The 62,107-nt window shown below is 43.7% G+C and overlaps 1 protein-coding gene across 1 annotated transcript; it reads left to right on the top strand.

Moving 5' to 3' along the window:
- The first annotated feature begins 1,444 nt into the window (after positions 1–1,444).
- Positions 1,445–49,684, top strand: LOC130122579 (dual specificity testis-specific protein kinase 1-like). Its single transcript, XM_056291510.1, has 10 exons — positions 1,445–1,568; positions 2,211–2,326; positions 24,319–24,512; positions 25,945–26,066; positions 30,202–30,250; positions 31,078–31,227; positions 43,749–43,922; positions 44,217–44,300; positions 44,546–44,632; positions 47,854–49,684. The coding sequence occupies exons 2-10, from the start codon at positions 2,296–2,298 to the stop codon at positions 47,956–47,958; spliced, it is 996 nt and encodes a 331-aa protein (XP_056147485.1). The 5' UTR covers positions 1,445–1,568; positions 2,211–2,295; the 3' UTR covers positions 47,959–49,684.
- The last annotated feature ends 12,423 nt before the right edge of the window (positions 49,685–62,107 follow it).

Raw genomic sequence — 62,107 nt, 5'->3', positions numbered from 1 at the left:
GAAGAGGAGAAGCTGGCATCGATTGGAGCCTGTGTCTAGGCAAGAGGTGCCACACATTCCAGGTTTTGGGTCATTAACGTGATATTCTGTTGTTCTTGCCTTCAGATCCAACGCATAGTGCAACGTTGGAAATGAGCATCTGTCTGTCCTCAGGATGGGTGCACTTTTCCTTCTTGCAACATACACCAGAAGGTTTAGTTTGTGCGATTACGTTGTAATGATCCCAGAATACAATGATCATTATGTTACGATAATGATTTTGTGGAGAATGCATGACAGGTCTTCCGAAACATCCCCCAAACCCTCACTTTTACACCCAATCCATGAAACCGAGGGTACTAAACAGCTTTGTGTTGACACGCGAGGTTGCTAAATGACAAATAGCTGACAACACAAAGTGTTACTGCTTCTCAACTTTCATCACAATTCAGTGTACACATGTATGTCTTGTATTTTTGAGTATGATTAATAAGTTAGTACAATTTAATAGTATAATAGTACATCATATTACTATTGTAACGTGCTTTGTATATTTGTATATTAGTATAATTTGTATATTTGTATTTGTATATTAGTATATACTAATATACATATTTGTATATTAGTATAATCTAATAGAGCTATAATTTAATTATGATTTATTTGTATCGCCCATATCCGTGTCTCCATATCCCTCCTGTCCCACTCTATGTTACATACGTGTGTTTATAGTATGTAGTTGTACCTGTATGAATGTATGCATGTGTATTTATTTCTATAAATGTGTGAAGATAAACATGAATTTTAATGTGCAGGCTGTGCAACAAGTTTCCTCAAGGGGGACAATCTATCTATCTATCTATCTATCTATCTATCTATCTATCTATCTATCTATCTATCTATCTATCTATCTATCTATCTATCTATCTATCTATCTATCTATCTATCTATCTATCTATCTATCTATCTGTCTGTCTGTCTGTCTGTCTGTCTGTGTCTGTTTTATCTACCTTTCCATATGACTGTGTCTATAATATACTTGTCTAATTTATGGGCATATTTTGTGTATCTGCTTCTAACTGGCACATTCATAGGAGGTCCTCTTCAGAAAAACAGTCATGCTGCTCCATCATGGCAACTGCAGGGACTTCAGAGGCTGGTTTAAGTATAACGGGTCGCTAAAATCTGACACCCACCCGCCCCGCGCCTCTGAAGCAGTGGGTGGCTCTTCTCGTCGCGTGGGTGGAGTTACATCTACCATAGCGATGAAAACGGTTCCTACGACAACCCATAAACCATGCGTTCCCACCCCCCGGGTCCCCCCCCCTTACCGCTGCACGGTGGTTGGTACGTTGGTTGGGTGGCGCGCACGCGCACACAAACACCGTTCAGCTCAATGACCGACTTGCACGCTGCAGGAGCCGCACTGTGCACAGAGCTCGTCTCTATTTGCTCTGAAACGATTGGACGCTTAAAAAAACCAGCGATGCACGCAAAGCAGAGCACAGCCTGATCGCTTATATTTTAGCTTGTACACATCCGATCTATACTTTCTGCAAAACAAGCGAGCAGGACTGACATCAAACCTAGTAAGTATTCCCTCGTCGTGTATTGTACTATGTCTGTGTAAAGTTTATAATCTTCTGTTCCGTTATAACCAACACCTGTCAGTCTGTTTATCTCCGTTGCCACTTTCTGTCAGTGACGGTCTGTGGTTTCAGTCCATTGAAACAACCCTTAAGTGCAGCGCTGTTTGATATAAAACAGTTCGTGTCGCCATGAAATGCAACAGATAACTTTCGTCATCGTCGACTTTCCTGCAACATTACTCCCGATTCTCCAGAATGTCCATGAAAGAAACTAACATGTTACACTCGTGGGCCAACCTTGATATCAGTTTATATATCTATAGATATATAAACTGATATCAAGGTTGGCCCACTGGAGATATATATATATATATATATATATATATATATATATATCTCCAGTGATTCAAGTAGATTCTTTAATGGACAGTACAAGCTTGTGACTCACTGGATTATTTTGCTCCTTATTTGTTGAGCACTTTCCCTACCGTTGAGTGTTTCTTTTAACGAAGTTACACCCACACCCAGCTCTTGTTTTAAATGTTGCATGTACGACTGCAAATGTGTGTTGTGTAAAGTCTTATGTTTCCTGAGATGTTTTGTTTTGGTGTTTTTTTGTCGCATGTATGTGGTTTTCCCCAGTTTGCGGACACAGTTAAAGCGTTGCTGCCCAGCATCTCTGGGTATTGTCAGCTGGCGGATAAAGTTTACCCACCCCTCCCTCAAGATGCATATGAATAGCTTATTAAATCAATGGAGTAAGTACTGTAAAACTCAATTTCCACACTTCTTCCAATTGTTTGCGCTGCAGAAGTAGCTTTTTATGTATTATGACTGACTAACTGAACTACCCGCATGTTAGATGACCAACTTTTACAGATGGTAGTACACACTGGTCAACCAGCTTTACCATGTCACTGTAAACAGTAAAAGGGAAAGTACTCTACAGTTGCCTGAAGGATTCTTACAAGAAACATGATGTAGTATACACAGCACACTTTCTGACATCGACTTGAGACACTCCTGCTCAGTTTCGGCATCACACACGCTTGATGTCACGCTTTCTCATATATTGACGTAATTATGCCTTATGTAAGCCTACTTGTGTGTGCCATCGAGTTTTTGATGACCTAAGCTTAAAGCAAGAGCACCTTTCCAGACCATACGCATGTCTAGCTTTGCATTGTCCCTATATAGAAAGACCTTAGCTCAGCATGCCGCCTTTTTTAACCTTGTTCAGAAACGTTGTCTCAGGAAAGTGTACCGTTACCTGTCCTGCATGTTCAACAGATCCTGGATCAGCTTCTGATGCCTATTGTTAGGATGTGACTGAGAAAAGGAAATTGAAAGAGATCTCGTGGTTCACGTCAGAGAGCAACATTCCTGAAGGCTGTGGTCGTTCTTGGCTGTTGGATTTAGCGATACACCTAATACAGTATTACACTGTACATTAATTATGCTGGTATCATATATCTTGGTTGATATCAAGGGCGGTACACAGAGTTTCCATTTGCCATTTGCACATGTAGTGGGGGGATTTCCTTAATGGAGGAAAATGGATAATACGTCAATCATTTTCATCACATGACCTCAGACACACATGGTGTTAGTCTGTATTGTTTAGTAAAACTATGGGTAAGGATCATTACCTAATGTCATCCTATGCTTTAGGACATCATACTTCAAACTAGCATACAAAGAGATGAGTACTGTTACATCCCTGGTATGAGTGGCTGCTTAGTCAGAAGGGGGAGAATGTGACTGTTCAGGTTGCACAACACCTTTGTAAACCAGCCGCCTGTGTTTGTTTCCTCCATCCCTTGACTGAGGACAAGAGGTGGGATCTATGTGGATACTTGCCCGTCTGAGCCTGTGCTGTATCGCAAATAGATGGATGAAGGGGATATAGAGATAGAAAGAGGAAGTGATCCTAGAGATGGGATTTAATGTAAAATTGGGATTTGATGGGGATTCCCTCTGGGCAGAGATCACGCTGTTGATCAAAATGTATTAGCGGTTAAGTCCTCACCTCACAGATGGTGCACACTGTTGTGGAAGAATTTTCCAACAGCAAAATAAATTCTCAAAGTAGGCACTTGTAGAGTGAAAAGTTCAGTTCGGTTTAATCTTGCAATTGCGGGCAAGGGAGTCCAGTGGTGTACAGTAGTTCTGATGGACTGGCTCCCCGAATGTAAAAGAGCAATTCTTTTCGTACAGTGAATAGCAATATACATAGGATGTACCAATAGCAAGGTGAAAACAATATAAATGAATTAACATTGAATACCATTGGGTTTGACCTGAGACATAGACTGGTGTTCTTTGGATAAACAACAGCATGTAGAAAGGGTGATCGTCTCATGGGGTGAGAGAGGAAGAATCCCCTAGGAAGTAATTATGAAGTGATGGATAAGTCAATAAGGCTCAAATTAAGTAAGCACCTATGTAGAAAGGTACCCAGAACTTGGTGCCTTCCTGTCTGAAGGAAAGCACTTGATTATTAAAAAGGTGAAAAAATATACTTCCCCGCTGTCCATCACTGTACCCTAAACAACTTATACTCCACTTACACTGCAAACATACACTTATAAATCTTGTGCTTGAAGTGAATTAACTCAAGGTCTGGGCATTGATGTGCTTTCTAAATGAGCAATATCCGTTTTTATTGTATGTGCTGGAAGTTGAGTCCCCAGGCCTTTCTGTAAGGGTTTTGGGTGTTACCCACCACAGACTCAACACAACCCCGCCCTCATTGGATTGATGGTTTATGGTATGCTGCTGTACAATTACATCCATCCTCCAAGCTAAGCTCAACCGAGACACGTACTGTATTCCTCCAAGCACATTAATTCCACCCTCTGTTTAATCACTTTAAAGAAAAATAATCCCACAGCTTTATTATTAGTAAATTTTTTACTTTGCAACCATGTCTGCTGTTTTAAATACTGCATTCAGGAATACTAATGTTGCTCATGTTTGAGTTCTTACAGAGGTCGTCTGTTTCTCAGAGAAACACAGGGGTTGGCTTGGTTCATCCAGAGGATGATACTGATGGGGGAGAGCCATAGAGACAGACAGTTATACACTGTGCACATCTTCCACATTTTGTCTGACCTCCAACTCTGTTTGCAGCCCACTCCCAAGCTCTACAAAAGGCATTTTGTGAGCAGAAAGCAGTTGGCACACAGTTGATCCATGATGATAAAGTGAGGCCTCCCACATTTTGGCATGCGGTCAGGACAGGACAGTCCATTCTGCTGTGGGCTAGAAATGGTGGTTTGTTTGGATGTATTGCACATCCATGAAGGAAAATATTTGGCAGATCTGGTCAGCATCTCAAATTACTGGATGCCCCAAATTCATCAAGTCTTTGTGGGAGAAGAAATCCAGTGACCACATGTTGTTTATGAAGCTGAAAGTCACTCATTGTTTGGAGTTGATGTGCTTGATGTTGTAATACAGCAGTCATTTTGCATTGCAAAACATGTGTACCTGATATCTTTTGCCACATTGGGCCAATGAATGGTGCATGGCATTCTTATGTAGGACCCAGTGGATAGAGAGTTAGAGTTTGGATATGAGAGTGCACATATGGGCGAGATAAATTTAATCTAATGCTCTTTAAAGGCATACTATGTAACATTTCCGCATTAAATTGTCTAAAAATGACTATACTTGTTATATATTTTGTTGAGTTGTGTGCTTGCATTATCCCAAATGTTTCCATCAATGTTCAAATCCAGAGAAATCTGTACAGAGCGTTCATTTGGTTGCCTGTCAATTGCGTCATATCCCCTTTACCCCCGCCAGTTGCTAGAACTTCCGGGGAAACACCAGATTTATTTTATTTATTTACCCCCCCCTTTCCCCGTGCACCGTCCCTGGAGGTACTGCAATACCAGGTCGATGCGTGGAGTGGCGCAGATGAACTAGCTAGCCAGCCTCTCTGTTGTTTACTATTGTTTGTATCGGTCTCTCGTAATGGAGCACGATCAGTCATTGCCGTTTGCCCCGCGTTCTGTCGCCGAAGCTGATCACATAAAGCGTAAACGTACAGGTGAACCAAACACCCAAGAAGATATAACGTCACAACACACTCATCACATTCAACGTTCAACACTCCTCAAGTTATATTTAGTATTGTAAACTACTAATAAGACACGTTAGCCCCTAGCTAACGGGTCTGACCCTTTAGCCGAGCGGTTAGCGATGTCGCCTTGTGGTGCAATACACCTCGTGTCGAATCCCGCACAGGGCAAGAAAATAACCGGTTACATTGGTGGCAGCGGTGGGATCCGGAAGTGTGCAGATCCTCAGAAGTCTCTTCGGAGCGCGGGGATAACAAAACGCGAGGGCGCGCTTCCGGGAGAGGGTGACGACTGTAAACTACTAATAAGACACGTTAGCGCCTAGTTAACGGGTCTGACCCTTTAGCCGAGCGGTTAGTGATTTCGCCTTGTGGTGTATTACACTTCGTATCGAATCCCGCACCGGGCAAGAAAATAACCGGTTACAGAATGATTGTTTTGACCACGGGTAGCAGCGCTGGGCTACCCCACGATTGAATTCGCCACATAACGCTAGCTACTAATGGTAAGTTTGCAAATAAACGTTACGTTAGCTAACGTTACTCATGGCTATTTCACGTTAAAATGAAATGACATAACATTAATAAAGATGACTAAATATAACGTGAATACAACTTTAATACATTACTTCGCCCATGCCATGAGTCATGCCAGATAGATTTTAAATGAGGACAGATCCCATGCTACTTCACGACATCGTTAACTCCGTCTTTTGTAGTTTTGATTGAGAGACCCCTAGCGGCAGAAATTATGTACTGTGCGTTTAACTTTTATGTAGGATTCAAAATTGTGGATGGGATGCTTCTAATATGGTTTCTGTCTGATGTTTTTTTCTCTCTCTCTTTCCATTAATTCCTTCCCTGGACTTCTCCAGACAATCTGTCATTATCCAGAGCCATAGAGATTATAGCTTCCCTTCCAATAGTGCAGTGGTGAAATCGGTGAACACGCACAAACGTAAAATAGACATGATGCTAATTTTACCACAGATTTAATATTTTCTTAGCCTGAACGTTGCATATGTGTAGGAATTATTGAGAAATTTGCATTAAAGATGGTCTTGTGAGGGTATTTATTGTATTGAAGGGAATATTAATCATTTTGACTAACTGTTGATTTGGGGCACCCTTTCTTAACTGCAGCATTTCAAGTGAGTCTGTCTTAAGCAGGCATAGCAAAAAGTTAAGAGCTCCAAGTGCCTTCATGCAAACTGAACGCAAATAGACTTAAATCTCCACATCCCCATAGCACCTTTTGAGTATTGCAACATCCTTACTTCATTAATGGTAAGAAAAGTGTTGGAGCCATTGCACTTTACTTGCATTCTTATCAGTTTAGAAACTCTCCTTAGACGGTGTTCTTGACGGGTTCATTGCAGAAGTAATAATAGGTGCACAATTGTGTGTATGGTTTGCCTGACTGAAGGAAGCACATTTTTGTGAGTGTTCTTGGTAGCATGTTTGAGACACTTCTGATTTTTTTCTTTTTAGTTGTAACTGAACTAGTTACAAAAACCCACCACAGGAAGAAGACCGCATACAGAGCACACATTTGGTGAGCTCACGTTTCAAACAGTTCTCTGTTAGGAAAATTAGTTGACTTATAGTGGAACAGGAGAGTTTGCTTACAGTAAGAATAACTATTAGGAGGGTGATTTCCATTTGAGAGGAAGTGCCGTGTAGAGGGAAACTCCTGTCCTTCATCTTACACGTTAAATGGTGTTCTTGAAGTGTTGTTATCCATCCATGGACAATAAATTCATCTTCTCATCTATTCCTCCATCACAGAAGGGTCAGATTGTGCCTGCTGCAGGACGCTCCTACAGCTGGTAGCGATCATTGTCTTATCTAAGGCCATTTTATGCTGTTTGTCATGGAGGAATGAACCCAGGTTATTTGGGTTGAAATGCTGGGCCTCTACTTTGTACAAATTAGAAAAGGATTCACTCAGTGCAGTATTAGAGTAAGTGATGTGGTGAGATTTATAATTCTCCTTTCATTGCATTAGCATGTAGGTGTAGCATGTTGTTTCCCGTAGGAAGATATACAATGCACCACAATGAAATGTTCTAATGCCTCAAAATAGTTAAGTTTATTTCAACTTATAATAACTTAGGATACAGACAGACAGGCAGATTTTAATGTGTAGCTGCTTGACACCTGTTTAAACCACATTTATTATTGTAGATTAAATCATTGTGGGAGCTGATGAGAAAAGAAAGGTACTTTTCTCTTCAAGCCTACCTTAATCTTTGTAGTGGTCTCTGTTGGCACTTTGCAGTGAATATAAATTGGTGGCAGCTGTTACTATACTATTGCACCCTTTCTTACCATTATTTCTTTCCACTATCATTTGGTGTCTACTGTTTCAAGGGCATGTCCAGGGAGTGGCCAGGGGTGGCCCATGTCACCCCTGCAATCTAATTGGCTAACATCCATCCATCCCTCCATCCATCCATTATCCGAATTTCAACTGGAGCACCCACTCCAGTTGAAATTCGGATAATGGGTGGATGGAATTGGCCATACTAAATTGCCCCTAGATATGAATGCGTGTGTTTGTGTGCGTGTTAGTGTGTGTGTGTGCGTGTTAGTGTGTGTGTGTGTGTGTGTGGCCCCGGTGTACTGGCCTGGCGGTCTGTCCAGCTGTCCAGGGTGTCTCCCCGTCTGTCCCCAATGACTGCTGGGATAGACTCCAGCATCCCCGCGATCCTGAGCGCAGGATAAGCGGTTCGGATAGTGGATAAATGGATGGACGTTGCAAAGGCGTGTCAAGGGAGTGGCCAGGGATGCCCCCCCGGCAATCTAATTGGCCACCCCATTATCCTAAACTATGACTGGCTATCTGCCAAGTCAGAGGCCTAGCGTTCATTTATAGGTGTAATTCAGTCTTAAGACTGAGAGGCAGTAATGCGCGAGAGTAGTGTCTAGCCTGCCAAAAGCTCAGAGAAGAATAAGAATAAGATCTCGTTTTCATTTGGAACGGAGCACGCCAACCACACGTCAAGAAGTCTCCGGGGACTTTGGGCTACATGTGTTACGCTGTTCTCGTTTCGCTACTCGCCGCTCCTGGAAGATGTGAGTAGACTCTTTGATACACATACTGTGCCAGTGATTAAAAACAGTTTTAGCTGTAGTAAGCTAAAAAGTTTGCCCCGTCTTTTTGCACATCCTTGATAGGGAGGCCCGCGACCCTGACAGCAGGATAAGCGGGTTGGATAATGGATAGATGGACGATAGGGAGGAACACTGATTTGAACGGGGAGTTAAAGAGGCCATCTATGTGAAAAGGGAACGACCATCCCTGAACCGGGGGGGGGGGGGCTAAGAGTACATCTGTCACCATGTTACAATGCTGTGATTGCAAACGTTCCCAAATCCTCTGTGAAGAGTACACATGGCCACTGAAACTAAGTAGTGGTCACGCCCATATTTGCATATGATCGGTTGGTTTCCGTCGTTACGCCGCTGTATTGTTTATAAGGGGGGGGGGGGATACCGGCAGTCAGTTTAGACTGAAGAGGTCACTTAGATGGGTGATGAAACATTTCTGTCAATAAACGTTGTATCCAGATGAACTGATTCAACCTTCGTTGACCCCGTCTTTTTTGATTTTCTTGATAATGCGGTGGAGGTCTGTCATCATCTCAGCTAGCAAACCTGTCGTCTTTATTTGCTTATCGTCAACGATGCTAACGCTAGCAATGCAAATCTGTCTTGTGTAACTTTGTAGGCCTGAGTCAGTTTTGCATTTCGCATTCATTCATGCATATGCTATCAAATGAATTGTGCAAGATATAAAGTGACAGGCATCATGCGACTATAACAGCATGAAAAGAAAGCAGAACATGCAGATTTATTCAAAAGAAAAAACCCCAAAACAGCAAAGCAGGACAGAGCAGCCAGCTGTGCTTTACAGTCACAGGATGAGAGCCAGCTTGACACTGGTAGGGAGCAGGAGCCTCCAGCTTCAGCTGTACACACGGGTATGTAAAATCTTGATAATTCCAGATGTATCTTTTGTAGGCACTTATTTGATTGCCTTGATAATATCAATGACTTTGTGGTTAATTGCCAGACATTTATTTATTTATGTTTTAAGTTAAACTTTTTACACAGGAATGTAAAACACTTGTAATGTTAGTAATTAAAGTAGATATGGGTAGTGGAGACAAAAAAAGGTAAATTAATGCTATTTGGTTTGTGTGTGCATGTATGCATGCATGTGTGCACTGCCACCCTGGTACAAGTCAGTGCCCCACTTGGGCCACCCCAGTCAAAAAAACACTGGACAAGCCACTGTACTGTGTACTGTTGAGCCCTTTTCTACTTGCAGTTGCTACTTTCTTCTCTCATGGTGTAATTTGCCTGTTTTACAATTTTGTGGCAACATTAGTCTACTTTGTACTTTGCTTTTCCTATTTATCATCTCGTGATATAAGGTGCACTTACACTAAACACACTCTGCATGACATGCACTCTCCCTTCCAACCACAATATTTGTTGCAATAGCAGAGTGGTGCTGTTCGTCTGGTCACCACGGGAAGAATGTCTCTGTATGCATGTATATCTGTTCTTCGATTTTCTCGACAACTGCTCATCCAAACAACTTCACACTAGAAACTGCACATCCTCGGGTCCTCAGCAACGCACCCGCCAAGTTTGAAGTCGATCAAATGAACTGTTGTCAAGAATACCGAAGGACAGGCATACAGACAGAGATTGTTTCCATTTCAGTTAGATTTTAGTTAGATATGATTACTATGTAACAAAAGTACTAGTACTACTACTTCATAGTAAGTAGTACTACAATTTCATATTTCCAAACACTGCGTCTCAGTTGCTTTCAAACCCCAAATAACACTGCACCAGAAATTGGTCCATCCCGAGGATCGGGTCCCCCACCACAAACAGGGTGAATAGTACACATGGCCGTTGTAACTCTAACTAATGGTCACGGCAATTTGCATATAGAGTACTACTATGATATGATTACTATGTAGCACTCTATGAGGCCAGTTGGTAACACTCGTATATAGTATGTACTAATTGCTGACTCTCTTGTAAGTTGCTTTGGATAAAAGTATCTGCCAAATGAAAAAATGTAAATGTTTGAAAGATTATTTTATCATTTCTCAAAATTAAATAGTTTTTATTAGAGATGTGTTGAGTTTTGTGTGACAATAGCAGCACGCCCTGCAATGTGACTTTGTCCAACACGGGGGATTATGGTTAAGGCTGAGGGGGTTAGCCATGACTTTGTGTGGTGTGGCTCTGGTTGTCCCTGTCTTATTGATTTGATGTTGGCCCAGAGAACACATGATCTGTGCCGGCGGCCCCTGCCCTGCTGCCTAAAACTGCAGATGCATGCAAACTCATGCAAACTCTGAGGCTCCTATGTCTCGAAGACTTGCGTCTCAGCGCTTAGGAAGATCCATGAGGCAATTACTATTTAATGTGGCTAGGGATGAGTACTGAGTGCCCAAAGAGGTACCAGGTAATATTTCTGCTTTAACATATCATTAAATTCATTTAGGTCGCATAGTGTGATGGCTGTTAGAGAATGACACGATCACGTTTCAGATCAGTTCATGGTAAGTCTTGTTTTCTCTGTGCATATTGTCTGCTATTGGACACCAAACCTTTAAGGAAATAATGATTGCTTTACTGCACACATGTAAGTATAGCAATTTTATTTCACCTCATCTGTGAACATACCTCCTCTTCTTCCACAATAGTCTTTTGAGCAGCAACATGTAAATAAATGTGTTACTCTAAAGGAAAAAAACCCCACCTTGGTTGTCTTTGCGACAGTTGAGGTAAAAGACGTTGCAGAAAATGTAAAAGTCATCTGGTGCCACTTTAAGGTTCCGGTACCAGAGAGGAAGTCACCAACCGAACCGATAAGGTCTGTGCTAATGGTGTGTCGCCAAAGGTCACACAAATATATAAGTAATTTTGGACAGCGGTCAAAACAATGAGTGATGAGAGGTTGCTTTTCTACCAGAAAGAGATATGTTGATCTTTCTACAGGAAAAAAAAATGGTTAAACGTCTGTGGTTTCTGTACTTGTTCCAGTACATTATGATGCATTATGGTACAGTATGATGCTGCCATGCCTATAAAGTTGATGTCTGGTTGATGCCAACAATAAAAACATTCTGCTCATCAAATATGATGGTGTTGTTGATATTTGGCAGTTACTGGAGATAATAAACATTTTTTTTAACACATTGACCAAAAAAATAAAAAAATCGGCCCTGTGATGGCCTGGGGGCCTGTCCAGGGTGTCTCCCCGCCTGCCGCCCAGTGACTGCTGGGATAGGCTCCAGCATCACCACGACCCCTGAGAGCAGGATACGCATTTTGGATAATGGATGGATGGATGGACAAAAAAGAAAAAAAAGTTAAGCAGTATCATCACGCACTGGTATTGATAAGAGCTACTGGTATCATACTTTATCGAAGTCCTGAAGATACCCAGCCCTCATTGTGGCCTGGTTGAGGACAGTTTGTACTTGTCCAAGTGCAAGCAGACACAGCCAAAAGGTTTTCACCAGATGTCTGTTTAAGGGAAATGAATAATCTGGAGAAGCAGAGTTTCCCATGTTGAATGCACAAGATCACCTAAATACTAAGGATGCAATTTATAACAAAGTCTGAATAGAATCAGAACTGTCAAGATATCTATTACTGGACACACAGGCGGGTGACAAATGAAAGGAAAACCCAACATAAAGTGTCTTAGTAAGGTGCTGGGCCACCACGAGCCTCCAGAACAGCTTCAGTGGTCCTTGTCATAGATTCTACTGGAGGGATGAAGACCGTTCTTCCAAAAGATATTCCCTCATTTGGTGTTTTGATGATGGTGGTGGAGAGCGCTGTCTTAACACGTCGGTTCAAAAGCTCCCATAGGTGTTCAGTTGGGTTGAGATCTGGTGACTGTGAAGGCCATAGCATATGATTTACATTATGTTCATCCTCATCAAACCATTCAGTGACCTCTCGTGCCCTGTGGATGGGGGCATTGTCATCCTGAAAGAGACCACTCCCATCAGGATAGAAATGTCTCATCATAGGATAAAGGTGATCACTCAGAACAACTTTGTATTGATTTGCAGTGACCCTTCCCTCTTAAGGGGACAAGTGGACCCAAACCATGCCAGGAGAATGCCCCCCACAGCATAACAGAGCCCCCGGACCCCCTCACTGCAGGGGCCACACATTCAGCTTTTTCCTTTCATTTGTCCCCCGTGTGTGTGTGTGTGTGTGTGTGTGTGTGTGTGTGTGTGTGTTCAGGTGCCAGTTGTCATGTTTCGTAAGCCAGTGTGTGTCTCTCATAGCATTCGTCTTCTGGCAAGTTCCTGCATTCTTGCCAAGTTCATTAACACGACTGTTTTGTGTGAAAAATAGCAGATTTGAGGAAATCTGCAGGGTTACTTTTATCGTCTTTGGTGCAACTTTACGGTATCCGCTGTGTGACTTTTATCATCTCAGTATGAAAGTGTGAGACCAACGTGAGTCATCCGCTTTTGACGTCAACTCCTGGTGTAATTCCCCTGGAAATGACATGGCCCATGCTGAAAGAGAACCCTTTTAGAAATTGTTGTTTTCAAGTGCCTGAAACCCCACACTGACAAGAGACTCAAGGATTCACAAAACACACATGCAAGTATCTGTACTTGTTTACTTACACACACACACACACACACACACACACACACACACACACACACACCATGTCACCCTATACTTGTGGGGACCCCTCATTGACTACATTCATTTCCCAGTCTTAACCCTAACCTTAACCATCATAACTACATGTCTAACCTTAACCCTTACCCTAACCTTAACCTAATCCTAATTCTAACCTTAACCTTAAAACCAAGTCCTAACCCTAAATTAGACCCTTTTCCTCATGGGGACCTATAAAATGTCCCCACAAGGTAGGTGGTATACACACACACACACACACACACACAAATTCTCTTAACTTGAACGAGGCTCGCGTCCTACAGCCCAGTGTAGCTGGGATGTTTCTCTAAGGAGGAAGAAAGGCTGGTGTTGAAAGACAGCGCTCTGGGGGAAAGTCTCACATCGCTGATCAGCTTCAGGGACGTCAGCCGGGCGATGGCTAGATGTGGTATTTCTAGTGAAGGTCTCCGGTCAGACGCAGGTCAAGATCACAGCCAGTTGAGAGGACAGCCCTTTAACCACAGGAAGTTCAGTGTTGTTTTTTTGTTTTTTCATTCCCTTTCCAAAAAAGCACAGTGTTTTCGAGCGGCCTGGGAAATCTTTGGCTCAGGTGTTCGAGGTTTCCGTGTGCCAAATTGAGTTCTGTTGTTGACTCCTATTCATTCAGTGTTGCTTGAAATATGTTTAATTGCTCAAACATTTAAAGAGCGTACGGGAAGTGAACACGAACACTTGGCTCAGATGCAGGACACGTAGGCTACGCCTTTCACGTTGTACATATGTGTGTGCTATATGAGCAGTTAAACATATTTCTGCGTTTCCACCTTCTACTTTATTTGTTATACTTTTGACATATTGAGGGCCCCTTTTTCCAATCTTTGTTAGTGGACAGGAAATAAATGTTGACAGTATGTTTGAATAGATTTAAACTAACGTAGAGAACAACAGTGGACAGGCTTGTCACGCGTTGGAAATAACTGGATAATTCATGTTTTTGAAATATTGACCAGTTAGATTGCAGCTTTATTTATTCTTTTTTTTCCCGCAAAATTGAATTCATGAGTGGAGGGCTACTTACTACCATACGCCTTTTTGTCTTTTTATATATATATATATATATATATATATATATATAAATAAGACACCTCTCTGTTATTCATCAGTTATTATTCTCCAAATATGGATAATTTAATACAAACAAAACTATTTTGCAAGTAGAGATCTCAGCTTGGCTTGTTTCATTGTAACTTTAATAGAGAAGTTTTAATACTGTGCTTTGTGCTGCAGTCAGAATGTGGATGCAGGTCCAAGTTGTCTTCAGATGTGGACGTCTCCTTTATGAGTGTGTGAGCTGTCTTTAAGGTGAATGAGGCCTGCGAGGTTTTTCACCGGTCACTGTGACATCAGCTCTGACAGGGGAAATACCAGATGCAGCGTGGAGGATGTGCAGCGGTCTGTCTCTTGTACAGAGAGGAGGAAAGATAGAGTGCAGAATCAAAGCGAGAGAGAGAGAGCGAGAGAGTAAAATAGTGTGAGAATGAGACAGAGATTCAGAGACAAACAATAGTGAATGACGGGAAAAGAGGAGAGAAAAGAGAAAGAGGGAGAAAAAAAGTGAGAGAGAGAGAGAGAGAGAGAGAGAGAGAGAGAGAGAGGGAATGACCAACACACACACAGAATTCTGTTCCCTGTGTAGTGTAGTTGAATATTACTCATATTTATTTTGATGTTGCTTCACTGCAAACATTATTCTATTGATACTGTTGTTATTTTATCAGATTGCTGTCAGAGAGGAACAGAAAAATGAAAATTGAGCGAGAGAGGGACAGAGGAGGTAGAAGAGAAAGAATAAGTGCGAAAGAGAAAAAAAGAAAGGAGGAAGTGAAAATGTTAAAGGGAGAGTGCGAGATAGGGTTTGAAAAATAGACAGAGTTAAAGAGAGGGGTAAATACATGACAGTGAATGAGAGTGGAGATAGAAGAGAGAGAGCGAGATGATAAGGCTGCACTGTAAGCATTTCTCTCGTAACACACTATGTGGTTAACACACAGTGGTTGTTGAGTAGAGCATCGTGTGTGAACAAAGCAGTGTGTGTGTGAGCTTTTCCCTGCTGATGAATAGCCGGGGTCTATTCCTACTTGATTGACAAAGCCCAGCCAATTGTGCCAGCGTGTGCTTTACACCAGCATCATTGCCCGACTAGAAGCCTGTTGCCCTGAAAAAACAAAAAAAAAACAAAAAAAAAAACAACAAAAACATACACAAACTATGACTTTCAGTGTAGCCCGAGCAGTCCTCTGTTGCAGAAATCGGGTCGGGTCTGCTTCTCTTTCAGGTCATGTAGCGAAGAACACGGAGACGTGACTTGTTCTCACCATGGAAAGTGATTTTTGCTCCACACCATGTTGATATTTAGCAGAGGTGGGAAGTAACGATGTACAAATACTTCGTTACTATACTTAAGTAGATTTTTCAGGTATCTGTACTTTACTTGAATATTTATTTTTCTGACAACTTTTTACTTTTATTCCCTACATTTTAACACAAATTTCTGTACTTTCTACTCCTTACATTTTCAAAACAGGCTCGTTACGTTAGTTTTAATGCACTCGGGGGTAATTATCGATTATTAACATTATAACCCTGTAGACTCATAAGTCAGTCTCTAAACGCTTAGTGGAGATGAGCTCAGATAGTCTCGCGATACCAGACGGGTGTAATTTTATTTGAAGTTGGAATGGTTAAGAGAATAGTCAAGCTGAACGATTTGGGGGGAAAAGGACTATACCAGTGTTGTCGCTTGATTTTTTTTTTTAATTCATATTTTCAGGGGACAGACCTATCATAAAATGATCTACTTCTCTGGATGATATTAACGGTGCCTTGATGGAGGTCATGGACATTTGAATTCATAAAATGATCTTTTCACCAAGGACTATATTCGGGCTAGACTTTTCAAATTAATCTGTGCCTTCAAGTAAATTAAAACACAGTGATAATGTAACTTTGACTAAAAATAAAGGTGACAGGGTGAAATGGCTGAGCCTGTACTTGTTATACTTTGAGTACATTTCAAAGCCTTTACTTTTTACTTTCAACTTGAGTAAAGAAGTTGAGTCAGTACTTCTACTTTACCAGTCTATTTTTACACAAGTATCTGTACTTCTACTTGAGTAAAGAATGTGTGTGCTTTTGCCACCTCTGATATTTAGTCAGCCAGACTGCTTCCTAGGGTTTTAAAAATAGAAATAAATAAGACTGTTATATATGAGCAGCTGCTTTGTTTGAAGCACACATATCGGTAGCAAATCCAGCCTGTCATTTGACTGTACATATGTAATTTTAGTGTACGTGGATAATTACTTTATATGCAAAAGTTTTTACAAAGTACAGAGAAGAAGCCTGGAGATAGTGTTTAGTTCCAACACAACAGGAAACAAATGTCACCAGCATATTAGCTTAGCTAGCAGGCTAACACTTAGAAATTAACACTTTGTAACGCTACAAATAACAACTTTAATAAAATAAGTAACGGATGATCTGCTGTGGCGACCTCTAACAGGAGCAGCCGAAAGTGGCAGCAGTAGTAGTAGTAGTAGTAGTAGCTGTGAGACATGTCCACTGTTGACATTGACAGTTGATGACCACCATTGAAATTAGATGACATCAACTGAAGTGGAATAATAATAATGTGAATAATAATAGGGAGAGCAAGTGATAGTCTCCTGGTGGTAGCGTCTCTACCTCAGTGTGAAATGGCTTGACTTCTCCATAGGGAGCGTTACTAAAAAAGAAAAAAATCTCAGGCTACATGTCATGGCCGCTCCTTGTTTTCTATGTCTCATGTCTTGCCCTGCTCTGACACCATTCCAGTCCTGACTCCTGTCCAGTTTTCTTCCCTTGCCCATTTGCCCCAAAGCTTATTCAATCAAGTTTCTGTGTATTTAAATTCGGCTGTTTAGTTTGTTCATTGTCAGAGCGTACCATGTCCGTACCATGTCCGTACCATGTAACCGTCATGTAACCTTGTGTTTCTGATATTAAACCTTGTGTTTCTCCTGTTACCGCATCTGGACTTGGGTCCTCAATTCCTGCCCCTGCTGTGACACTACATTGCAATATCAAGGTAGTGATGCCACTTCGATATGAGTCAGCCCTTAATGGTTCTGATTATTTTTGTGCAGATAAAGACAGAATAAATTTTTTCAACAATTTTTATATATATATATATATATATATATATATATATATATATATATATATATATATATATATATAATATTGTAGTCCATTGTTGTACACTGTATATCCAAAAAAGCCTGTGATTACAATAACTATGCTGGTGTGGATTTGTCGTCATTTTTCAAAAATTGAGATTCTATGGGGGCATCTGGGTAGCATGGTGGTCTACGCCGTTGCCTACCAACACAGGGATCGCCAGCTCGAATCCCCATTTTACTTCTGGCTTGGTCGGGCAACCTTACAGACACAATTGGCCGTGTCTGCAGGTGGGAAGCCGGATGTGGGTGTATGTCCTGGTTGCTGCACTAGTGCCTCATCTGGTCGGTTGGGGCACCTGTTTGGGGAGGAGGGGGAACTGGAGGGAATAGCGTGATCCTCCCATGCGCTATGTCCCCCTGGTGAAACTCCTCACTGTCAGGTGAAAAGAAGCAGCTGGTGACTCCACATGTATCGGAGGAGAAATGTTGTAATCTGCAGCCATCCCCGGATCGGCAGAGGGGGTGGAGCAGAGACCGGGACAGCTCTGAAGAGTAGGGTAATTGGCCGGATACAATTTGGGAGATAAAAAGGGGAGAAATTTTTTTAAAAAAAACCAACAAAACAAAAAAAACATTGTTCTGTGCTAGAAACCCAACCACTTGAAGGGTTAGCTGTTCGTCTTCCCTCCCTAGTGTAAATAACATGGCTCTCAGCCAGTCAGATTGCTTGATCACAAACTTTGGGTTCGCAAAGCGAACCCTAGTTATATGAACAACGACAAAATGGCTGAGAGGGTTATTGCATTGTGACATCATCCACAATAGCTCGCTGGAAAAAAGAAAAACGATGGAGGTGCATTCCCCGTGCCAATCCCGCACAATATGACCCCCTGTGGTCATATGTCCTCCCACCGACCCCGTATTGGCACGCCCACCGGAAGCGCTATTCCTCTTTGTAAGTCGAACCATCTCCAACTAAATGAGCACCACACCTGTGGCCTGGGTAGGAGGAGAACGGCTCTATTCTCAGCCATTTTGTCGTTGTTCATATAACTAGGGTTCGCTTCGCGAACCCAAAGTTACATTTCACGTACTCCAAAATGGCTGAGAGGGTTATTGCATTGAACAACGACAGGATTCGTGCCTCCGTTCCCTAGCCGTCCAATGAACCCTTCAAACCCCTGGTGGGAAGGGGTACGCGTTCTGATGAGAGCATCCTAAGAGGCCTGCTCCAGAACAGCGTCGGCAACCGACCGCACCTTAACGTGCCGGTAATAATGCCGTAAGAAAGTGGTCTCACCACTCCAAACCGCCGCCTGGCGGATGACCTCCCAGTCGATACCTGACAACACAGCTATCGACGTAGCAGTCCCTCGGGTAGAATGCGCCTTCAGCTTAGGAGCTGTTTTACCCGCTTTGGTATACGCCTCCGTAATACCATCCACCAGCCAGTGTGCTAGCCTCTGGGTGGAAAGGGCATAACCTGGTTTGCTCACTCTGTAGGTCAAATGCGTAAAGCCCGTACAGGACACGAGAGGTGCAAGCGTTTCTCATCCCTAGTCACCGGTGACGGATGAAACGCGTGTATCACCACCGGGGCCCTACGCGTCAGGACAGACACAGTTTTGGGCACGAAGCTGGGGTCTGTAAAGAGCGTGACCATCAGATCACCAGAAAACACCATCCCCTTGATGGTGAGTGCAGTGAGCTCACAACCCCTCGCTGCGGTGGTAAGTGCCAAGAGCACAGCCAGCTTAGCCGAGACATAATGTATGTCTGCCGTAGACATGGGTTCAAAGGGATCTTTCTCTAGTGCGCGCAGAACAAGGGAAGCATCCCAAGTTTCAGCTCTCGTAAGCTCCTTAGCTGAGAGCTTCTTAGCACCCAACAGGTACTGCGTCATGAGCGGGTGCGTGAAAACCGTGCTACCCTCGATCTTCCCCCCGGAAGAACGTGAGAGCCGATACACAGACTTTGACCGAGGAGAAAGACCATAGTCTATCACTCCTACAGACCTCCACAAAAGTCAGTATAGGGCCAATCCCTACTGACAAAGGGTCCATGTCGCGTTCAGCGCAAAATTGGTCAAATCGATTCCAGTACCCCTGTTACCTGGAATACGTGGAGTCTTTACGCGCCGCTAAGATGACACGAATCACTTGCGCGCTAAGTCCCATAGCTAAGAGCCTGGCTTTGTAAGCATCCACGCCGCTAATCGGGAGCCTCCTATCCAGGGGCCCTCCCGTAGCAGCCCTCCTGCTTGCGTGAGCGCTTCCGCCCACTCCGGGACGTCGAACCGCTCGCCTACTATCCAGGGCACTATTCGCGGAAACCACGGGGTGCTCGGTTCGTACGGGGCCACGAGAACTAACCGACCCCCTGTGCGCTCGAACTTGACCACCAGGTCTAGGAGGCACCTGCGCGGGGGGAATGCGTAAAGCATCTCCTCTGGCCATGGATCTAGTCCAAGCGCGTTGACCCCCAACGGCGCTAGGTCGGACGGGAGCATCGAGTACCAACGAGGGCACTTGTAATTGAGTTTCAATGCGAACAGATCCACTTGAGCTACCCCGAACCTCTCCCAGATCATAGCCACTATGGCTGGGTTGAGGCTCCAATTGTCCGCATGCTGGCCGCCTCTCGAGAGGATGTCCGCTGCTTCGTTGTCCTTCCCAGGAACATGAAGCGCCCTGATTGATAGCGCGTTGCTGTCGACCCAAATCCAAATTTGCATGGCCAACTCTCTGCAACGCTTGGACTTCATACCACCTTGGCGGTTGATGTAGGCCTTGGCCGTCATGCTGTCTGTCATTATCAGTATGTGACGGCCTACGAGATCCTGAGCGAAATGCTGGATAGCCAGCCAAATTGTCTCCGTCTCGCGTGCGTTGATGTGGACCTTCTCCCCAGACGGCCACACTCCTCGCGCTGTTTTGTAGCCAAGGATGGCCCCCCAACCCGAGAGGGACGCATCCGTATAAATCGTTACCTCGGGTCCCCTGGGGCCCATAGGGACCCCAGACATGTCCACGCAGGCTCTGTTCCAGTGGTCTAGGTCCTGCGCTACCACGCGCGGGACCAGGATAAGATGGTTGTTGTACCGGCGTTCGTTGCCGTATTTCAAGAAGTGAACTGCGAACCACAATTGCAGTCTCCTCATGAACAACAGACCTAAAGGAACAACTTGGTGAGCCGATGCCAGAAGACCCAGCAGCCTCCTGATCATCCGATAAGTGACATATGTCCCCGGGACGAAATGTGCTAACGTGGTCCTGGTGGAATGCCATCTCTCTTGCGTAAGGGTTGCGCGCATGGATACCGTATCCAAACTCAGACCCAGATACGTTGCCTGGCACGAAGGCCATGGCGCGCTCTTCTTTATGTTGATAGTGAAACCCATGTACTCCATGAATTCCATCAACTCCTGAGTATGGAGTATTGCTTGTTCCGGCGACCGGGCCAACACCAACAGGTCGTCTAGGAACCATGCCAAGCGCATACCTTTGCGCATCAACACTCCGAGCGCTGCTTTCACACACCTTGTGAATGTCAGAGGAGAGAGGCGATATCCGAACGGGAGGCATGTGTAACACTGACCCCGGTAACAGAACCGAAGATACTTTCTGTGTCTTTCCGCAATCGGACAATGATAGAAAGCATCTTTTAGGTCGACCGAAGTTAGCCAATCGGACTGTGTCACCATTGACAGCAGAACCGGTGTGCGTAGCATTTTGAAACTGACCTTCTCTACATACTTGTTGAAGGGTTTCAAATCTAGGATTGGGCGCATGCCCCCATCCTTCTTGGGGACCAGAAAGTAACGGCTGTAAAACCCGTCTTCTCTTTCTAGGGGAGGAACCACCGTGATTGCCCCTTTCAAGAGTAACTCTGTGAGTTCGTTGTCTAGGATTTGTGCTTCGGCCACCGACCCCGGTTCCGTATGCACTATTCCCAAGTACGGGGGTACAATAACGTTCTCGAAAAGGATTTGGTGTCCGTGGGCTATCTGATCCAAAACAGAAGCCGACGGGACCAATTCCTTCCACCTGTGTAACATGCGTGACAGAGGTCTCGTTGCCTCCTGTACCTTGCTGTTCAGGTAGCGCGCGTAAGTTGCGCGTAAAGGGTCTGGGGAAGCCCCGCCCGCCATGCCCTGCATCCATGGGGGGGCTTCGTCCTTGTAAAGGAGACCCAGATGGGGGAATTGGCGTTTTGAACCTTTCCAAATTACCATTTGACCCATCAGAGAGACTAAACATTGTCGCATCATAGTCCCCTCCCAGGGGCTCATTTGCACTCGGCCCCGTCGATACCTGCTGTAGCGATGGCGGCTTTGCTTTGCTCGACGTTTGATAGGCTGCAGAGCTTGCGCATGTACGCCGTTATCATCCCAGCCGTTGAGACGAGTCCAGCTGCGCGTGTACTGGCGTGCCATGCATCACACGCGTAACGATCCACCTGTTGGCCCCACTGCGAAGGGTGTTTGGGAGTATCGCGAGACCCCACCTTGGTGTTAGGGTTGAACGATAAAACGTCCCTCTCTGGTTGCGGAATTTTCCAGTCTTTGTAGTTCAGGTTCCTAACCTCGACTACTAAGACGTCAACCCCCTTCTGACTGAACTTTGAGGACGATTTAAGTAGCAGATCCGCCTCCGCCCGCTTAAACGCTCGTTCGATGTGAGGATAAGGTGGTAGAGTGGAGTCCCTGACCCTCTCTGCCATTCGTGGAAAATCGGCCACCACCGGATCTTGAGGATTGCCGGGCTCGGTAACGATGTCGGCAGACTTGACCGCTCGCGCGAACAGATCGCGGAAACTGGCGAGGAATGTTTCGGACCCACGTTGCATGGCGTCGCCATCTTTGTTTGGTTGAGACGAACTTGGCTGGTCGTCTTCCACGCCCTGATCGTCTACTTCCTCAGGCAGTGAATCCTCGGGTTCCGCACCCGCCGAATAACATGCCACGGATTCACCAGGGAGAGATAGGATCTCATTGATCCAGTCCTCTCTAACTATCCCGGATGGTGGGATAGCCTCTGGCTCCGGAGGGATGCTAATGCTAGCCGCCGTCCCGTGACTGTAGCTAGGAAGCATCGGAGGGATGTTGCTAGCCTCCGCCCCATGGCTATAGCTAGGTAGCACCATGCTAGCCGCCTCGTTAGCAGGTGCGAAGGGATCTGCAAGTCCCCATCTTTGACGGTACAGGGCAGCCCACCTTTGGCACCCCGATCCTCTGATGGTTTTACAGAAATTGCAGTCGATCTCATTACGGTCTACATCCCTCAAGTAGCCCGTGTAGTGAACATGCGGGATATGGGAGACACAGTCCGGATGGGGGTCCCATTGGAGCGTCGCCGGTTTAACACACCCGCACCAAGCGTAGAATCCGGCCACATCGACCGGATTAACAAACATCTTGGCGATAAAAGGTAAGCTAACTATAAGTTAGTATCTAATATACCAGTATATCACTAGATTACTTGCGTATTTGCAGTTTTACTCTTGGTCCCAGCGAGAGAGAAACAGCCATCGACCGATCTCATTTAGTTGGAGATGGAAAGAGGAATAGCGCTTCCGGTGGTTGTGCCAATACGGGGTCGGTGGGAGGACATATGACCACAGGGGGTCATATTGTCCGGGATTGGCACAGGGAATGCACCTCCATCGTTTTTCTTTTTTCCAGCGAGCTATTGTGGATGATGTCACAATGCAATAACCCTCCCAGCCATTTTGGAGTACGTGAAATGTAACTTGCAGTTGGCAAAGTGTTTGTCCAGAAAAAAAGCATCACACTGTTTGGGAAGGCGGTACTGTTTAAAACTCCCACTTTTGGCTGACAGGTTAAAGTTCAAATCCCTGCGATATCAACACACCACTGAGGTGTCCCAGAGTACCGAACCCCTATTGTACCTACCTACTCATATCCAGTCCATCTGGATACTACATCTCACTCAACGCCTGCCATGTAAATGGCTTTCTTACTGGTCTGTAACTCAGATATCTACTTTTTAATCAGATGTGTATTTTGACCAACTTTCCTTCGTGTGGTTCTTAAAATAGCATTTACAAATAAAAGGATAAAGAAGACACAGTGGTGTCGAGAACTGGATGTAGAGTCAGGTGGATTCCATTGAAATCATAATTGGATTAGTAGGTGATGTATATAGAGTAAAGGGAAAAAAAGCAGTCATACTTCTGCAAATTGAGCATTTTCAAAGCAGCATTTTTATTTTTAGACTTTTGTCTTTGATCCATTGTACGGGGAGCACAAAGCTTTTATTAGCCCTTTTCAGAAAGGCCATTATGCCGGCCTTATTCATTCATTTTGTATCTTGTCCACTCTGAGCCTCTGTTTAGAGACCATTCTTGTTATCTGTCTACCCTGTATCTATATTGAGCTCACATTATTCATTTCTTTGTTTCACTCCATTAAGCGTCGAGCACTTTTCCTGGTTCATGCAGCTAATGCGTAATGGAGGGAAATCAGGCCTTTGTTAGCGTCTCTTTTATCCATTCAACACTTTTCCTGAATATACATTTAAATGCATCAACTGCCCTTTTGGCCATTGCCAACTTGTGTGTGTGTGTGTGTGTGTTGGGGATAGGGGTTCATTTTCTCAGTACAATATATTGTCATTATTTATTAAGTCTTTTAAAACCAATCTTTACTTGAAGTGTGTGTGTTTCTTGTGCATCTGTGTGTGTTGCTGTTTTTTTTTGTTTGTTCGTGCGGATTTGCGACCTTCAGCGGACATCTCCAGGATGTGTGATGTGGATGTGTCCTCGGAGCCAACCAGCCCCACCCTGTGTGGCGAGTCCTCGGACCAGTACTACCATGTGGACCGCTGGCAGAAGCTCCGCACGGCTGTTCGTAAGCTGGAGTTCTGGGAAAACTTCACCGCCGAGCTCATTGGCAGCGGCTTCTTTTCCAAAGTCTACAAGGTACGCATACTCTCCCCTCAGCCAAAGCTTCCTTTGTGCCTTCCCACGTGTGAGCTGCGCCATCAAAGCTGGCTTTGTTACATCCCCCCTAATTTGGACATTCTTGCCATTCCATAACTGGCCCACCGGCGTGCACGGAGGCCTGAACATTAGAGGACCATGGGGGTTTACGCACCGAAACCCAACTGAGATCTTACATAAGTCATGAAATTAGTGCAGGAGCGAAATGGTAGGGAGGGAAGGAATTCATACACCTCTACGCTCTGTCCCTGAGAAATGAGCTAACAACTAGAAGAGACCAATTAAACAGAGTGGAGACTTAGCACGTTCATATTTTAGTGATAAGTGAAAAGACTGAACGTACCTTTGCAGTGCTGACAAGAAACATTTATACTCTTGATGTCAATTTTATTTTCCTGTAAGTGGTTATTCTCAGCGCTGCCAGAGTTGCTGGAATCGTTTCACTTCACAGTTGTTTGCCATTTCCATGCACCTTGCAAAGTGGGTGAAGATGTGCATATTGTACAGTCAGAGCTTTTTGTGAGATGAGAGATAGAAAAACGAGGCCTCACAAACAGATCTGTGATGGATGGTCCATTTTGAACCAAGCTATGAATTGAAAGAAATTGACTTGGGGTCAACTACTGCCCTTGTTTCACATTCTCACATCCACTTGTCAAATTAATTTAACTTGGTCACCCTTCTACATATCCAGTAGGTCTACTATCCAGTTAACCACAAATTAATCTCTACCACTCCTCCTCCTCCTACTACAGTTCTACTATTACTACCAGGGGTCATATTGGGAGCCTCCTTGTTAAACAAATTGACAAAAACCAACCCTCTGTAAAACTGCAGTTCCTCCTTTCCATTTGCTCTGGGTTAAACTGTCAGTTTTACACAACTAAATAACTCCAGGTTGACATACAGCATGTGTTTTTTTTTTTTGTTTGACTCCAAGTTCATGAAGTGTATGATATATAATTTTCAGTGGACATTGTAGTGAATGAATATTGGAATAAAATGAATTGTAAACACAGTCAAAAGTATAATCAGTATAGAATTGCCATAAGGAATTGTGCTGCGTTATAATAAAAAAACAAAAACAAAAGGGAAGTATAATTGCAAAACTAAACCATAAGACCAGACATATTTTTATGAGGTCTAAAATTGTTTTTGTATACACTTCGTTTAAGAAAATATTTCATGGTTAAGAATATGTAGGCATACATTTTAAAAGATGACTGAGGGTTTTTTTTTGGGAGCGGATGGTTGTCCCCACCAGACCCCACCATCCATCCCTCTTGAAATTGTTTTACAAATAGACCGCTGATGACTACTATTACTACAAACAGTAATGATAATAATAATAATACTGAAGATATTTATAAAAATACCATTATCTTAACTTTGACTTCTGTCTGGATTTCAGGTGATGCACACCACCACCCGTAAGGTGATGGTGGTGAAGATCTATAAGAATGACGTGGACCAGGACAGCATCGTACGAGAGATCAGCCTGCTGCAGAAACTCTCCCATCCAAACATTGTCAGGTAATCCATAAACAAAAAGGTTAAAAATATGGCAGGCTGGTCTTGGCACTGTGATATTAGCATAGCAGGATAAACACAACTACAGCTAATAACATTAACAATGGGTCTATGTGATTAAGGGGTGTCATCACATCTATCAGCATTGACAGACAGACAGAGCCAGCACTAACAACTGTCAATAGTACTGTCAATGCTGGTCCTGTGGCACACCTACATCCAACAAACCCATTATGTTATTAGCTGCAGCTGTGTTTATCCTGCTATGGTTTTTACACGGGTTTTAAACTGTAGATGTCAGCAAACTCAGTAAAATGGTTGAGGGTTTAATTACTCTTTAATGAAAGCCAACAGTTACAGAAATCCAGCATGTGGGTTCACACACGCAATCTGCTTCTTCGATTTGAACCAACAGGTAGAAACGTTATTTTGGTTGAATTCTGCGTTTGGTCCAAATTGTCTTTTTGAAAATGAACCAAAATCAAACAAACTACAAGGCTCTGTGTTTCTATTTATTTGTTGTATGATGGCTTAGGTAAACACCTATTATGTCTCCATAATTGAGCCAGAATTGATCATTTAGCATAAGAAGGTTGCAGCTCCTCCTTCGGTTAGCAGCCTTTATGTATCAGTGAAGGATTATTAAGTCCAGTCCCCATGCACTTCTTTCATTGTAAAACCACCAGAGGGACATGAAGACAATGAGCACAAGCTCATTCATGATTTGATCCGGACTATGTGAACCAGACGCCCAATGTAAAAAATACATGCCTATTCATCTTGGCTATCCATCTATAGTGGGATTTTTGAACCAGGCAGCATACGCACCACAAACGAACAGCATCTCAAGACACTGAGGGGGAGACCCATGTTTTCAGGTGGTCTCGGCACAGTTGTTGGAGTTCAGATGACATCTTTCCTACCAGCCCAGAAGAAACAGACTAAACAGACACATGCAGTTCGTACTAAACATGTTGGGTGTGGACACAGCCCCATCTCCTGCCTCCGCCATTCTGCTTTCACTTTGGATCCTGTTGTTCTGAACCATAGTACATCAACTAGCAGAAGCTGTTTGTTGTCATCCCACTGATCATCCAAAGGACAAAGGAGTTATTGTAAGCAGTTGCTGATACTAATAAAGATTGCCTTTGCAGATGGACAACCTGAACTCCACTTGCAGATTAACTCTGTCTAGGGCACACTGGCATACAAAATCCCCGTGTTGTATGCCAAGCCTCCCAACAGCTCGGGTTAAAAAAAAAAGGGAAAAAAAAGATGAGTTCCTTACACACGCTGCTGGCCAGTTTCCCAAATAGCTTTCCTTTAAGCCACAGACACACAGACAGACACAGACACACGCACACACAACACATACCTATTCTGCTGCTACAGTTGCAGTTCGCTTCCTAAAATTAGACAGGATTGCTTTCATACCAGTCATGGACCATACTGCGGTTCACATGAAATCGACTCCAGACTCCTGTTTTAAAGTGGACTCAAGTTCGGTTCAGTTCGGTGATGCAAGTTCAGAAAAAAGCTTTCACACCAATCAAATGAACCAAACTTCGTGTCAAGCAAACCTCGGCCCACACCAAAGCCTCTCATGTGAAACACCCTGAAAGTATTCAGAATGAATAATAATGAACCAACGTGTTTGACATTTTGCCCTCAGTAAAATCACCATGTGCATTCTCTCTCTCTCTTCACTTACTGATGCTCGCCCAACCCCCCCAACTCACTCTCATGTTATCGCTCTCCCTTGGATTTCAGTTTCTGTTTTACAGCTCACTTGCAATTTTTTTTCTTTTTCCCTCTAGTATTGATGTGTATTTTTCCAGCAACACATTTGGAAATAGATTCGCAGCTATACATGTACAAGAATAGAGATAAAAAAAATAAAACAAGAATAATAATAGAACAGGGCTGCAACTCCCTATTTCATTCATTTTCTATCACAAAGTGTACACTGATTTAGTTTGAGCATTTCCTATGTGGTCAAAAAAGGCTCATTCATCTTACTTTGCAATTAACTCAACCTTTCTAGAGGAATTACACCATACAGGTTTTTATACCATTGCGTAACAGTTCAGGGTTTATCTATTACCCAGTTAACCAGAATAGATTTCCTTGCAGCTGATAAAAGACCTCTTATCAGTTTGTTTAAGTTGAATGAGAAATTATCATCAGCTGACACAAGAATCAGAGCAATTATTTTTTTCTTTCATTTTCTTTATGAAAACCAATATGTTAGCAATAGACTCAAAATGATGAAGACCAGACTGAACGGGCTGTGTTGTATACTTGATGATTTCACGCCCAACGTCAGGCTGTGTGAAATCAAATCAAATTAGACCTCAACGCCCGTCATCACCGCCTCTGCTGTGTACAGAGGTTATACAAGACGTAAGGCTGGACGGGGCGTATTAATGTTTGTTTAAGCAATCTCATTTTAGCTGTTTGTATTTATCTCATTTTGTTTTGCAAGGTCACGTTGGCGACGTTATCGCAGCCTTAGCGTATCTGCTGAGCTCACTGCATAGAGAGGTAGTGATATAAGCGGAGGGAGCCACGCAGGTACCTGGCACGCAAGGCCTGCCGGCCCTGACCAAACAGGTGGTGTAGTTCATTGTGCCTGTGAAGGGCGTTTCGTGAGGTCATTGTTCTCCTGAGTGTCGTTCAGGATTTTGTTTAGACAGTAGCTTGGGTAATAACCTGTTTAAACCGTAGACCGGTCTGATGAAAACGAGGTCAAGGAGGCTTGGGCCTGGTGAAACAAGTCCTGACGTTTTTGTTCTAATGTAAGATATCAACCACTTTTTTGATTTTTATATCTATTTATTAGTTCGTTTGACAGGGACAACGCATGTTAAAAACGTTTTCATAGGGCATCCGGGTGGCACAGCAGTCTATTCCGTTGCCTACCAACATGGGGATCGGCAGTTCGAATCCCTGTGTTACCTCCGAGTTAGTCGGAGTGTCCCTACAGACACAATTGGCCGTGTCTGCGGGTGGGAAGCCAGATGTGGGTATGTGTCCTGGTTGCTGCACTAGTGCCTCCTCTGGTCGGTCGTAGCGCCTGTTCGGAGGGGAGGGGGGACTGGGGACTGGGGGGAATAGCATGATCCTCCCATGCACTACGTCCCCCTGGCGAAATTCCTCACTGTCAGGTGAAAAAAAGCGGCTGGCGACTCCACATGTATTGGAGGAGGCATGTGGTAGTCTGCAGTCCTTCCCGGATCAGCAGAGGGGGTGGAGCAGCGACTGCAACGGCTCGGAAGAGTGGGGTAAATGGCCAAGTGCAATTCGGGAGAAAAATGGGGGAAAAATCCCAAAAAAAAAAAAATTCGTAAATGTGCCAGGGTTAACCAAAAAGGCTAGTTTTCATCTGTAGTCCGTGGTTAGTTAAAAACAGACATTGACAATAAAATCATCAGTGGCCTGGTATTCATAAACACACAATACCTGCACTAACACAGACCCTACAAGCATGCAATAAATAAAAGATGAAGAGGAGACACAATCCATCTATGCAGAAAATAACAAACAGGAAACAGGTAAAGTCAGTAAGATGGGCAGTATTTAGGGGTTGCGTGAGCTGTGATTTCAGCTGGGTGGAGAATGATGTGCAGCTGCTGCAGTTCTGCTGTTTTCTGCTGTACTGGTCCATTCATGAGAAGCTCTGGATGAAACGGCTGTTTAAATGAAAGTGTTCCGTCCAAATGGCACAAGACAGTGGCACTTCAAAAACAGCTCTTTTTAACTTCAACGTTTAAAATTATGAGGAATGTAATTGGAGTCCATCCATCCATCCATCCATCCATTATCTGAACTGCTTATCCTGCTCTCAGGGTCGTGGGGATGCTGGAGCCTATTCCAGCAGTCATTAGGCGGCAGGCGGGAGTGTGTTTTAATTTTGTGATTAATGGCATTAAATCAGAGCAAATGATAATTTTGCTTATATGAATTAGTGAGTGGATAGTTATGTAGTTTATTTGAATCATTACACGTTTCATTACTCATTACGTCTTCTAAATACACCAGTTTTTTTTTTGCCTTTATCCAACTTAACATGGGTTACAAAGAAGAGAAATATGAAAATGTAAAACTGATCACAGAAATTGTTTTCTTGTCTGTCTAGGTATCTGGGGATCTGTGTGAAGGAGGACAAACTTTACCCAATCTTAGAGGTGAGTGGTACTATTTACTATGTCAGAGTCGAAACTGTTTCCCACGTTCGTGGGAAAGTTTACTTGAAAATCACCGCAGATTTACAAGGACGTCAGCTGATAATGATCAGTGACGTTTGTTGAGCCAATTCATGTCCCTCAGCGAAGAAAGGCCGGTGTTTATACTATGCAGCAGTCAGTTAGGATTTACAACAGTTTTCCCTCATTGTTTGTTTTTAGGATATTAATGCACCAGATTTGTGCGGTTTAGGAGTCGCATTCATTTTAAAGGGAACATTCACCTATTTTCAACCTTATTTCTGTGTATCTGTGACAAAAATGGCACATGAAAAACACCTGCAGTTGTTCCCAATCAGTTCTGCATCTCTGGAGCAGCAGTGAAAGTTTTTTTCCACCCTCCAAGCGACATGTCATGACATCATTTGGCACCCCGAAAAACTAAATACAGCCTAGCAGGGTTTCTAATACTCTGATCTACTCTAAACACACCATTAAGAAGACAAATCCTCATTCCCTCGCCTAAGCTAAGTTTCCAATGGTGGAAATAATGTTCCCTTCAACACCTGTACAGAAGATATTATGGATGGCGATACAGTAGCGTGCAGCAATGTATTCTGGTACATGTAGGCGCAGTGGGAAAGACTCTGTGAGCAGGACAGCACTGATTTCTCCATTAGTATAGTACGCAGTGAGGATTTTATTGCTTAAATTGAGCACATTACTCATCAGTACTGATTTGCACATGCGCAAAGCCATCGGTGACGTTTACTTTTAAACATGGGTGGTTGATGGTGCTTATGACCCTGGGGTGTGTTGGTCAATTTCAGTATGTCAGCGGGGGTTGTCTGGAGGAGCTGCTGGCCAGAAAGGACGTCCCCCTCTGCTGGAGAGAGAAAGTCGACCTGGGCTGTGACATCAGTAGAGGAATGATCTATCTGCACTACAAGAACATCTACCACCGAGACCTCAACTCTAAAGTAAGGCTGTCAAACGTATTTAAACTCAAAGTCCCATAATGCACCGCGGGGAGGCACTGGTATCAGTACACCTCTATTGATGTGTTCATATGGTGTCGGACATACCGGATGAGCGAGTTTCCAGTTGGAAAGTGTCATGTGAACTGAATGGCACGCCAAGTCGGACATACCATGTCTGAAATCCAGAACAATCTTTTGATGTCCGGGTTGCCGAGTTGTGACATGAACGTTACGTAACCTCTGAAAAACCCACAGCACTGTGGGCCCTGCGGACCAGATTGAGAACCGTTGGCCTGCATTACACATTCAGGTGTCTGAAGGATAACACATTTGTTTGCCAGGAAGTTTAGACTGCCGCATTACAGTCAGTGAAAAGCTAACAGTAGGATGAAACCATACCTGATAACATTCTGTATTCTCGTAGTTGTGTAAACTCAGCCCATCTGGTGCCACACACAACTTTAAATTAATACCAACACTTCTATTTAATTATGAATACATTTCAAATTTTGTTCGCTATCAACTGCAGCCCTGTTCCTGTAGCTATTGACAATAATGTCACTCCGACATGGACTCCCAATACTGGGGGTGTCCAAGGCTTTTGAGTGTGACAGGCCAAAAAAACACAGAAATATAACCACTGAAAAACTCCTGTGAATTCATTTATGTTCAAAAGTTTTAAGCAAAACAGTGCGGGTCTGTGACTGCCCAAGCTCTGTGTTTGTGTGCAAGAGTGTGTGTGTGTGTGTGTGTGGGGGGGGGGTATACACGAACACACACGTGTGTGCTTGATGACTGGGAGCAGGCTATAGAGCCCTGTTGACTGTGATGTCTTTCCATCTGGCTTTTATTCCAGAAGGAGCCACAGGGCTTTTCTCTCCACGGCTCCTTTTCCATTCAGCAGCCTGTCATTATGCCGCTCTCCTGGGACAACCTCAGTCTCAAGCCTGACCACTAAATTCAGCCTCTGCTGCTCGTCTCACAGCCAAGGAAAGCAGGAATTTTAAATCACTAAAATGGAAAGTGTTTGCAGAGAGAGCGCGAGAGAGAGAATTGAAACTGCTTAGCTTTACTAAGAACTTACTGCTGCCGACTGAAGCATTTCTAATGACTGTTTTGATTCTGTGTACTTAGAAATCTTGTTTACCTTTCTAAAACAATGACATCATAGATATTGGGCTCCAACATTTGACCGCTGAAACAATTGAACTTATGAAGAAAGATTGTGATATTTTTATGAGACAGTATTCACGCCACAGACTTGCAGGCTCCCAGTGGAAGACTGTAAATGAGCTGCCTTCTTACAACCATATAGAGCACATGAGGACTGGGGCTTTGGGTTTATCCTCCAGCAATTAAATCTCCCCATCGCTCTTTTGCAGCAAACAGTCACTGTGGGCAAAGCGATTGTTTGTTTGTCCGGGGATAGATGGCCGCCTGGCTGTGCCAAGCCTAATGACATCAGCAGGGGACCGGGGAGGGGTAACTGTGTTAAGCTGCAGTGAAAGCAAATTATTTTGTTGCAAAATGGTATTATGGTGACGGAAGCCAAATCAACCACCCCCCTGAGTGATGTGCGAAAAGTGAGAGAGCGAGAAATAGAAAGAGGCTTCTTTCTCACTGGAGGTAGAGAGCGAGTCAATGTACATAGTGAGCATGTTAATGGGTTCTGTGCGGAGTATTCAACATGACAATAGTCTGACCTTGTTGCCCTGTCCGTCTGCATTACTGACTATCACCTCTGTGGAACCTGGCAACCAGGAGAGACTGATCATGCCTCCACAGCACACACACACACACACACACGTTTGTTTCTCCTATACTTGTGAGGACCCTCATTGATTCGAGATTCAATAATTCATTGACATTTCAACATAGCTGATCAGAATTTGTTGCAGTGGAGCTCATTAAAACACAATGAAAACAACAATCACAGATGAACAAATACATATATAATGAATATAGCCGCAAGCGGCGATTAATGGGGTCCAAGCAGTATTGCAGCCACCATGTGTCCGATCTGTTTCATATTTGGTACATGGCTTCTATGTGCCACAAAGAATAAGCCTATCAAGTTTCATGAAGATTGGCCATTCACACTAGCAGATATTAGCTGCTGAATTTTGATTGGCTGTTTGGCAGCCATTTTGGTAATCCAGCCAATCAGCACTTTAGGCAATGTAGCCAAATGGGTCCAAGTATAAGTATACCAAATTTCAGATTTTTTGATCAAGCGATTTTTGAGATGTCGGATTACTTGGGTCGCCTGTGTCCTAGACGATTACCGTAATTTTTTAAAATGTCGTAACACTTCCATTGCTTCAGAACCGTGTGCCAGAGTTTCCAAAACTGGACCAGACGGTGTCTGATTTCTTGCGTCCTAGCCGACTGCCATAAAAAGAAAAAGTATGTCGTTATTCCCAGGTGTCCTGGCGTGTGGTATGTAGAGCTGCAGCGCTTCCACACCAAATAAGTCAAAATAGCCGGCAAACTATATGACTGACATAGGTGGTCCCAATAGTAAAGTTGTTGAGCACATTGAGATGCATGGGTCGATTAAGTTTTGTGTTGATCTGACTTATGCTGTGGGAGTTATGGCCTTTTAAGCATGACCCTTTGTTATAGCGCCACCATCTGGCTGACATGGGTGATTTGTAGTGCCAGAGTAGTGGGGGGCCGTATGAATCCACCTACCAAATTTGGTTGGTCTAGGACAGCGGTCGGGAACCTATGGCTCGCGAGCCATATATGGCTCTTCCGGTGACGGCATATGGCTCCCAGACAATTTTGAGTTGAAAAAATTTTTTTTTTTTAAAATCAGTTTGGAACTGATTTTAAAATACTTGTGATATTTCTTAATAATACTGTGTCATTTTAAAGTAAACAGAAATTAGTTTTGAAGATATATTTCACGGGTCACCCGTGGGTCGGGTCGGGAACCAATGGCTCGCGAGCATGTCCGGGTCATTGTAAAGGTGAAGAAATCAGTTTTATCAGATAGCCAACTAGTTTATCCGCTTCAACCCTTGTAACGGAAAAGATGGCAAAAAGAAAAAAAGACGATGATTACCGTGCATTCCAGGCTGCGTGGACAGAGGAATTTGTATTTGTGGAGAGAGCAGGATCTGCGGTATGTCTAATATGCTATGATAAAATTGCATCGATGAAACGGTCAAATATAAAGCGGCACCTCGATACGCACCATGCTTCATTTGCACGGAAATCTCCAGCGGGGGACGGCAGGAAAAGGGCATGCGAGGAGCTACAGCGGAGAGTGCAGACGAGTCAGCAGCAACTACGTGTGTGGACCAAGCAAGGTGACGGGAATTCCGCTAGCTTTGCGGGGGCTTTGGCAATAGTAAGGAATGGAAAGTCATTCACAGATGGCGAGTATGCCAAAACATTCATGCTTGATGTGGCCAATGAACTGTTTGATGACTTCCCAAATAAAGACAAGATAATCAAACGAATAAAAGACATGCCCCTGTCAGCAAGAACTGTGCACGATCGTAGCATCATGATGGCAAATCAAGTCGAGGAAACACAAATTAAGGACATAAACGCCGGGACATACTTTTCTCTCGCGTTAGATGAGTCAACAGACGTTAGCCATCTATCTCAGTGCAGTATCATTGCCAGGTATGCTGCAGGTGACACACTGCGTGAGGAAAGCTTGGCTGTTTTGCCAATGAAAGGGACAACAAGAGGAGAGGATTTATTCACGTCTTTCATGGAGTTTGCTAAAGGAAAAAAAACTACCGATGGATAAACTTATTTCTGTCTGTACTGATGGTGCACCCTGTATGTTGGGGAAGAACAAAGGATTTTTAGCGCTTCTCCGTGAACATGAAAAGAGAGCCATCCTAAGTTTTCATTGCATCCTGCACCAGGAGGCGCTTTGCGCTCAGACGTGTGGCCAGGAGCTTGGCGAGGTGATGTCTCTGGTCATTCGAGTGGTCAACTTTATTGTTGCCCGAGCTTTAAATGATCGCCAGTTTAAAGCTCTGTTAGAAGAAGTTGGGAATCATTATCCCGGTCTGCTTTTACACAGCAACGTGCGTTGGTTGTCAAGGGGGAAGGTGCTCAGCCGTTTTGCAGCTTGCCTGAGTGAAATCCGGACTTTTCTTGAAATGAAAGGCGTCAAGCACCCTGAGCTAGACAACACTGACTGGCTCCTGCACTTTCACTATCTCGTGGATATAACTGGCCATCTGAACCAGCTCAATTTGAAAATGCAAGGTATTGGAAATACAATCTCATCCCTTCAACAAGCAGTGTTTGCATTTGAAAGCAAGCTGGAAGTCTTTCTCAGGGACATTGAAACAGGTCGTCTTCTGCACTTTGAAAGACTGCAACAATTTAGAGATGCATGCTTAGCAAGTGACTCCACTCAACATCTGGATCTCCAGCAGCTAGATGGCTTTACGTCCAATCTCCTGCAGTCATTCAAAGCACATTTTGGAGAATTTCGTGCGCGCACTGGTCTTTTCAAGTTCATCACTCATCCACATGAGTGTGCAGTGGACAAAATCGACCTGACATGCATCCCCGGGGTCTCTATCGGAGACTTTGAGCTGGAAGTTGCTGACCTGAAGGCATCAGACATGTGGATGAGTAAGTTCAAGTCACTTAATGGAGAGTTGGAAAGTCTTGCGCGACAGCGAGCAGAGCTGGCGAGGGAACACAAGTGGACAGAAATGAAAAATCTTCAACCTGAAGACCAGCTGATTCTTAAAACTTGGAACGAGCTTCCTGTGACATACCACACAATGCAGCGTGTGAGTATTGCCGTATTGACCATGTTTGGCTCTACATATGCATGTGAGCAGTCATTCTCGCATATGAGGAACATTAAGACCAACCTACGCTCACGTTTAACTGATGGAAGCCTCAACGCCTGAATGAAGCTCAACCTCACCACGTATGAACCAGACTACAAGGCCATCAGCAAAACCATGCGGCACCAGAAGTTGCATTAAAAGTAAGACATATTTAATTTATTATACGTTAAAAATGCTATATGGCTCTCAATGAAATATATTTAGAAATATTTTGCTTTTATGGCTCTCCCAGTCAAAAAGGTTCCTGACCCCTGGTCTAGGACTTATGGTTGCTGAGCCTCAAACACTTTTAGCTGAGAAACCGCGCCCAAACTAATACAAGTCAAAATGGCGGGCAAACTATATGGCTGACATATGTGGTCCCAATAACAAAGTTGTAGAGCACATTCAGATGCATAGGTCTGTGCAGTTTTGTGTTGATCTGACTTATGGTGTGGGAATTACGCATGACCCTTTGTTATAGCGCCACCATCTGGCTGACATAGGTGATTTGTGGTGCCTGAGTAGTGGGGGGCCATAGGAATACACGTACCAAAGTTGGTTGGTCTAGGACTTACGGTTGCTGAGCCTCACACACTTTTAGCGGAGAAAAATAATAATAATCCTAACAAATACAATAGGGTTCCACCAGCTTCGCTGCTTGGACCCCTAATAATGACGAAAATACAATGGAATATGTTTCAAAATCCATCCATCCATCCATCCATTATCCAACCCGCTTATCCTGCTCTCAGGGTTGCGGGGATGCTGGAGCCTATCCCAGCAGTCATTGGGCAGCAGGCGGGGATACACCCTGGACAGGCCGCCAGAAAGAAATTTAAAAAAATGCTCAAATTCAATAAATGGCTTCAAAAATACAGATTGCACATGTCCCTGTTTTAAAATGCACAGTAATCATAAAATACTGTATGAGTGCCAGTGCATCAGAATGTAAGATCCTAACATGTGTTCCTACCCCAGGGGGTCAGCAACCTTCACTATCAACACAGCCATATTTTGGCCAAAAAAGAAAAAATCTGCCTGGAGCCACAAAACATATTTGAGCCATATAATGAAGGTAACACGGCCTATTATGTCTAAATTAGCCCGTCATCATTACCAATAGGTCTAAATGAGCATTCATTTTGTTTTACCGCATGTGGCTACCAGGCAGTGGGCTACTCATGATTATTTGGTATTTTAACATTGCATTTCCATTACAATAATACCATGATTTGTTACATATATGAAATCATAGAACTACAATTAAGAAAATTGTTTACTTGATTTATTATTTTTCTTGAGGGATGCCATTACCAACAAAACACAAAACTGAATAAAAGTCCAGTTCAGTGTGAGGTAATCCTCTTCTTCTTTACTCAGCCATGTACAACAATCACAATCAACTTAATTGGCCAAGTGTGCCTATGCACACATGGAATTTGACTCCGCTACACAGCAGCTGCTAGTACTTGCAGACATCGCTTGAAAAAAGAGAAAAAAAACGAAGAAATAAATGGAACAAAAACAGGACATTGGAGGCTAGCGTGTATGCACAACAGGTATGTTGCTATTATATTCAACAACCTATGCCCATATTGCTTATATATACTATATTGCCCATACAGTATACCACACCACAACCCATCATGCCCATATACAATGCTATATACTCCCACTATAGTACACTATCTTATCTTATGTACCAAAAGTATACACTATATATTGACCTACCATCCACCTCACAACTACATACTATATTATATACCCATGTTAAAACCACAACAATAACATCAATAATTTTAACTGATATACAGCAGTTGAATTTGTTTTTTTCGGGGGGATTTTCCCCCATTTTTCCCCCCAATTGTACTTGACCAATTACCCCACTCTTCCGAGCCGTCCCGGTCACTGCTCCACCCCCGCTGCCGATCTGGGGAGGGCTGCAGACTACCACATGCCTCCTCCGATACTTGTGGAGTCGCCAGCCACTTCTTTTCACTTGACAGTGAGGAGTTTAGCCAGGGGGACGTAGCGTGTGGGAGGATCACGCTATTCTCCCCAGTACCCCCCCCCCCCGAACAGGCGCCCCGACTGACCAGACAGTGCAGCGACCAGGACACATACCAACATCTGGCTTCCCACCCGCAGACACGGCCACTTGTGTCTGTAGGGATGTCTGACCAAGCCGGACGTAACACGAGGATTCGAACCGGCGATCCCCATATTGGTAGGCAATGGAATAGACCACTGCGCTACCCAGACACCCAAATTTGTAATAATAATAGTACATTTGTATTGTACAAACATTGTATTGCACATCTGGTTGAAAGAGGTAGTGCACATCGTAGATATGTAGGTGAGATATCTTGACCACATGGGGCTGTTTACTAAGTGTCATGTTTACATAATAAGTCAAACCGTCAGGCCTGAGCATAAAACACAACAGCTAAGAGGCATTCAGTTCACTGACAAAATTACAGCTAGCTAAAACAGATACTTTGCTGCAACATGATAGCCTATTAAAGAATAGCGTTCTCACCGGTTTAATGCTATTTCTGTTTCTGAATGTCACTGCAGAGCTTCTCCATATCAGGGCTGTAAGATGTAACTTTTATTTGGATTATGTAGTTCATGGTTGAGGTAGTGAGACTCAAGGCCGCTACTGAGGTTCGGCCAAGTTTAGAGGGAAAGGCACTGGGCCGTAGATGTAGATGAACATTTTAGTTGAAGAAAGGTTAACATGTTTTTTTTATTGGGTGTAGGCTACACATTTTTACGATTGGAGAACGTAAGAATAAATTTAGGCCTACAACTATGATAAAGGAAAATTAAAATGTTAAAAAATAACCATTATAGGCATCCAGGTAGATTAACCGTCTATTCCGCTACCTACCAGCACGGGGATCGCCAGTTCGAATCTCCGTGTTACCTCTGGCTTGGTCGGGCATCCCTACAGACACAATTGGCCGTGTCTGCGGGTGAGAAGCCAGATGTGGGTATGTGTCCTGGTCACTGCACTAGCACCTCCTTTGGTTGGTCAGGGTGCCTGTTCAGGGGGGGGGGGGTTGAGGGGAATAGCGTGATCCTCCCACGCGCTACGTCCCCCTAGCGAAACTCCTCACTGTCAGGTGAAAAGAAGCGGCTGGTGACTCCACATGTTGCAGAGGAGGCATGTGGTAGTTTGCAGCCCTCCCGGGATCGACAGAGGGGGTGGAGCAGCGACTGGGATGGCTCGGAAGAGTGGGGTAATGGCCGGGTACAATCAGGGAGGGAAAAAAAAGGGGGGGGAGATAAAATAAAATAATCATTATTCTTTTCTATATAATTTTTGTCAAAACTGCAGGGAGCCACTGGAGAGGGGTTAAAGACCCACAGGTTGCTGAACCCCACCCTAGCCCTTAACCCTACCTTTAACCATCAGATTTACCCTAACCTTAACCTAATCCCAATTATAACCCCAAGCCCTAACCCTAAAATAGCCCCTTGAATAAGTGAGGACAGGCCAAAATATCTTCACTTTTATGGTTAAAACCTCAAATTGGCCCTCAAATGTTGCTGAACAAGAACACACACATGCACGTACAAACACTCACAAGAACACACACACACACACACACCAAAATGAGTACATCCATCCACTGTCATGATTACGCAACAGCATCATTAACAACACAAACCATTGTAATGTCCCGATGAGCATCACTCCTACTCTCTCTCCAACTCTTCCTCTGCCTTTTCTCCTCTGTTTAAATGTAATGTTCCTCTCTGCACGCCTCCTATCACACCTCCAGCACTTGGCCCTCTCAGTACTGTTATGCTGAACCACACAAGCGCCTAATGTGCCGCCGTCAGTCTTTGTCCATCGTACACTCTGGCTCCTGAGCGGTCTGTTGTGTGCTGTAATGTCCATCAACAGGGGTCAAGTCGACCCTGAATTATTTAGCGTATTGAAAAGGTGGTGATGGCAACCTCTACTGAGCTTTCTGTACGGGTTGCTAAAGACAACCTGGTTGTGTGGCTGGATATCCAGCAACTTTGTCGCAGGGTACACCAGTCTGCCTACAAAATAGGGACAGGTTTGATTACGCAGACCTCTTTATTCTTGCAGTTCACTTATTTAGACAATGACAATTTGTAGTATGGTCTGAATACATAAGAGCATGCTGCCCATACTGTTGTTTCTGACAAGGTTTCATTACTACAGCTTTTATGATCACCGTGGTTGAATTTTCAATGTTTTGATGTGCAAAACTCAAAATGCAATGAGTCAAACCGAGCTTCAAAGTTCTCACATTTCAGGCTCAAACTATGATGCTTACATAAAGATTTTAAATCACAGTCAGTTGGCAGAATACACCCACCTCATATTAGTAGTCTGTTCAAATGCTTTTCAAGCCTACACACCACCGAATAGGGTGTCCATAAAGTGATACTGGGATTGCATTCCATATGGGATTTTGGGTCTAAAATTAAAATTTATTTTGTTTTGCACATTGAAACTCTTGACAAAATGTATTCAAAGGTATAAAATCCAATGAACGTCCAACTGTTTGACTGCTCTCTGCTGGCCTCTTATATAATAAACTTGATGTGGTTGGTTGGATAGATAGATAGAGGATGGATGGATGGATGGATGGATTTTATTGATCCCAAATTGGGAAGTTCTTATGTTACAGCAGCAAGTTATCCAGGCATTGCACGGGAACAGTAAATACACAGTAAATATTCATATCAATACTAGAAGAAAGAAGTCTATATCAATAGAAAAATAAAAACAAAGTAAAATGAAATGGCTCAATACAGAATATAAACAAACATAAATATAAATAATATACTAGAATACACTATAAATATAATAGAATATAAACATAGGATAACATACTATACATAAGACAATTCTGCAAAGTAGTTAATGTTTTAAAATGCAATGAGGTAGAGTGGGAGTATGTGCAAGTTCACAATGAGCAAAGTTACTGAAGGAGCAAAAAAAAAAAGGGGGGGAGTTTGGGTGAGACAGAAACTATAAAGCTCAGAGTTCAGTGAGTTCTCTGTTAAGACAGAAGTGAGGTGTTGTAGAGGGTTATTGCTTTGGGCAGGAAAGATTTCCTGTATCAATCCTTGTGACAGCGAAGCTGAACCATACTGTTAAAGAACGTGCTGTCTGTCCAGTGGGTGGAGAAGGTGGTCAGGATTATCCATAATGGATAACAGTTTTTTCAGCATTCTCCTCCCCAACTCAACTTCAGACTTCAAATTCCCTGGTTTGCAGCCAATTATGGAACCAGCCCTCTTAATCATCTTATTAAGTCTGTTGGTGTCGGTGGCTCCAATGCTGCTCCCCCAGCAGACTAAAGCGAAGTACAGTGCGTTGGCCACAACAGACTGGTAGAAGATTTCCAACATCTTGCTGCACACGTTGAAGGATCTCAGCTTCCTCAGGAAATAGAGTCTGCTCATCCCCTACTTACACTCACTGGCCACTTTATTAGGTACACCTTGCTAGTACCGGGTTGAACCCCCTTTTGGCTTCAGAACTGCCTTAATCCTTCGTGGCATAGATTCAACAAGGTACTGGAAACATTCCTCAGAGAGTTTGGTCCATATTGACATGATAGCATCACACAGTTGCTGCAGATTTGTCGGCTGCACATCCATGATGCAAATCTCCCGGTCCACCACATCCCAAAGGTGCTCTATTGGATTGAGATCTGGTGACTGTGGAGGCCATTTGAGTACAGTGAACTCATTGTCATGTTCAAGAAACCAGTCTGAGATGATTCGAGCTTTATGACATGGCGCGTTATCCTGCTGGAAGTAGCCATCAGAAGATGGGAACACTGTGGTCATAAAGGGATGGACATGGTCAGCAACAATACTCAGGTAGGCTGTGGCATTGACACGATGCTCAATTGGTACTAAGGGGCCCAAAGTGTGCCAAGAAAATATCCCCCACACCATTACACCACCACCAGCAGCCTGAACCGTTGATACAAGGCAGGATGGATCCATGCTTTCATGTTGTTGACGCCAAATTCTGACCCTACCATCCGAATGTCACAGCAGAAATCAAGACTCATCAGACCAGGCAATGTTTTTCCAATCTTCTATTGTCCAATTTTGGTGAGCCTGTGCGAATTGTAGCCTCAGTTTCCTGTTCTTAGCTGACAGGAGTGGCACCCGGTGTGGTCTTCTGCTGCTGTAGCCCATCTGCCTCAAGGTTCGACGTGTTGTGCGTTCAGAGATGCTCTTCTGCATACCTTGGTTGTAATGAGTGGTTATTTGAGTTACTGTTGCCTTTCTGTCAGCTCGAACCAGTCTGGCCATTCTCCTCCGACCTCTGGCATCAACAAGGCATTTTCGCCCACAGAACTGCCGCTCACCGGATATTTTCTCTTTTTCGGACCATTCTCTGTAAACCCTAGAGGTGGTTGTGCGTGAAAATCCCAGTACATCAGCAGTTTCTGAAATACTCAGACCAGCCCGTCTGGCACCAACAACCATGCCACGTTCAAAGTCACTTAAATCACCTTTCTTCCCCATTCTGATGCTCGGTTTGAACTGCAGCAGATCGTCTTGACCATGTCTACATGCCTAAATGCATTGAGTTGCTGCCATGTGATTGGCTGATTAGAAATTTGCGTTAACGAGCAGTTGGACAGGTGTGCCTAATAAAGTGGCCGGTGAGTGTATATACAGCCTTGATGTTGGTCTTCAAGTTCAGTTTGTTATTGATGAAGATGCCCAGCTACTTGTAGTCCTCCACCACGTCAACATCCTCTCCCAGAATACACAGGGGTTGTGTAGTGGTTCTCTTCCTTCTGAAGTCGATCACCAACTCCCTGGTCTTGGCCACATTCAGAAGCAGATGTATTCTTCTTGCCCTCTCCACAAAATCGTCAACCAGTGCTCTGTACTCCTCCTCTCGCCCATTACTTATACACCCAACCACTGCAGAGTCATTAGAGAACCTCTGCAAGTGACATGACCTGGAGTTGCACTGAAAGTCAGTGGTGTACAAGATGAAAAGGGAAGGAGACAGCACAGTCCTCTGTGGCGCTCCTTTACTACGCACCACCATTTTGGACAGAACACTGCCCAGCCAGACAAACTGCAGTCTACCTTTCAGGTAGTCAGTAATCCAGGATAATGGGTGTGTCTACCCCCATTGTTTGCAGCTTCTCCCTCAGCAGCAGTGGCTGAATGGTGTTGAATGAACTGCAGAAATCAAAAGAATGTGATTCTCACAGTGCCACCAGTTCCATCCAAATGTGAGTGAGCTCGCTGCAGCAGGTAAATGATGGCATCATCCACTCCCAGATGAGGTTGGCAGGCAAACTGCAGAGGGTCCAGCGATGATTTCATCTGTGATCTAAGGTGGGCCAAAACTAGCCTCTCTAGCACCTTCATCACATGAAATGTGAGGTCAACTGGGTGATAGTCATTGAGGCCAGATGGAGTTGTCTTCTTGGGAACTGGAACCAGGCAAGACATCTTCCACAGCACTGGTATTTTCTCCTTGTTCAGGCTCAGGTTGAAGAAATGTCACAGAATAGCAGATAGCTGGCTGGCACAGGTCCTCACAACCCTGGGGCTGATACCGTCAGGGCAGGTTGATACCCTGGGGTTATGCTAATGATCTGGGCTATTTTGTCCTATATTTATACAATCACTGATCCTGTTTCTGATTCTGTTTTCAAGAACTGTCTGATCCGGCTGACACCTCGGGGCAGGGAGGCCCTGGTGACAGACTTTGGCCTGGCCAGGGAGGTGGTGGAGCTTCCTGTCAAAGACCCAGGCAGGAAACTGTCGCTGGTGGGCTCTGCCTTTTGGATGGCCCCCGAGATGCTCAGAGGAGAACCATATGACCGAAAGGTGGGAATAATAATGCAAATATTTCATCACAATTTAATTACTTTGATAGATTAACTGTTGGCTAGACAAATATTAACATATTTACTGTAATAGATTGACTCCCAACGAAATATGTCTGTTAATAGCAATACATTTGGACACAGTCAAACTGGGCACAAAAATATCCCTAAGTTGATGAACATTTTTGGAAACTGACATATCCTCATTTGTAATAATAATAATAATAATTATTATTATTATTATTATTAGAGAAAATGTGCAATCACCCAGTGTGTCCTTATGTGTTACTGGCAGGTGGACGTTTTCTCTTTTGGGATTGTGCTGTGTGAAATCCTTGCCAGGATCCCTGCTGACCCAGAGATACTGCCCAGAACACAGGTAGAGCTTCATATCGTGCTGTAGAAATCACATTATATTCATACTACATACATACATACTTTAATGCATATATGCATGCATACATAGATACATACATATACATATGTATGTATCTACGTATGTATATATGTATGTAAAAGTACATATGTATATATCTACGGTAGCCACCCATCTTTTGCTCGGTCTGTCTATCTGCGTGTCTGATTGGGTATGTACATCTGCTAACGCATACTTGTGTCTTTCAGGACTACGGGCTTGATGTGAATTCTTTCAGGAATCTGGTCAGCGGCTGTCCTCAACGTGTCTTGGAGTTAGCAGCCAGCTGCTGTCTGGTAGGTAAACAGACCAAAGAGAAAGAAGCCTACATGTAAACCTAACAGATAGGTCACAGGATTGCTCTAGTCATGTCATGGCCAGCTGGTGGCAAATAATGAAACACTGTTTTTGATTTGACATGACGTCTCCATTACATGTACATTTACACATTTGCCAGGCACTTTTACCAAAAACAACTTACAGGAGAGTCAGCAGATAACAGATAAATGCAGATGTTACCGGCTGGCACTATAGAGCACTACATAGAAATGATATCATAGTTGTACAATATGAAGTAGTAGAAATTGCACATTTATTAGAGCAGTCATGCAGTAGTATAATATGAAGGAGTAGTAGTAGTACATTTTCTCAATAGTAATCACATCATAGTACTTTAAGCGGTAGTAGTAGTAGTAGTAATAGTAGTACATTTGCTTCATAGTAATCATATCATAGCTGAAAGTGCATGTCATGTTGAGTTTATGGGTTTAAATGCACCTCAGATAACCAAGACACAATGAATAGGAGAATAAACGTACAAATTAGATTTACATTGACACATATCAGTATAAGACATATCACTGTCAGGCTGTGTGCAGGCAGGGATAGTAATAGTGTTTAAAGAGCAACTAAACATCATTCCACTTTTGTGAGTTTGCTGCCATCTAAAGGTGAAAAACCTTTGAGTGCGCATTGACAAAACTTGATGGTTGTTAATGCTTGCTCACACACCTAAATCATTAATTTTATTAGCTGCAGCCGTGTTTATCCTGCTACGCTTACACTCACTGGGTCCCAAGATCAGCCCAGTACGTACAGATGGTTTTTCACCTTTAGATAGTGACAAACTTGGAAAAGCGACCTGGGGTTTAGTCACTCTTGAAATAAAATAAAGGGACAATAATAGTAGCAGATGGCAATTTGGATTCATTGCAATTTATGCATTAAAGGGATAGATCAGATTTTTTGCAGTGGGGTTGTATGAGGTACTTATCCATTGTCAGTGTATTACCTACAGTTGATGGAGGTTGGTGCATCTGTAGTTTGGAGGAGCAGGCAGGAGTATAGTCAGGGCTAGCAAGCAGTGTACTGCTGTGGAAGGAGCCAGAAACAAAAGGTATTTTAGCCACCTAAAAAAAGGCTCACATAATAAAATCAATAGGTAGACCTGTTAGGGTAACATTTTTAGCCCAGTCTAGAAGGAAGAAAGCAAGTCGGTAGTTCTGATAGAGACCAGCTGTGTTTCAAACCCATAATATACACTAACACTACATAGTGTGTACTGTGTACTAATTATCATAGTAGACTGTTGTGACAGTGTGTCAGAAATGATCATACTGACTGTTTTGTATTAACAGGAAATGATGCAACACATGCCCTCACAGAATGTGCCAAAGGAGAATCCGCCAATTTCAAACAAAAAAAAATTATTAAATGTTCTTTGGAGGGCGTCCAGGTAGCATAGCGGTCTATTCAGTTGCCTTCCAACACAGCGATCCCGGTTCGAATCCCTGTGTTGCCTCCAGCTTGGTTGGGTGTCCCTACAGACACTATTGGCTGTGTCTGGGGGTGGGAAGCTGGATGTGGGTATGTGTCCTGGTTGCTGCACTAGTGCCTCCTCTGGTCGGTTGGGGTGCCTGTTCAGGGGAGAGGGGGAACTGGGGGGAATAACGTGATCCTCCCACCCCTAACAACCCCCTGGCAAAACTCCTCACTGTCAGGTGAAAAGAAGTGGCTGACGACTCCCCATGTATTGGAGGAGGCATGTGGTAGTCTGCAGCCCTCCTCAGATCAGCAGAGTGGGTGGAGCAGTGACCAGGATGGCTCGGAAAGACTGCGGTAATTCGCCGGATACAATTGGTGAGAAAAAAAAAACTAAAAAATATTTGTCCTTTTTTTTTTTTACTTTTTACTATTCTCCTTTGAGACAGCAGAGATGCTGCTGTTGATTCGTTTACATATTCGGGTGTTACTTTACTCAAAAAACAAAGTTAGACTCCCATTTATACACAGTCAAGGATTAAACGTGCTGTTTGGCCATGGGTCGCGGCTTCCACATTTTTTTTCCGCCAGCTCCTCTGTTTTCGAAACACATTGCATTATGGAACAATATTGTCCACCACACACTCAAAAATTGAGCAGATGTGTAGCGGTCTAAGCATCGGCTTTGTGTCGATGCAGTTGCCCACTGGGGACTGGGGTTCGCACCCCGGTCTTGTCAGATCTGACTATGGCCGGACTCGATGAAGCAGCAATAATTGGCAACGCTGTCTTCGAGAGGGGGGCGGAGTCGGCTTGTGTTCGTCACGTGAATGCATCTCTGTGTGTGTCGGAAAAAACAGTGATTCGGCCTGGAGTCGCCTTGTCACAAAAAGTGGGGAGGCGGTCTCCTTCAAGACTGCCGGCCGGAGAGATGCAGTTGGCAAACGCATGCAGTACGAGGGTGGGTGTTTGACTTAAAATAGGGATCGATTGGCCACTAAATTGGGAGAAAATCATAAATAAATAAATAAATAAAAATTGAGCAGATTGGGGCATCCAAGTGGCAAGGTGGTCTATTCCGTTGCCCACAAACACAGAGATTGCCGGTTCAAATCCCCGTGTTACCTCCAGCTTGGTCGGGCATCCCTACAGACGCAATTGGCCGTGTCTGTGGGTGGCAAGCCGGATGTGGGTATATGTCCTGGTCGCTGCACTAGCGCCTGCTCGGGGGGGGGGACTGGGGGGAATAGCATGAGCCTCCCATGCGCTATGTCCCCCTGGTGAAACTCCTCACTGTCAGGTGAAAAGAAGCGGCTGGCGACTCCACATTTATCGGAGGAGGCATGTGGTAGTCTGCAGCCCTCCCCGGATTGGCAGAGAGGGTGGAGCAGTGACTGGGGATGGCTCAGAAGAGTGGAGTAATTGGCCAAGTACAATTGGGGAGAAAAGGGGGGGAAATCACCCCCCCCCCAAAAAAAAAATTGAGCAGATTTAGTTTGCATGTTGCAATTTTGAAGTGTATTTCCTTTCATCAGTGTGAACACACTACTTACTCAAACCACAGAATTAACACGTACTATGCATTTGGGATGGGAGTTTGTTCCACCATTTTGGATCCAGGTGAGAGCTTGTCTTTGTCACAGAGGACACATGCAGTAGATCCTACTGGAAGTGGAAAGAAGAGGACAAGGAGGAGGGTACATGTTAACATTATGGTTTTGCAATTAAGTGAAACCAGCTGTCTTTTCTAATTCAGGTGGAGGCCTTCAGACGACCTGGTTTTACAGAATTGCTGGATGAATTGGGGGAAATCGCGGAGACCCTCGAATACCAGCCGAAGTCGGATCTGACCGCGAGCTGAGCAGCTTGGCCAGAAACCCCGTCTGAGATAGCAGGAGGACAAGGAGCTGTCAATCAGACTGCCGAGATCTGTACATAGTGAAGAACCTGGCCAAGTATACAGAGTAAAAGTTATCATCCTGCCCCTTTTTTATGAAGGATGGAGATGGATTCCTTCATTCAAAGTGTCTACAGTGATGTGGTGAACTTGGTGGAAGAAGGGATGAATGTTGAATGACATTTTCTGGAGGAGCGCAAACCAAACACTCCTACCTTTCTTCACAGACGTTTAGCCTGTGCTGATGAATAACCTTCTAGGTTCAACCCATAAGGGATGACTGCAGGTTTTCATTTTCTGTGTGTGTGTGTGTGTGAGTGAGAGAGAGAGAGAGAGAGAGAGAGAGAGATTGGTGTGTGTGAGAGATTGTGTGTTAGTAGACTAAAATGTCTGGTTATCTGATTGTTGTTGCTTTTTTATGACTTTATCTTCTTCCTTGTGAATGGTTTGCCTTGTAACTGATGATACAGATGAAGAAGTCTGTTGATCTTTCGGCTTCCTCCTTGTAGCTGCTTCCGTTTTAAGCTTGGTTCACATCACCTCTTTCTCCCACAGACTCAAAAGTCTCATTCATCAACACAAAAAAAAAGAAAAAGAAAAGTGGTGTCTGTGGTGTGGCGTTCAGTCTCACCAGGACTTGAGTAACCCGCTCCTCGTGTTACTTGCTACAGGACTATCTACACCAGCAGTGCTTCACACATCGCCATGTAACCAACCAACACACGCTGCTAATGTGGAGACTGGAAACATCCATCAGAATGTTTTTTTTTAAAATACGGTCACTTTATTAGCTTTACAAACTCCTACTCCGCTATATTCTCTACGTTAGCGCTGTACATGTTCTAAATGATCTATGAGCATTGGGCTTGTTACATCCTTTCCTAATTCAACTAATTTGAATATATAGCTATACCGAGTTAAATGTGTGCATGTAAATATTTAAAATTTTCTTTCTTTTGCTTCCAGATTTTTTTTCATTACGGAGTTTGGTTTTTTTTTATTACCACAACAAATGATCTGTGTTCATTTTACCAGTTTTTGCTACTCGTAATTTGGGTTGTGTTCTCAACACAACAAGAAATGTCGGTAAATGTTATTTATTGCACACTTGTTGTCAGTCATCCGTGACAAAGTAATATGCGGCTGTACCCAGTTTTCAGACTTCCTTACGTTCAAGGATGTGATTTTACTAGTGAATTTACATTTACAGCAGGTCTACTAGCCTGTGTGAGTCAGTGCTCTAAAAACTGTAAGTACTTAAATAACTGAAACTGCCATTAAAACAGATTTCTCCATTCAGTCTAGATGAACATAAAACTTTAAGGCACCTTCTTCAGACTCGTGTGCAGATATTCTGTTATCACCACCATACCCAAACTAAAGGAGCCTTTCTGGTTTCTGTTTGAATTAACTTGCTGAAATAACCAGCTAGAAACACATCCTGCCACATGTAAGGACCTGCTTGTAGATTCATGGAATCTATTTAATGACAAACTGTTCACCAGCTGACACTTCCAAATACTCGCAACTCTTTTTTTTTATCGTTTATTTGCTACCATTTGGAGAATGCCTTGAACATCTTTTCACTTCATTTGAACTTTGTGACCATCTAATTCATCTCGGTACATTTTGGATAATGAAGCATTGTATGCTATTTAAAGTATGGAAATATATATTTTACAGATGTCTGTGTAGAGATAAATCAATTTTGTTTGTCACTTCTTTGGTTGTTTTTGATGTCTCAGAAATAGTGTGCGGCCAGCGTCTGTCAGTGTGGACGTGGTGATTTACATTCATGTCTGGTTACCTGGCAACTTGTCACCCAAGACCTCTTACCTATGCTAATGCTGCGTCTTTGAAGCAACAGCCTTTAACATATTCTGTAGCAAAGTAGTGGTCATTTTGCATCCAGTGAACACACCAATTCAGGTGCCAGTCTGAGTGGTTATCGTGTATTGTTCTGGCTTTCTGCTCCTGTGTTGGTGTACAAGCTCGCGTGTGTTTGTGTGCATGTGTGTGCTTGAATCTGTGTGTGTTTATGTGGGTGTGTATGTTTGATTCTGCTTGAATCTGTGTGTGTGTGTGTGTGTGTGTGCGCGCGCGCGTGCTTGTCCACTTACATCTGTGTGTGTACCAGGTTTTACTATCCTAATAGGAACCCAATGTCTCCATTAGGACAGAAACCTGAAACCACCTACCCCGTGGGGAAATTTAATGGGTTCCTGTGAGGAAAAGGGTCTATTTTAGGGTTAGGACTTGGGTTAAAGTTAGAATTAGGATTAGGTTAAGGTTAGACATGTAGTTATGATGGTTAAGGTTAGGATTAAGGGCTAGGGAATGAATGTAGTCAATGAGGGGTCCCCCACAAGTATAGGGTGACATGGCATGTGTGTGTGCGCATGCATACACCGTCCTTTGTAGTGGACCTGATATGCAGCTTTGTGCAGTGCATTTTTAATGAAAACATAAAAATTGTCACATCTGGCCGTAGCTATCAAGAATGCCAAAATGTCCCAATCTTGTCTGCCTCTCCGTCTCTTTCTCTCTCACACGCCACAGACCCCCTTAATCAGGCATGAAAATCACTCACCTTTCGGCGAAATTCGCCGTTTTGAATCCAAAATAGGTGACCTACGTGAATCGTGTAGATCCGATGAAAAAAAAAATTTTGGGGGGGGGGGGTATGGACCGGACATGGAGTTATACACGAGAGAGCGGAGCCATGGTGAGTTGGCCTATCGAATTCGAATTCGCCTTTTTCGTTGAAAAAATATTCCCCCTACGAGCGCAAGGGGCCTCGCGTCACCAGTCTTCTCTGGGAAGGTACCGCTACTCGATTGGTTCGGGAAGTGCTTGTGCTGACCAAAGCGACTGATGGAGCAGCGCGCGGGGCTGAGCATTCCATGGGGCTGAGGGAAGACGACTCTTTGGACTAACGTTAGCTGACTGATGCCTGCCTGACTGAATTTGGTGAGCGTTTCAATCAATTCAATATTTTCTGATGTATAACGTTACTCAGGAGCTCTGTTGACATAGCCTAGTCCTACATGATTTCAGGTAGCCAATCTATCACTAGCTAGAGATTTAATAAAGAATCCACGTGTCATCGACGCATACGTTAGCTATATTCCACACAGACAGGTGGAGAGATTTGCGTCTTGTGGAAAATTGTTAGCTAGCTAGCTAGTTAGTAGGGTAACGTTAGCTAACGTTAGCTTACACCGTATACGCGGCAGACTAGGTTGTATAGCTAACGTTATCCCACAAAAAGAAACACGATGAACGTTAACTGTTGGCTAATTCTCAAAATCTCTAAAACCCATTTCAGGACGTGTGGACTGAGGAACTGGTGCGGTGGGAGGCTGAGGTAATGTTAACGCTAGCTAGCTAATGTTAGCTAGCTTTTTGTGTTCTAAGTTAGCTAACTCACATTGTAGAATCTGAGTCAGCAAATTAGCTAACGTCACGTTAGCGAACGTTAACAATATCATAATTTCACTGTCCTATGTGTATGTGTCACAGGACAGGCTTATATCAAAGAACTGGACTGTAACCGTCGATTTATGAGTGGCGCAAGCCTGGGGGCTCTCCAGTGCCTGGCTGTTCCAGGATTACGCTAAAGCGCAGGCGAGTGTAGCGAAATACATCGTGTAACTTTACATTCACAGAATTATGTTGAGTAATGTTAGTCAGTGGAAGGGACGTAATGTTACTTATTAACCTACTATATTGTAACTGTAAATACCGGATACCTTTTAATCCGAAATCCAACTATGTATGTAGGCCTAACGTTGTGTGTAAAACAATTTTCAGTTTTAGTCTGTGAGTTAGGGTAACGTTAGGCCTATAGTCTAAGTTACTTATCTGAACTTGTGAAACACTCGTTTACACATCTGATTTCAAGTGGACAGATATATCTGTATAGCATGTAATGTCAGATCCAAGTGTGAACAGCCACCACTTATCAATTAAGCTAGAAGTCAACCCTACTAACGTTAACATTGTTTTTCCAGAATGAGTGTGTTAGTAGAGAAAGATGCTCTTCTTGTAAAACAAGTGGATGCAGGCATCAAATGCAGCTGGAATTGGTCGTGGCTTAAACTAGAAGGGAAAATAAGAGTGAAAGAACAAGAGCTCTCATTCAATCTGTCAGATGTCTTCCGGAAGATCAATAAACAAGGATTCGCACGGTGCATTCTCTGCCAAAAAGATACAAACTACACCCATACACATGTTGTTAGTATTCCTGTCTTGTTTTGCCATTATTACCCTATATTAAAGCTGCGCTCTTGCGCATTTCATGAGAGAAGTTGTCAGTCTCGTTTCTTATATAGCATAATGCGAACATATACATACTGTCTTGTAATTATGCTTGATTTTTCTCTCAAAGTGCACCAGATTGATGCATTTAAATATAAAATGTTCAAAATTTTCTTCCGGGGGAGCATGCCCCCGGACACCTCTAGAGGGTCATATCCTTCTCACCTTTTTCACCCCTGACCCGTTTTCATGCCTGCTTAATGCAAACATACACCTTTTTTCGCTCTCCCTTGTGAATGGTCGTCAGTCACCGTCTGACATGAAAGAACAGCAAAGCACATCAAAAGATCATAAAAGATTCAATGGCCCCATTCAGCACAAGTCTTTCTTCCCATCCCACAACAGGAGAGTATAATGAATAGGCTGGCGATGGAATTATGCAAACATGGGTCCATCTTTTTGATGGTGTGTTTGGTTGGATGCTGCATAAGCTCTGTTGTTGCTGTCCATCCATGCTAGGCCAAAACCAGCAAAGGAAATGATCCTGTCTGGCGTCTGGGTGGTGTAGCGGTCTATTCCGTTGCCTACCAACATAGGGATCATCGGTTCGAATCCCCGTGTTACCTCCGGCTTGGTCGCACATCCCTACGGACCCAATAGGCCGTGTCTGTGGGTGGGAAGCCGCATGTGGGTATGTGTCCTGGTCACTGCACTAGCGCCTCCTCTGGTCGGTTGGGGCGCCTGTTTGGGGGGGAGGGACTAGCATGATCCTCCCACATGCTATGTCCCCCTGGCGAAACTCCTCACTGTCAGGTGAAAAGAAGCGGCTGGCAACTCCACATGTATTGGAGGAGATGTGGTTGTCTGCAGCCCTCCCCAGATCGGCAGAGTGGGTGGAGCAGTGACCAGGAAAGCTCGGAAGAGTGGGGTAATTGGCCGGATACAACTGGGGAGAAAAAGGGGGAAAATTCAAAAAAAAAAGAGGAAATGATCCTGTCAATGTATAAGCTATTAGAAAGGATTTTTCCCCTGCAACTTTAACATCACAGGAATAATTTAAATATAGAGCTTAAAAAAGTAATCATTACTTTTGGATTGTTTTTCCATCCGTTTAGATTAATGATTTACTCAAGTTTCCAGAATCTTCAATAGTGTTATCCACAATAACAAAACAAAAAAAATCAAACTTGAACTTTTGCAAAATTATGCCAGTAGAACCAAATCAGCAGTTCCTGAGGCAGGTTGAACTTCTTCAGCTGGGGGAAAAAGTACATCCTCTGCTAGGCTTTTTTGATGATTATGTCTATGTTGTATGCCCACCTTAAGTCCTGGAATCCAGAAATCTGTAGGTTTTCACTGCAGACACCATGCCGTTGGGTATGGTGGAGGGGAGGGGGCAGTGTTGGGGGCTCCGCCTGAAGTCCACTGTCATCTCCACAGTTTTGAGCGTGTTAAGCTCCAGGTTGTTACGGCTGCAAAAGAGAGCCAGCTGATCAACCTCTCATCTATATGCAGACTCGTCACTGTCCCAGATACTGCCAATGATTGCTGTGTCATCAGAGTTTATCAGACGGGTCACCTGAGGTGCAGTCATTTGTGTAGAGGGAGAAGAATAGAGGGGAACACACACATCCCTGGGGGGCACCAGTGTTGATTGTCCGGGTGCTGAATGTGATTCTCCCCAGCCTCACCAGCTGTCTCCTGTCTTGTCACAAAGATTTTTATCCACTGGCAGATGGGGGCTGTTACAGTGAGCCGGGTGAGTTTGGAGTGGAGGATATCTGGGACGATGGTGCTGAACGCTGAGCTGAAGTCCACAAACAGGACCCTTGCATATGTCCCAGTCGAGCTGTTGGGAGATGTAGTACAATCCCATGTTGACTGCATCCTCCACTGACCTGTTTGCTCAGTACACAAACTACAGGGGATCAAGCAGGATGCCTGTTATTTCCCTCAGGTGGGCCAACACCAGTCTCTCGAAGGATTTCATGACCACAGACGTTATGGCAATGGGCCTGTAGTCATTTAGTCCTGTGATACGGGGTTTCTTGGGAACCGGGATAGGATGATGTGGAGCTCTTGAAGCAGGAGGGGACTTCACACAGCTCCAGTGATCTGTTGAAGATCAGTGTGAAAATGGGGGCCAGCTGGTCAGCACAGACTTTCAGACAGGAGGGTGACATGCCATCCTGGCCCAGTGCCTTCCTGGTCTTCTGTCTCTGGAAGAGCTGGTGCACGTCCTCAACACAGATCCTGAGTGCAGTGGGGGTTCAGTGGGGAGGGGAAAGTGGCTGGCAGGGAGTGCAGTTGCGGCCACAGAGGGTGAGGGGGGTGAAAGTGGGCTTATCAAACCTGCAGTAAAACCCATTTATATCGTCAGCCAGTTGATGGTTCCCTGCAGTGTGAGGGGATGGTCCCTGTAGCTGATCATTTCTTTCAAACCTCTCCAGATGATGCTGGGTCCTTGACAGAAAACCCGTTTTACAACTTTTCAGAGTAGCACCTTTTTGCCAGTCTGATCTCCTTTGTGAGTGCATTTCTGGCTTTGTTGTACCAGGCAGCTTCGCCAGGCCGGAAGCCTACAGGAGTGGAGATAGGATCTGGTACATTCTGATCAATTGTTCGATTCCATTACAACGAATTTTCTCTATAATAGTTTGCAGTTTCTCTTTTTACTATTGTGCATTAGAGGTAAAAAGTTTTCAAGTGCACACAGACAGACACAGGCACACACATTCACAGGTGTGTGTGTGTTACACATCACACCGAGTGGAAACTCGCTGAATAAATTTGCTGAAGAAAGAAAGATGGATGTCTTTTTGTGTATGTACAGCTGAGATCGTGATTTCCGTTTAATAGAATGACCTACACGTCGTGATGTCGTCTGAAAATGCACTGACTCAAAATGTCCACTAAGTGGCAGTGTTTTAAAAGCAAAGGCTTTTTCGCCAAGTTTATTCAATAACTTGGATTGCGTTACTTTTGTTGTGTCGGTCTACTTTTGTTGTAAACTGGATTTGAAAAAAAAAGTATGATAACCTTATTTACCGTTTGTTTTTTATAGTGTTGTTACTGTGTAAAATTGCTCTGAACACAATCTACAAGTTGTTTCACCAACATCTGTTTGTGTCATGGCTTAAAATATCTTCACTTATTTCCCTTTCATTTCTTAAGAAGGGGCATTGAAAAATCTTTGCTGTCACCTTGATTCACCAGTCTAACAAAAAGAAAATTATTGAGAAATCATTGAGGAAGTGGCGGACTGTAAGATTGGAGTGATAGCTTTGTCTGATCATGCTCCGGTAGAGTTAAGCATAGTCATTAAGTCGAGTGGAAATATGGTAAATAGGTGGAGACTAAATGCATCGCTGTCTCAGGACCCCACATTTAAGACTGCTTTGGAAACCCACCTTAAGGATTGTTTTTAATCATAATATATCATAATCATAAGGTGTACATAAGGGGCATGATAATTTCAAACACTAGTTCTCTGAAAAACTCACCAAAACGGAAATTAAAGAGCTTGAATCTCAGATTAAAAACATTGAAAATGAGCTGTCACAACTTTACAGTGACAACCAGTTAAATATCAGCTAAATGAGATATACAATAAGAGGGCAGAACATGCCCTCTTTAGATTAAAAACACGTTTCTATGAAAGTGGAGAGAAATATGGCAAGCTGTTTGGCAAGACAGCTGAAATAAAAAGATCCCAGCATTTTAATCCAGCGATTAATGATGATAAGGAACCCAGCCACTGAGGATGCACAAGCTAGTGTATTCTTAGTGCCGGTCCCAAGCCTGGATAAATGGGGAGGGTTGCATCGGGAAGGGCATCTGGAATAAAATCTTTGCCAAATCAAATATGAAGGTTTAAAAGATGGTTGTGAGACCAGCTATTTTATATGGGTTGGAGACAGCGGCACTAATCAGAAGACAGGAGGCGGAGCTGGAGGTGGAGAAGCTAAAATTTTCATTGGCAGTGACAAAGAAGGACAGGATTAGGGACGAGTATATTAGAGGGACAACTCAGGTTGGACAGTTTGGAGACAAAGGAAGAGAGGCAAGATTGAGATGGTTTGGACATGTACAGAGGAGAGATGCTGGGTATATTGGGAGAAGGATGCTGAAAATGGAGCTGCCAGGGAAGAGGAAAAGAGGAGGGCCAAAGAGGAGGTTTATGGATGTGGCGAGGGAGGACATGCAGGTGGCTAGTGTGACAGAGGAAGATGCAGAGGAAAGGAAGAGATGGAAACGCATGATCCGCTGTGGCGACCCCTAACGGGAGCAGCCAAAAGTAGTAGTAGTAGTAGATTAATGATGATATGTGGGAAGTTTTAACAGATAATGTGGAAATCAACAAGGTCTTCAAAAGCTTTTATCAGAATTTGTATAAGTCAGAGGCATCTAAAGATTAAGACAAATATCAGAAGTTTTTTTGTTTTGTTTTGTTTTTTTGTTTCAAAAATAGGTCTTCCTACGGTGTCCCCAGCCCAAGTGGAGATGTTGGATGCGCCTGTAGATGAGTGAAGTTAGGGAGGCTATAATGAAGTCTGGTAAATCACAAGGCTTAGATGGCTTGCCAGCTGAATATTATTGGAAGAACATTGACACAGTAGCACCTATTCTGACCCAAGTTTATACAGAAATGCTGGCAGAGGGACAGCTGCCACCAACATTTAATGACGAAGTAATCACTGTACTGCTGAAAAAAAGACAAAAACCCTATGAGCCAAGTAGCTTTCGGTCGATTAGTCTGAAAAATGTAGATTGCAAGATTTTGACTAAGGTATTAGCAATGAGAGTGGAGAAAGTTCTACCACAAATTATTAATAATGAGCAGGCTAGTTTTATTAAATTTAGTTCTTCAGCTGACAACCTTAGACCCCTACTCCATCTTGTGTGGTTAAATCATAAAGAAGATGTTCTAGTTGCTGCTTTCCCACTTGAAGCCATGAAAGCATTTGATAGGGTGGAATGGGGATATCTGGCATATACTTTGCAGGCTTTTGACTTTGGGGCAGGATTTATTAAATGGGTTAAGGTACTATATTCAGCACCATGGGCAGCAGTTCTTACAAATGACATTACATCCCCCTTCTTTAATCTGGGACGCGGGACTCAGCAGGGGGATCCTCTTTCCTCGTTGGTCTTTACTCTGTCTGTGGAACAACTAGCAGTGTCAATCAGAGATGATTTAAGGGAGTGCTGGCGGGAGGGTGGGAGCATAAACTGTTTTTGTACACGGATGACATTTTGTTGCTATTATCAAACCCAGCTTTCTCTATTCCAGGTGTCATGGACATTGTTGAGAGTTTTTCTGAGATTTTGGGCTACAAAAAAATCAACTGGCCAAAATCAGAGGTAATGCCAGTCTCCTTGTCTTGCTCCCCTGCTGACATTTAAATGGCTATCATCGGGGATGAAATATTTAGGCATGATATTGACTACAGACTTTCAGGAGATTGTTCAAATTAATATAAATCCAGTGCTCCAAAATATTAAGACTACTTTTGCCAAGTGGAAAATGTTGAATTTAATAAATACAGTTAAAATGATGGTATTTTTAAAGATAAACTATATTTATATGATGCTTCCTTTAAATTTTCCTGTGTCAGTGCTTAAGCAGTATAACGAGGTAGTTGGGGATTACCTGTGGAATGGGAAGAAACCCTGAATTAGTCAGACTAAGTTGTTTACTACTAGAATGAGAGGAGGACTGGCATTGCCAAATATAAAACTTTACAGGACTGCCTTCGAAATTGTTAAGCTATGCAAATACTGGTCAGGGAGTGGCTCACATCTGGGTTGGATGGATAGAGAAGTCATTTACTTCCCCTTTTAGATTTATAGATGCTCTGTCCCAAAAACCGTCAGTCTCCTCTTGAAGGGGATATTAATCCATTACTCTAGCACTCACAGGAGATTTGGAACAAAATCCATAAAATGTTTGGCCTGTCCAAGTCTGTATTAGTACCCCCAGGGGCCCCTGGGCACTGAAGCTAATACCCCCCCACACACACACCCACACACCCACGCACACACCACGCCCACCGCACGCCCCAGCCATTAAACCCCACCTTAATTATTTTGAGCTTCCAGTCAAGCTGGCATGTCAAATCCACCAGACCATAAATCACACACCTATTGGTCAAAGGCTGAATAACTAGTCCAGCTGAGCAGGGATGCCTATACAGTTTAATAGACCAAATACTGCCATTTCACTAACAAATCACAAGACAAGGAAACAATGGATTAATCATCCCATGGCAGTGACTCTAGACTAAGCAATATTTGTGTTCATGGAAAACCACCCAAGCAGACAGCAAACCAGTTTTTACTGATACATAATGATGTGACTAATGAGGAATAGGCTTACAATAATGCCATCCTAAAGTAATCACACAGCACAACTGAATGCAGGTTTCAAAATAAGGCTTACTAGTGAGCTAGGCAACTTCACACAGAACGGCAAAAACGAACATATAATGAACTTGACAAACTGACTCCAATACAATATAGCAGCATCACACCACAGTGATGCAATACACATTATGCAAACAACATATCAAATAAACTCATCCACAAAATATACAGCAACACACAATCACAACAGATAATACTGCTCAATGCACAGAAAACATAATCAAATTGTTACCTTTAGATATTCTTCTTTCTTGACTTTTTCTTTGCAAACTCTGTGATCAAGTCCTGAAAATCCAGCTCCCTCACAAGCTCAGACTCGACGGCCATCAAAGAGTGCTGAAAGCCTTTTCTGACCCATGGTTGTTCTGAGTTCATTTTTTATCCATTTCAGTTGTGAAACTGTCCTCTCTCCCTCACAGTTGGATACAGGCAGTGTGAGAAAAAGCCTGAGTGCAACAAAAACATTGGGGAAGGTTGTCTGGAGTCCATTCCTCAGCACAACTTGCAATAGGTTTGCAGGAGTCTTGCTCGGTGCTGACAAAAGACCTAAACTGGTTCAGCTCATCAGCTAAGGCCTTGTCCAAGTCAGTTGGATATGAAGAGTAGAGGGCATCCGCCTGTTCGTTGAGATCAGTGTCATCACAGTCCATGTCAAATAGGATACCAAAGCGACCATTTATGTCTGTGTATGCATTCAGCCGTTTGTTCAGTCCTGAGAGCAAACTGTCAACAATCATACTGAATGTCTCAACTTGGAACTTTCTACTTCCAGTGAGACGACTTCGTTGTCGACGGCCTCATCATCGAAGGCTCTTCTTTTACTCACGCGGTGAGTCTCATACTGGTAGGTCTGTGTCACACCCGTGACATCCGGCAGATGTCTCAAAGTCGTATATTGCCCTCGTAGTGAAGTGCGCAGCGATTCCAAAAGGCCCACAGCGGTTATTAGGTCCATGCCCCTCTTCCGCCAGCTGTTGCTTGTGAGCTTGAATCGGTGCAGCAGTATCCCAAATATGGTCATCAGCGCAGTCTCCAGCTTACCAAGCTTGGTACATAGGCTAGCACAGCAGCCTCGCGTGTCCTTTTGCTCCTCGTTGTCAGACGCCATCGTCTGTAAGGCCCCTCCTATTTCACTGTAATTTCACAGAGCTCTTGTGGAGTCCCCTCTACAGCTCTGTCCCGTACTGGAGAGGGATTTTAGTGTCAGTGTGATGTTGGTAGGGAGCACTTTATTCCATCGGTGGGTGGAAGTGGAGCAAAAAGCATATAGTGCTTGTATATATTTCGTCGTTTCCCCTATCTCGTTGTACCCCTAGTAGGGTCAGTGTGTCGCTGCTGGAGCTAAAGACTTCCAGGCTAACGTTTTCGTTGCTAGCGAGCAGAGGTTGTGCATTGCTGCAACCGATGGTAGACGCTTCCAGGCTATCGTTACTACTTGCCAGCTCGACATCCTCCATCGGAATACCCTCTTTTTCAGTTTGTTTAGCTTTTGAAAAAAAAACCTACTTGTTAGCGGGACATATTTTTTATTATTATTGTGGCCGCTTCTTTTACTTCCTTTTACTTTCTCTTCTTTCTTTTGGCAGCCCCGCTGGGCGTTTAGTTTACACCGTCCATTTTCTGCTGCACACTTCTCACTGATACAACCTAATACAGCCTGATAGTGGGTCAGGTAAAAATTAATTCCACTGTTTTTAACCTTGACTTGGCTTAAGAAAAACTGATCTTGAATCAGTGCAATGTAAACCACCTGCTCTCTATGCTCACCCACCTTGACCGTTAGCCAATCTATACAGTGTATTGCCGCTTGCTCACCAGTCACCACTTGCCCATCTCACCAATAAATCATGAGACTTAATTTTCTTGGACACAACTTTTATTTCATTCTGATTGGATAATTAGCAAGAGAATGAGTCAAGCTTTGTGTCATATATCTGTGGAGCCCGACATAAAAAAACGCTTTTTTCCCCCCATCACGGAGGGCCCTTTTATGCTTAGGGGCCCCTGGGCACCAGTAGCGGACCATGCATTTCAGGCCTAGGCCTTTGGTGAGATGTCACCTCCTCATAATTACCCAAAGACAGCCGTCATATTGCCATGCTACAATGTTTTAGTCGCAAACGTGGTTATCATCAAAATCATCACCATCATCGTTATTTGACACTTTTCACTTTCACAACAGCGACATCGTGTGGCGACATGGTGTAACGTACAGCCTTACCGGAAGTAATCCCCGCTGGGCATATAAATATGCTATCAAGAAACTCAACAAACACATCCCAGCCGGACCGTTGGGCATAAAAACAATCAAACATTAAGCAAATCAAATCGCTGTACAAAAAAAAAACCGTTTGACTCACCAGTGTTGTCTATTTGAAGACAAAATCCATTCTCCTTTCTTTCTGGATGAAACGGTCGATCACACGGTCATAAAGCCTTCCTTTGGCTTTTAAATCAGACAAGCCAGGTTTTGGAAGCCTGTGTAGTTCCATGACCCCTTCTCTGACGAGAAAAGCAAGCACGCCCAGCAGTAAAGTTTTCCGCTTTGCTCGGATCCAGTGAGCCACGGGTACCTTTCGTAGGCGCTTGCCTGGAAATGCCGCACATACATCTTCCCCGGTTGGGTCAGAGCCGCTAACTGTGGGGTTGATCTGCCCATCTCCACAATCCTTTGCTTTTCCCCAAACGATCGTCTTGAAAATGGTGGGACTAATAAATCTGCCACCACATCATTCACGAGTTCTCCTTGAGACATTATTCTCATTCATGGCTAGCTAGCTTAGCTAACTAAATCAAAAACACAAATGCTCGCTAACATTAGCCACCAACTACTGCGACCTAGGCGCTGCTGCTGATTGGCTGAACAATCGGTCACGTAGGCTGTATGCTGCGAAGGCCCTATGACGCTGTGCAAGTATGAAAGAACACGCCCATCCGCTACACATCAAAATCTGATTGGTTGAGTAATCTATCAATCCGGTATTAATGCCTAACTTATTTAGATAGCGGAGACCTTCACTCGAGATGCCGAAGGCGCTGGCAGGAGGAGTATTCTCACACGGTTACAACAGAGGGAAAAAGCTGATTGGATGATTTTTTTTGGCTGAGAGACTGCAAGCAGAGCCTCCCGAATTTGTATGTGTAGTCGAAATCGAAATGTAATGCGATATTAACAGATTGATTAGAAGATTGTATTACATTTATGAAAGTGTTTTCCTTTTTCTGTGGAGTCTTAGGCCTTCGCCAAAGGCCTAGAAGGCCCTGACGGTTCGCTGCAGCTGGGTGCATGCCCACGTTGCCCATATTGTAGGTCTGGTGTAGGGCCTGTCCCAATATAAACAAGGTTACTCATCCTTATGGGAGAATCCTGCGATTAAGATAGGGATGAAAACAGTATGTTGGGGAGCATGGCACATTAAAGCTTTGG

Source organism: Lampris incognitus, chromosome 1 (genome assembly GCF_029633865.1).
Source record: "Lampris incognitus isolate fLamInc1 chromosome 1, fLamInc1.hap2, whole genome shotgun sequence".
NCBI classification, from domain to species: Eukaryota; Metazoa; Chordata; class Actinopteri; order Lampriformes; family Lampridae; genus Lampris; species Lampris incognitus.
Note: the sequence above shows the minus strand (reverse complement) of the source record. Positions and strands in the feature narration are given on the sequence as shown.

Bases quoted from the DNA above. Each gene is read 5' to 3' on its own strand.
- LOC130122579 (XM_056291510.1), top strand. From the start codon at position 2,296: ATGCATATGAATAGCTTATTAAATCAATGGA. The intron at 31,228-43,748 runs GTAAGGCTGTCA...TCTGTTTTCAAG, and splicing joins ACCGAGACCTCAACTCTAAA to AACTGTCTGATCCGGCTGAC. The intron at 44,301-44,545 runs GTAGAGCTTCAT...TGTGTCTTTCAG, and splicing joins AGATACTGCCCAGAACACAG to GACTACGGGCTTGATGTGAA.